General features: G+C 45.1%; 2 protein-coding genes across 2 annotated transcripts; one reads left to right on the top strand and one right to left on the bottom strand.

Annotated features, from left to right (window-relative positions):
• The first annotated feature begins 7,318 nt into the window (after window positions 1-7,318).
• Window positions 7,319-13,638, top strand: LOC121545264. The gene is made up of 2 exons (XM_045215850.1): window positions 7,319-8,710; window positions 12,421-13,638. Exons 1-2 carry the CDS (start codon window positions 8,453-8,455, stop codon window positions 13,636-13,638), a joined length of 1,476 nt encoding a protein of 491 aa, XP_045071785.1. The 5' UTR covers window positions 7,319-8,452.
• A 1,090-nt stretch (window positions 13,639-14,728) lies between these two features.
• Window positions 14,729-41,414, bottom strand: LOC121545228 (protocadherin-10). Its single transcript, XM_041855697.2, is given in 7 exon segments — window positions 14,729-15,404; window positions 18,857-18,940; window positions 18,942-19,021; window positions 29,939-30,042; window positions 35,644-35,702; window positions 38,202-38,273; window positions 38,276-41,414. Coding segments are annotated over 7 exon segments (2,934 nt in total). The 5' UTR covers window positions 40,757-41,414; the 3' UTR covers window positions 14,729-15,350.
• Between the last annotated feature and the right edge of the window lie 25,544 nt (window positions 41,415-66,958).

Here is a 66,958-nt window from a genome sequence, read left to right as displayed (position 1 = left end):
CTGGTGTTATATTGCTGTAGCCTGGAAGAGATGAAGAGTGTTCCTGGTAATCTGGTGGTGTGATCTGTAGCCTGGAAGAGATGAAGAGTGTTCCTGGTAATCTGGTGTTATGAGCTGTAGCCTGGAAGAGAGGAAGAGTGTTCCTGGTAATCTGGTGTTATATTGCTGTAGCCTGGAAGAGATGAAGAGTGTTCCTGGTAATCTGGTGGTGTGAGCTGTAGCCTGGAAGAGATGAAGAGTGTTCCTGGTAATCTGGTGTTATATTGCTGTAGCCTGGAAGAGATGAAGAGTGTTCCTGGTAATCTGGTGGTGTGAGCTGTAGCCTGGAAGAGATGAAGAGTGTTCCTGACTGTGTGCTCGTTCTTTCCCTAGTGTCTTTGCGGATGTCACAATTAGTATTACAAGGATGTGTGTGTGTGTGTGTGTGTGTGTGTGTGTGTGTGTGTGTGTGTGTGTGTGTGTGTGTGTTTCTCTGTTCTCGTCTGTTCTTTTCTTCGGGGTACGATAATTGTTCCACTTCAGTTATGCAGATGCCTTTTATATTCTACTATGATGTAACACAGAGCAACACATGAGATCAAACAGTTACAGTGAGTCTGTGTGTGTGTGTGTGTGTGTGTGTGTGTGTGTGTGTAGCGATGTGTTAAAATAATCGCTACATAAACAAACCATGGGCGGCGTGCTTACAGCTCAATGGGGTCATCAGTGGCTTTGTTCTTGTAAGTCTCTCTCTCTCTCTCCCTCTCTCTCTCTCTCTCTGTCTCTCCCTACATCATGTGTTTCAATGTTAATGTAAAGCCTAGGTCTTGCAGTATTTATGCTGACAACTTTGAAGTAAATGGATTATTTTAAAATGACACCCTACATTCCCTGTATACAGCGCGTAGTCCTATAGGTCCTGGTCAAAAGTAGTGCACTATGTAAGGAATAGGGTGCCATTTGCGACAAAGGCAATGTCTCTCCCCGTCTTCCAGCCATAATCAGCAAATAAACAGGATCTCAGAACACATGTTTATTTGAATGAAGACGTGACTTTGATCTGCCGTTGGGATTCTGTTAGCGTAGAAAAAACACAAAGCCATTTTATTCCTCTCAATTGCTCTTCTCTAAACACTTTCCCATCAAACAGTCCCTTGGCTGTGTTCCAAATGGTACCCTATTCCCTATATAGTGCACTAATTTTGACCAGAGCACTATCGGCAGTGGTCAAAAGTAGTGCACTATAAAGGGAATAGGGTACCATTTGGAACACTTTATGTCCCATATCTGAGAGGCAAGAGAGGAGAGCTCCGAGCGAAAGCCTGGAACCTCGGAGTGATTCCGGAATATTCCTGTCTATTTCTTTCTCCGTGTCAGAATTCCAATAATGGGTTTGATTAAGAGAGAGAGATAGCGAGCTGACAGGGAGTTAGAATCAGAATTCTGGGTTTGATTAAGAGAGAGAGATAGCGAGCTGACAGGGAGTTAGAATCAGAATTCTGGGTTTGATTAAGAGAGAGAGATAGCGAGCTGACAGGGAGTTAGAATCAGAATTCTGGGTTTGATTAAGAGAGAGAGATAGCGAGCTGACAGGGAGTTAGAATCAGAATTCTGGGTTTGATAAAGAGAGAGAGAGAGAGAGCTGACAGGGAGTTGGAATCAGAATTCTGGGTTTGATTATGAGAGAGAGAGAGCTGACAGGGAGTTGTATGTTGTTGAAATAAAGGACGTTGGGAGTGATGTGTCTGAAATGGCACCCTATTCCATATATAATTTAGTACTTCTGACCAGGGCTCATAGGGATGGAATATAGTATTTATCTGAAGAGCTCTCCGGATGGAATGGATACCTGTTATGTACCTGTCAATCAAATATGGATAAGGAGGGGTGTCTCTGTGATGTTGAGAAAAGGAGATTGTCAGTTTTCTCTATGGAATCCCAGTTGGGTGGTGTGTGTGTGAACGTGTGTCTATGTGCTCATGCTTCAGAGTGTGTGTTACGAGGGGGTCATTGGGTTCTTGGATGTCTCTGCAGATACAGATAAACACTGCAAGACATGTCTTAGGAACTCAGGTGTGTGTGTGTGTGTGTGGAGGTCTCTGTTCCCTGTCGTCTGTCTCCCCAGGCAGAAGATCCCTGTCTAGCATGCCATTTCTCAGCCTGACAGCCAAGAGCCAGACTGTCACATTGCCTTCTATCTCGGTCTCTCTCTCTTTTCTCTCTCTCGCTTTCCCCTATATCTCTCTCTCTCTCTCTCTCTCTCTCTGTTCACTCTCTCTTTTTCCTCTCTCTCTCTCTCTCTCTCTCTCTCTCTCTCTCTCTCTCTCTCTCTCGCTCTCTCTCTCTCTCTCTCTCTCTCTCTCTCTCTCTCTCTCTCTCTCTCTCTCTCTCTCTCTCTCTCTCTCTCTCTCTCTCTCTCTCTCTCTCTCTCTCTCTCTCTCTCTCTCTCTCTCTCTCTCTCTCTCTCTCTCTCTCTCTCTCTCTCTCTCCTCCACTCTGACCTTGTGGACCAGGTGTGATCTCTCTCAGGAAGGGGTGACACATAATGCCTTCCCCTTGTGTTTCACTTAAAATGTCCCCACCTGGAGCTGTGGGGGAACCAATGTGGGGCAGAGGGGAACCAAAGACAAGGCCTCAGAGAAGGTCATGTCTCATGGGGAGGGGGACTATCTTGGATGTTACACTGGCCTATATCAGCCCTCTCTGCCCTAACAGTCACCTTCTGTCTCTTCTGACAGATTGGCTGGAAATAAATGCCAGGTTTCAGGGCTGGCATCGTCTGCGTCCCATATCACATGCTATTCCCTATTTAGTGCACAACTTTTTACCAGGGTCCATAGGGCTCTGGTAAGAAAGCATAGGGTGCTTGTGTCAAAAGTAGTGCACCATATAGGGAATAGGGTGCCATTTGGGACACAAACCTTGTCTTTTATATTCTACCTCTTTTTTTGATGTGGAACACTGTGGCCGCTTTCCTCCTGTGGCCTGCAGATGACAGACTGACACTGGTATTCTGATGGATCACTGTGGCCGCTTTCCTCCTGTGGCCTGCAGATGACAGACTGACACTGATATTCTGATGGATCACTGTGGCCGCTTTCCTCCTGTGGCCTGCAGATGACAGACTGACACTGGTATTCTGATGGATCACTGCGGCCTCTTTCCTCCTGTGGCCTGCAGATGACAGACTAACACTGGTATTCTGATGGATCACTGTGGCCGCTTTCCTCCTGTGGCCTGCAGATGACAGACTGACACTGGTATTCTGATGGAACACTGTGGCCGCTTTCCTCCTGTGGCCTGCAGATGACAGACTGACACTGGTATTCTGATGGATCACTGTGGCCGCTTTCCTCCTGTGGCCTGCAGATGACAGACTGACACTGGTATTCTGATGGAACACTGTGGCCTCTTTCCTCCTGTGGCCTGCAGATGACAGACTGACACTGGTATTCTGATGGAACACTGCGGCCGCTTTCCTCCTGTGGCCTGCAGATGACAGACTGACACTGGTATTCTGATGGATCACTGCGGCCTCTTTCCTCCTGTGGCCTGCAGATGACAGACTGACACTGGTATTTTGATGGATCACTGTGGCCTCTTTCCTCCTGTGGCCTGCAGATGACAGACTGACACTGGTATTCTGATGGATCACTGTGGCCTCTTTCCTCCTGTGGCCTGCAGATGACAGACTGACACTGGTATTCTGATGGAACACTGTGGCCTCTTTCCTCCTGTGGCCTGCAGATGACAGACTGACACTGGTATTCTGATGGATCACTGCGGCCTCTTTCCTCCAGTGGCCTGCAGATGACAGACTGACACTGGTATTCTGATGGAACACTGTGGCCTCTTTCCTCCTGTGGCCTGCAGATGACAGACTGACACTGGCATTCTGATGGATCACTGCGGCCTCTTTCCTCCAGTGGCCTGTAGATGACAGACTGACACTGGTATTCTGATGGAACACTGTGGCCTCTTTCCTCCTGTGGCCTGCAGATGACAGACTGACACTGGCATTCTGATGGATCACTGCGGCCTCTTTCCTCCTGTGGCCTGCAGATGACAGACTGACACTGGTATTCTGATGGATCACTGCGGCCTCTTTCCTCCTGTGGCCTGCAGATGACAGACTGACACAGATATTTTGCAGTTCACTCCATTTCCGGAGGTGTTAGATACTGTATAGGAGCGGTGTTTTATTAGACCCTGGATGAGGCTTTTCCTTTTGGTTTCATGTATTCATTTACATCTGTGTTGTTGTTATTAATTGTTGTTGTTGTGCTTTGCTTTAATAAAAAGTACCTTGATCTACAGAATATGCCGTACATTTATATGAAGCTAGTGGTTTGGGAATGACAAAATGCAGATTCAGGATATTTTTCACTAGAAGCGTGTTCAGACTGTTGTTTATATGGACAGTTAAGATTGAGCTGTTCAAAGGCTTGCAATTTGCTTTGAAATATTGGATTACCTCTTCAAATTGGAATATTTCTACATTTTTTTTACATAGAGTTATTATGTGATTTGGATATGGGCTTCATTGGACCTCAAATGGATCTACAAAATTTACCAGACCAACAGGTAACAACATATTATTTACCAGACCAACAGGTAACAGCAGTATAATAGTATTTTCAATGGAAATTAATTTTAGGTCCCCACGAGGATAGAAGAACGTGTGTGTGTGCATGAGTGTGTGTGTTTGTGTGTGTGCGTGCATGTGTGTGTGCGTGGGTGTTTGTGTGTGTGTGTGTGTGTGTATCACCGGTGATACAAGGCCCAAGGGCGCTGGTTAAAAGTAGTGCACTATGTAGGAAATAGGGTGTCATTTGTTACAGTGTTCTTGTAATAAGATTTTTATTGGAAAAACATCTTGCGCCTTGAAAGTACGTCTTGGAGAGCATAAATCCACTATTAGACGTTGAGATATCACATCGCCAGCTGCGAGACTCTTTATAGAACCAAATCATTATATTAATGAAATGTGTTGCGCCGGGATTGAAAAAGTTCATCCACCACATACAAGAGGTGACTATGAAAACAAATGACTTCAAAGAGAATCTATGTGGATATATAAATTAAATTCTGTATCTCCACACGGTTTAAACGAACAATTAGATTTCACCTCCTTCCTATAAGCCACATTTAGACTGTTATACAAAAACGCTGTCCATATCAGATTCTACATATCGTTTATGAGTTGGCCCCACGTATTTATGAACGGCTTTGCGTGATGTCCTTCGTGGTGGGCTATCTCATGAATTGATATTGTGAGTGGACACCTGGGGCGATTGATTTGTGAGTTGCCCTTCGTGCCCGCTGCTACACCCTATAATTCCGTATCTCTTTGTGACTCATTTGTATACAGGTAGACCAGAAAAGCTACATCCCTGATGATTGGCAACCCTGATTAGAAGCGCCTTCTGTTATTTACAAATGCTGTTATGAATTAAAATAACACTGTACCTACACACTAAAGAAGAAGGCTGTAAAGCCGAAACGTCTGTGTACGCTTTCCCTGATGCAGTGAAAATAATTTAAAACATTGAATGATGAAGTAAGCTTTATGCGATGTCTTTTTGAGCGAGAACCCATTACACCTCTCTGTTTATCATTTGGGAAGCAGACTACTTCTATGGTTACGGTGACTGCGTGACCTCTACAGGGTCGTTCCCTACTCTAGGTGAGGTAATGAGTCACAGGGCTGATTCCGTCACCCCTGGTTACCAGATCACTGATTCCGTCACCACCGGTTATCTCTCTACTTCCTGGATAGGACAGGGTGTGATGGAGGGGATTGAGGTGTGTGTATGCGTGTGTGTGTGGGGAGGTAGTCTGCTGTCAGAGATGGGTGGAGAATCAACAGAGTTAACCTTTGAGGAATGAGTTTTTTGACAGTCTTTCAGTACAGATCGGACGTGTCACCTGAAAAATAGGTATTTCCAAGTGTGTTGAGGTGTAATGAGGAAAGGATGGGATCAGAGGCTTATAGAACAGAGAGAGGGATTACAGGTCAGCTACAGAGGATGTTAGTCTGAATGTGATGAGGTGCTTCGAGACAAACTAAGACAGAACAAAGAGAGCTTCCATGTTTGGAATGCAGTAGGTCACCCTTAACGTTCCTGCTCTTGATGATGAAGTGTGTGTGTGTGAGTGAGTCCATACGTGCGAGCATAGGCTGTGAGTGTGACTACATGAATTCCAGTGCGACGAGGTATGTGGGGAATGGGGCTAGCTGTACCAAATGTGGGTCGAGTGGAGAGAGGATTGTGAGTCTATTTCTTCAAAGTAATGAAGTGTGTCTGAGGATATAGAGGCCGTCTCAAATGGCACCATACTCCCTATGTAGTGTGCTACTGTTGACCAGGGTCCACTACGTAGGGAATAGGGTGCCATTTGAAACACAGCCATAGACAGAGAGCTAGGTCATCTATATATAGGTCTTATAACAGATTCCTTTATGTGAGGTGTTCTACAGCATGCTGAGTGCATTTCTCGTATGTGTATGTGATCCCTAAGGGAACTGAACCGACAACCTTGATGTTGCTAATGCCATGCTCTTAGCAACTGAGCCACAGAGGACCACAAGCTCAATCCCAGGCAGGAGGAGATGGATAGACATTTTCTCTCACTCTTTCTGTATATATCTCTCTCTCTCTCCCTGACAGAGGGAGACAGAGAGACTGAGAGATAACAAGAGAAAGGGAGAGGGGAAGAGAGAGAGAGAGAGAGAGAGAGAGAGAGAGACAGAGAGAGAGACAGAAAGAGAGACACAGAGCAAGTGACAAAGAGATTTTTATTTGACCTTTATTTAACTAGGCAAGTCAGTTAAGAACAAATTCTTATTTACGATGACGGCCTACACCGGCCAAACCCGGACGACGCTGGGCCGCCCTATGGGACTCCCAATCACGGCCGGTTGTGATACAGCCTGAAATCGAACCAGGGGGTCTGTAGTGATGCCTCAAGCACTGAGATGCAGTGCCTTAGACCACTGCGCCACTCGAGAGCAGCGGCCTAAGGCAGGGATATGTTTAGTCACTATCACATGCAGCATTACTCAGTGTTAACCCCTAGTGTGTATCCTGTGTCTGACCTCACACAGACACGCACACACTGTCTGTTTGTTTGAAGGAGATCCTAGCCGGGGGGGGTATCTTGTGATAACAGCGATCACAGACTCTCTTTGTTGTTGGGCTAACTGAGAAGGATAACAGTAGCACAGAAACAGACAAACACACTCATCCACACACACACACACACACACACACACACACACACACACACAGACACACACACAAACACACACACACACACACACTTTGTTAAACCAGCAGTACATCCAGTCTCCTTCTTTACTCTCTCTCTCTCTGTGTGCTCCCAGACACCACTCTGTTCACCATATAGTACACAACATCACCAGGGCCCATCGGGTGGGAAGTAGTGCGCCTTATACAGCATAGGGTACAATTTGGGAGCCGTCCTCTGTCTGTGTAGGGCTTTCAAAGGCACAGCTGTTTAGCATAAACATACTGTACACAGCATCAACAAGACTGTCTTATTTCCAGTGACTTGATACTATTCTGCTTCATATGCTTTCATGTCTTCCCCAATGGCATACAGTTAATGACATTTTAAAAAAAAACACACGATGTTGAAAACGTTAATGTTATTATTTATTAATCACTGTGTGTGTGTGCGCACGTGTCTTTGCCCGTGTGTATGCGTGCACGTCTACGCGAGTGTGTGTTTGTGATTGTATGAATACCTTTGTTATCTAGCTCATAGTTTTGACAGTCCTTCGATCTGTACAATGTAAACACAGATAGATCAAACTAAGACACCAGGCCTAAGCTATGATAAGACTGATGTTAACACCAGGCCTAAGCTATGATAAGACTGATGTTGACACCAGGCCTAAGCTATGATAAGACTGATGTTGACACCAGGCCTAAGCTATGATAAGACTGATGTTAACACCAGGCCTAAGCTATGATAAGACTGATGTTGACACCAGGCCTAAGCTATGATAAGACTGATGTTGACACCAGGCCTAAGCTATGATAAGACTGATGTTGTGGTCTCTTCTCTTCTGTACACATGATGGCGACGTCCAACATCCCAAAGTGGGAAATGATTGGTCCCAGTTTACCTCAGAGATGGGTCACTCTGGTCCTTGTGGGGCCTGATGCTTTCAATGATGTTCTTTCAAACCAGGAAACCAGTGTCTGATCTAGATCTGGTAGACTAGGTGTGTTAAACCAGGAAACCAGTGTCTGATCTAGATCTGGTAGACTAGGTGTGTTAAACCAGGAAACCAGTGTCTGATCTAGATCTGGTAGACTAGGTGTGTTAAACCAGTTGTTTCATGTAAAAGATAGAACCAGCTGACATTCAGGCTCCACAAGGACCACCGTTGCCCATTTCTGCTCTCCTTAAAGCTGCTTCTTATGACGATCTGTTTTCCTTTATGAACATATTCATAACACCATATAGAAGATCTGTTTCCCTTATGAACATATTCATAACACGATATAGAAGATCTGTTTACCTTATGAACATATTCATAACACTATATAGAAGATCTGTTTACCTTATGATCATATTCATAACACGATATAGAAGTACTATTTCCCTTATGAACATATTCATAACACGATATAGAAGATCTGTTTCCCTTATGAACATATTCATAACACCGTATAGAAGATCTGTTTACCTTATGAACATATTGTCATGAGCCCTCTCACTCCACCGGGTTACCACCTTAATTGGTTTCCACTATCTTCCACTCTGCTCACCTCCCTCTCTCTACTCAGCCTAACTAGCTCCACCTGTCCCTGCTCTGCTCGGCTCTAATTACTCTGCCAGCTGCGCTGCATTACCCACTAACCTCTCCCAGTATTTAAGGCCCTGTCTTTCAGCTCTCCGGGGTCAGATCGTCTGCAAAGCTCACACCCGGAACCTGTTTGCTCGCGCTTCTGGCTCACCCTGGTTTTGTGACCCCGGACCTGCCTGGTTTTTGGATACTCTTCTGCCTCAGGAGATCCAGACCTGCTTCTGCCATTACGACTCCTGACTACTCTTCAATCCCGGTAACTCTGACCAGCCTTCTGCCTTGCTACCACGTATTTTGGATTTCCCTTGAACTGTACTGCTGCCTGGTTTCATTCCGCCCCGTTGTGTCTGTGTTTCCTCCCCCCAGGACTTCTGGACCACCAACCACCGGCGTCATCGGACGCATCGCTGCCACTGGGGGAGGCACAGACCCAGCACATCGGACGGGATAACCCCTGGAGCCTTCACTCACTCCCTACATCCCTTTCCCCTTAAGTTTAAATAAACTTTCTGGTGTGACGCAATTGTGGTCCTCTTGTCGTCTGTCTGAACCGTGACAGTACGATCTGACCATCATGGACTCAGCGCACACTTCCCCCGACATGGAAACCGAAGAACCTGAGCAACCCACCGCCATGCTACGCCTGGAACACACTGAGAGAGAGCTAGGCCGCATGAGCGGCGACATCACCTCTCTGCTTCAGGTCGGCCACCAACAGCATCAGCAGTTCCAGCAGCACCAGCAGCAGTCCCAGCAGCAGCAACAACAACTCGCCATGATCATTCAACTCCTCACCAACCTGACCCCAGCCAGTCTGCCCACCAGCCCTGCCCCCCGAGTTACCTGCCCCGGTCATTGCAGCCGCTGCTCCGGAACCCAAGATTGGAAACCCCGAGCGGTTCAACGGCGATTCAACCCAGGTCCGGCCATTCCTGACTAGCTGCCGACTTCAGTTCTCCTTGCAGCCAAGGACCTTCGCCACGGAGGGGGCTAAAGTTGGGTATGCCATCACTCACCTGACGGGCCGAGCTCGACTCTGGGGAACAGCAGAGTTCGAACGTCAAACCCCCGCATGTGCAACCTTCGACCGGTTTGCCGAGGAGATGCTGAAGGTGTTTGACCTGGATTCACCAACCGCAGAGGCGTCTCGTGAACTGTTCAGTATTCGACAAGGCAGACGTACAGTCGCAGACCATTCCATCGACTTCCGAACCCTGGCTAGACGAAGTTCTTGGAACACACCATCGTTGGTGGACGCGTTCTTCCATAGTTTGGCTGACTATATCAAGGCCGAGTTGGTCTCCCATGAACTGCCTTCCACTCTTGATGAAGCCATCGCACTGACTGTCAGGATCGACAGAAGGATACAGACCCGTCGTCGTGAGAGGGGGCGCCAAGGTCCACCTACTACCGGCATTCGGAGAGATCCGACTGGGCTCCTGTCATCTACTGCCACTCACCCAGTTCAGCTTGATCAGTCTGAGCCTATGGAGATTGGGCGAGCCTCTCTCACTCCTGCAGAGCGCCAGCGACAGCTTCACCTCGAACCTCTGCCTCTATTGTGGAGGTGACGGACATCGTGTGGTAACCTGCCCTTTAAAGGGCCGAAGCTCACCGGGCATAGGGGGAGTCCGGTTGAGTTCAATGACCATCCAGTCCTCCGACCGCAAACCCCTGCTGCAAGTTCACCTCCGCCTCTCTGACTCAACTCACACCCTGGCTGCTCTGGTGGATTCTGGCGCCGAAGCCAACATAATGGACATCAAGCTGGCACGCCAACTGGGACTGGAGAACCTCCGTTTGACACCTCCTATTCCTGCCCGGGCACTGGACGGACACTTACTCGGATCGGTCACTCATGTCACGGCCCCGGTCTCGATGGGTCTGTCCGGAAACCATCAAGAAACTATCCAGTTTCACCTGCTCCCCTCTCCAGGCCAACCCCTCATCCTGGGTTACCCATGGCTCCGCCCGGCACAACCCTCAGCTCGACTGGGTGACCGGGGTGATCAGGGAGTGGGGAGAGGACTGCCACCGAACCTGCCTGCTTGCCGCCGCACTACCCCCTCGGCCAGTACCTACTAACTCCGCTCCTGACCCCTCCAAGGACCCTGTGTCGATTCTGCCAAGTCCCTGCATCGTTGCAGCTCTGACCTGGGCTGTTGAGGAACAGGTGCTGGAGGCTCTCCGTAACCAGCCAGGTCCCAGCACTTGCCCAGCTGACCGCCTTTTTGTCCCCGAAGACCTGAGGTCCCAGGTCGTTCAGTGGGGACATGACTCCCGCCTAGCTTGTCACCCTGGCTCCACCCGCACTTACAACCTGCTCGCCCAGAGGTTCTGGTGGCCCTCTCTGAGGAAGGATGTACGGGAATTCGTCCAAGCCTGCCCCATCTGCAACCAACACAAGTCGTCCTGCCAGCCCCCCAGCCGGATTGCTGCAGCCCCTGCCTGTGCCCAGAGTCCGCTGGTCCCTGCTGCGCCTTGTCCTCCTCCTCCGCGGCTCGTCGATGGTGGTCTGGTTTACACCGTCCGCCGCCTGCTTCGGTCCAGACGGAGGGGTAGGGGTCTCCAGTACCTCATTGACTGGGAGGGCTATGGACCTGAGGAAAGGACCTGGGTGCCAGCTAGTCGGATTGTGGATAGGACTCTCATCACCGCTTTCCACCAACGGCATCCTGATCAACCTGCAATCCGTAGGGGCCGCCCCAGAGGGGTCCCTAACCGTCCGGCCCGCTCGGCTTCCTGTCCTGTGCCTGATCCTGTCTCGGGACCTGTCCCATCTCCCGACCACGGCCCTCCGGCTTCCTCCGAGGATGAGGACGTTCACTCGGACCGTTCGGAGGAGTTCTAGCCCTCCTCCGGCTCCCCTCCTCCCGCCCGGCGTGGTGTTGCTCTTGGGACTTCTGGGGCCGTCCCCTTGGGGGGGTTCTGTCATGAGCCCTCTCACTCCACCGGGTTACCACCTTAATTGGTTTCCACTATCTTCCACTCTGCTCACCTCCCTCTCTCTACTCAGCCTAACTAGCTCCACCTGTCCCTGCTCTGCTCGGCTCTAATTACTCTGCCAGCTGCGCTGCATTACCCACTAACCTCTCCCAGTATTTAAGGCCCTGTCTTTCAGCTCTCCGGGGTCAGATCGTCTGCAAAGCTCACACCCGGAACCTGTTTGCTCGCGCTTCTGGCTCACCCTGGTTTTGTGACCCCGGACCTGCCTGGTTTTTGGATACTCTTCTGCCTCAGGAGATCCAGACCTGCTTCTGCCATTACGACTCCTGACTACTCTTCAATCCCGGTAACTCTGACCAGCCTTCTGCCTTGCTACCACGTATTTTGGATTTCCCTTGAACTGTACTGCTGCCTGGTTTCATTCCGCCCCGTTGTGTCTGTGTTTCCTCCCCCCCCCAGGACTTCTGGACCACCAACCACCGGCGTCATCGGACGCATCGCTGCCACTGGGGGGAGGCACAGACCCAGCACATCGGACGGGATAACCCCTGGAGCCTTCACTCACTCCCTACATCCCTTTCCCCTTAAGTTTAAATAAACTTTCTGGTGTGACGCAATTGTGGTCCTCTTGTCGTCTGTCTGAACCGTGACACATATTCATAACACCGTATAGAAGATCTGTTTACCTTATGATCATATTCATAACACCGTATAGAAGATCTGTTTACCTTATGAACATATTCATAACACCATATAGAAGATCTGTTTCCCTTATGAACGTATTCATAACACCATATAGAAGATCTGTTTCCCTTATGAACATATTCATAACACTATATAGAAGATCTGTTTCCCTTATGAACGTATTCATAACACCATATAGAAGATCTGTTTCCCTTATGAACATATTCATAACACTATATAGAAGATCTGTTTCCCTTACGAACGTATTCATAACACCATATAGAAGATCTGTTTCCCTTATGAACGTATTCATAACACCATATAGAAGATCTGTTTCCCTTATGAACATATTCATAACACTATATAGAAGATCTGTTTCCCTTATGAACGTATTCATAACACGATATAGAAGATCTGTTTCCCTTATGAACATATTCATAACACCATATAGAAGATCTGTTTACCTTATGAACGTATTCATAACACCATATAGAAGATCTGTTTACCTTATGAACGTATTCATAACACCATATAGAAGATCTGTTTCCTTTATGAACATATTCATAACACCACATAGAAGATCTGTTTCCCTTATGATCATATTCATAACATCGTATAGAAGATCTGTTTACCTTATGAACATATTCATAACACCATATAGAAGATCTGTTTCCCTTATGAACGTATTCATAACACCATATAGAAGATCTGTTTCCCTTATGAACATATTCATAACACTATATAGAAGATCTGTTTCCCTTATGAACGTATTCATAACACCATATAGAAGATCTGTTTCCCTTATGAACATATTCATAACACCACATAGAAGATCTGTTTCCCTTATGAACATATTCAGAACACCATATAGAAGATCTGTTTCCCTTATGAACATATTCATAACACCATATAGAAGATCTGTTTACCTTATGAACGTATTCATAACACCATATAGAAGATCTGTTTACCTTATGAACGTATTCATAACACCATATAGAAGATCTGTTTACCTTATGAACATATTCACAACACCATATAGAAGATCTGTTTCCCTTATGAACATGTTCATAACACTATATAGAAGATCTGTTTACCTTATGAACATATTCATAACACCGTATAGAAGATATGTTTCCTTTATGAACATGTTCATAACACCGTATAGAAGCAACGTGTTTGAGTGTTAGGAAGGCAGTTTCATAACGCCTTATGACTGCTTCCATAAGGTACTACTAATATGCTTATAATGCATTATACCTATTGAAAAGTCGAGCGTCACCAAAAGTGATTAAATAGAAACATCAACTTAAACCTTGGTTGAAGTGAAGGAGTAGAGTCTTTCCATAGTGAAGCCACACCCCCTATTTTTTATTTACAATTTATTGTTTTTAGCACTTGGTATCAGTTGGTATTGACTGTACTGCATGGTGGATAAGAAACTAACCAATGGTTACACAGTTTCAGAAAAGTATATCTTATATATAGATATGTATATATATAGAGAGAGATTTATATTCATTTATAGGCTAAGCTTTAAAATAGCACAGTAAACACTTTGCACACATGTTATAAACCACAACATTTCTCTGGTTTGTTAAGTACTTCTTAGACCAACGTTGTTGGGAGGTCGCCCAAAAAAGCATGAACTCAACTAGCCACGTTGGTGGCCATTTTGTACTTGTTCTTTACTTTAAAGTCAGAATAATTGAGATTCAGAACACTTGGACCGCACAGAGAAAACAACAGGAAAAAAAACAAGAGAAGTTTTAAAAACAGTCAAGTAGAGATATTGAATTTGTATAATAATGCACATCATTTCTGGGTTTTTTGCTTTCTCTCTCTCTCTCTCTCTCTCTCTCTCTCTCTCTCTCTCTCTCTCTCTCTCTCTCTCTCTCTCTCTCTCTCTCTCTCTCTCTCTCTCTCTCTCTCTCTCTCTCTCTCTCTCTCTCTCTCGTCTTCTGGTATTTCCTCTCTTGCTTTCTTTCTTTCTCTAACTTACTCTCTCTCTCTCCCTCCCCATTTCCCTCTCCATCTCTTTCTCTCTCTCTCCCTATCTCTCCCCCTACCTCTCTCCTCTCATCCTTCCTTCCTGTACAGTTGGTGTAGTGGTGACAGTAGAAACAGCTAAAGGGCTCTTAGTGACGGTTGGTTGAAGTTTGTACAGAAACTTTTCTTTTTCATATAAACAGGCACACACAGATGGACTGGATGGGGTGGCGGGTGTATCCCCTGGCCATGACCCCCCCCTAGTCACCGACAACAAAACCTCTGTTTGTGTTGTTCATCAGTCTTTCTTTGATTCGTTTTTGTCTATTTTCGTAATCCCTCGTTTATAAGTCCAATCGATACATCCTCCCTGCCTCCCTTTCTTAAACATAGTTGTTTTCTTCCATCGTTCGTCCGTTGGCTTTGGGCCCGGGGTCTCAGGCCTGCTGAGATGAAGTTAAGGCCTACTATGGTCCTAGAAGTTCCTTCTACACGTTGTTTGTTTTGCTGTTCCAGTTCTAGAGTTCTTCTTCTGTTCTACAGCTCCAGTTGTAGAGTTCTTCTGTTCTACAGCTCCAGTTGTAGAGTTCTTCTGTTCTACAGTTGCAGTTCTAGAGTTCTTCTGTTCTACAGCTCCAGTTCTAGAGTTATTCTGTTCTACAGCTCCAGTTCTAGAGTTCTTCTGTTCTACAGTTGCAGTTCTAGAGTTCTTTCTCCAACATTTTGTCCTGCTGTCTCCCGTGGCGATGGAGATGAAAGGTTATTTTCTAGCTGGCCAGTCCCAGATAATGAAGTTTCAAAACAACAACAATCCAATGGTTTTGTTGTCGTAGATTTGTTTGTGTTTGCTTGTTTTCTCTCACTCTGTCTCTAACGTTGCCGCCGCCGTTGGCCGGTTCTCTATTGTGCAAATTTACGCTGTCTCTGGTAGGTCCACTCGGAACGAGCTAGCAAATCCTTTTGTGGGCTGCAAGGCAAGAGAAAACACACTCGTTAGACACATGGCGTCCATCCCTCTCTCTTACTCTCTTTTATTCTGTTCATGTTTTAAGTCATCATTATGGCCGTCAGGACCAGGGTTGTGTTCCAAAGGGTAACCTATACCCTAAATAGTGCACTACTTTTGACCAGGGTCTTATGTTGCCACTATAGGGACTAGGGTACCATTTGGATGCACACCTGGTGTTTTACCTGTCCTCATGGTCTGTCTGGGAAAACCTCCTGGCCCTAGTTATAAACTACAACCAGACTATAAAACCTAGTTATAAACTACAACCAGACTATTATAACTAGTTATAAACTACAACTGCGCTATAATAACTAGTTGGAAACTACCACCAGACTATAATATCTGGTTATAAACTACAACTGCGCTATAATATCTGGTTGTAAACTACAACCAGACTATAATATCTGGTTATAAACTACAACCAGACTATAATATCTGGTTGTAAACTACAACCAGACTATAATATCTGGTTATAAACTACAACCAGACTATAATATCTGGTTATAAACTACAACCAGACTATAATATCTGGTTGTAAAACTACAACCAGACTATAATATCTGGTTATAAACTACAACCAGACTATAATATCTGGTTGTAAACTACAACCAGACTATAATATCTGGTTATAAACTACAACCAGACTATAATACCTGGTTATAAACTACAACCAGACTATAATACCTGGTTATAAACTACAACCAGACTATAATACCTGGTTATAAACTACAACCAGACTATAATACCTGGTTATAAACTACAACCAGACTATAATACCTGGTTGTAAACTACAACCAGACTATAATAAGTAGTTATAAACTACAACCAGAATATAATAGTTGGTTATAAACTACAACTTATGTCAGAATTGGCTAAAGAAGAGACACTACAGTTGATGTTAAAGGGGCAATCTGGGATTTAAAAAACAACAAAACCACACACTGTCACTTTTTTGGTTAACAGCTGCGGAATGGTTGAACTACAGCGGGACTAAACTAATGGGGCATTTATAAGATACATTCTTCAATAACAATGGCTATAGGCCTATATCATGCGTTTAAATGTCCAAAATTGGATGTTGGTACCAATCCCAGATTGCTCCTTTAAAGACGTCAAGCAGAGAGAAGGGAATGAAGCTGTTCTTGTAATTATCTACACTGCGTAGCACAGCACCAAGTGGCAAGGCACAACACACACACACACACATGTAATGTTCATCTATCCTTGTGGGGACCTACAATTATCCTATTTTCCCCTAACCCCTAACCATAAACCTAACCCTTACCCTAACCCTAACCCTAACCTGTAACCCTAACCCCTAACCCTAAACCGAAACCTAACCCTTAACCTTAACCCTTATCCTAACCTTAATCCGTAGCTTTAACCCTAAACCTAAATCGAATTCCTAACCCTAAACCTAACCACTAACCCCTTACCCTTATCCTAACCCTAAACCTAACCACTAACCCCTTACCCTTATCCTAACTCTAAACCTAGCCCTAACCCTAATTGTAACCCCTAAACCTAACCCCTAAGCTTAAAATAGCCTTTGTCGTCATGGGGACGTGGGAAATGTCCCCACCAGGGAGAACTTGCTTTGTTTTACTGTCCTTGTGGGGACTTTTGGGGGATTCAGGACCACACACACACACACACACACACACACACACACACACACACACACACACACACACACACACACACACACACACGCATACACACACCAACACACACATACACACACCAACACACAGAGGGAAACAAATAAAAGGTGATGGTAGATTAGTTCAGCACGAAACAGAACTTCATCATGATTATTACCTGAGGGAGGATGAGCCAGCATGCACTAACACATACTGATACACACTGATACACACACACTGATACACACACACACACACACACACACACACACACACACACACACACACACACACATACACACTCATACGCACACATACACACACACACACACAAAACACACACATACACACACATACACACACATACACACACACACAAACACACACATAGACACACACACACATACACACACACACATACAGATACAGACAGACAGACAGACCCAGAGAGACACACTCACACAGCATGCCCTAAAATGTAGAATCAAAATTAACAGCAGCGGAGCTTCTCGCTATGTGACTAAGTTATAAAATATGAATAAAAGTAGCATCTTCACTCCTTGTCAGTTTAATCATGTACTGGTGTTGTTGCTCTTTATGTTTCCATAGAACGCATCCCAAATGACACCCTACACCTTTTAATAGCGCATTTCATTTAACAAGGCCCCATACGGCTCTGGTCAAAAGCAGTGCACTACATATGGAATATGGTGCCATTTGTGACGCAAGCCATAGTGAGAAGTGACTACTAGGTGGAAGGATAATTAGTAGTTGGTGTAGGTATTGCGTTTTATTTATCGATGAGTCATAGTCCGTGTCTGAAATGACACCCTATTCCCTCGATAGTGCCCTGCTTTTCACCAGAGCCCATAGGGGCTAGAGTGCCACTTCAGACGCATGTATAGTACGACCGTGAGCAGACAAACAACCTACATTATAATATTACTGCTGCTTAATGCATGTTTGTAGAAGAATGACCTTGTTTTCTAGGTTTCAGGTGAAATGTCAAAAAAGGAAGAAAAAAGTTGAGATTTTCTAAACTGATCTTGTTTGCTAAAAAAGTCGTTAATTGGTAGAAAAAGCCAGAAGAACTATAGTTCAGAAAATACACTAATTGAACAAGTAGGTAGATGTAGGGGACAGGAAAGTGGCCACAAACACATTTTTGAATCAAAAGTAGATTTTTTTACTTCTTTTATTATTTCAAACAATAAATAGGGTGAAGGATTTAGGAGGTTAGAGAAATATATAGGGGGGTTACATTTTGAAAAGACAAAACAACTAAATTTTTACTTCAATTTCACTTCCAAACAGAAAATATACAAATAAAAAAGCTATCTCAAAAAAACTTCTTAGCAAAAAAGTTGCTAATATGGATAGCGGACCAGGCCAAAGTCGTAGGGCTCTGGTGACGTAGCCTGGTACTCATAGGGCTCTAGTGACGTAGCCTGGTACTCATACTCACAGAGAGAGAAGGTGGGTTTGTATGGTAGCGGCAGTGTACCCCTTAAGGACTCATAGTCTTTCCTCTCTAGCGTTGTGTCTGTAGCAGTACTGGCTGTACCGCTAGCTGTAGCTTGGCTGTTGTGTTGGAGATGTAGTTGATGTGACTGGTGGAGGTGGTGGTGGTGCATTGACCGTGGCAGTGTGGCGCATCCGCCGCCATCTTTTCCCGAACGTAGAAAATGACCTATCGGAGGTCAGCGTGAGGTCAGAGGTCAGCGTAAGGTCATTGTCGTGGTGACCGGGTGCGGCGGTGGCGGGTACCTCAGCGTCGGGCACGGAGTCCATTCCTGGCACGTGCAGGTTGCTACGGTAGTCGCCACCGGTGCCCTGGCGACCGTCGCCAGGGGACGAAAGCTGGCATCCAGCAGCGGTCGGAGTGGCCCAGGGCCTTACACTCCTCTGTACAGTTAGAGAAGAGATCTGTGCCTACAGGGAGGACAGGAGAGAGGGATGGAGGGAGGGAGAGTGGAAGTGAGGAGATGGGAGGATGGAAGGGGGAGGGTCAAGGAGGGAGAGGAGGAGATGTGGGTGGAAGGAGGGAGGGAGGGAGGGAGGGAGGGAGAGGAGAGGAGAGGAGAGGAGAGGAGAGGAGAGGAGAGGAGAGGAGAGGAGGGAGGAGGGAGGGAGGAGGAGGGAGGGAGGGAGGGAGGGAGGGAGGGAGGGAGGGAGGGAGGGAGAGGAGAGGAGAGGAGAGGAGAGGAGAGGAGAGGAGAGGAGAGGAGAGGAGAGGAGAGGAGGAGGGAGGGAGGAAGGGAGGGGGGATAGATGGAGGGAGAGGGTGGAGAGAAAGAGAGAGCATACACAAGTTAGAAAATTGGTTTGTGAAGTTAAAAACAACAGAACAGAAACAACAGGAATGGTATTCATCAAACAGACAGTGGTAAACAGTGATGAAGTCTCTGGTTTGTTTCTACAGATTTCTCATTCATATGAAGCAATATGCAATCATACCAGCATTATGATTCAAAGACATTACACCCTCCATCTATGAATCAACTTCATCAAACTGCCTCATCAATGCAACTGATGTTCAAGACCCAATCTCACCCAAAACTGAGACAAAACTGTGTCCCAAATAAAACCCTATTCCCTTTATAGTGCACTACTTTTTACCCCAAAAAGTATGTAGAGAATAGGGTGCCATTTGGGACACAGCGTGAGACGAAGTTACACACAGACAGAAAAAACAACAATTATCTTCAGAAATATACTACAAAAAGCCACACAGTGTGACGATTATTATTGAGCGATTTTGGGTTCCTTTTGAATCTGACACAGACCGGCAATTCACTGACACTGAGCGTTTGCCAAAAAACTGGCTGAGACAAAACAAAAAGGCGAAAATTAGGATCCAATAACACACGCAGGGCGTAAAAGAGGTACAGTTGAGTTAATTAGTCACTCTTAGAGAGAAGAAAGACGATGGGGATATATAAAAAGAAGGGGGGAGTGGAAGAGGGAGAAAGAGAGAAAGGGAGAGAGAGAGAGGGGAGAGAGAGAGAGAGAGAGAGAGAGAGAGAGAGAGAGAGGGAGAGAGAGAGGAAGGGACAAAAGAGGAAGATAAGAGAGCGAGGGAGGAGGAGAGAGAGGAAGAGAGTAACATAATGAGACCTCCAATCTTAATCGTGGTGCAGATTGGATTTGCAGTTTTTTCAGAGTTTTGCCAACGACGGGACAATGCCAACACATCGGAATGAAGTGATCAAAGGAGTGGAGTGGAGAGGGGGAGGGAATGTAGGAGAAGAAGGGGTTAATCGCTCCAGTCAGTAATTCCTCCATACCGTGGCTGAGAGCGCTGAAGATCAAAGGAACTGCTTAGACAAATCTTTTCCGCTGATTATACTGTGTGTGTGTGTGCGTGCGTGCGTGTGTGTGTGTGTGTGTGTGTGTGTGTGTGTGTGTGTGTGTGTGTGTGTGTGTGTGTGTGTGTGCGTGCGTGCGTGTGTGGGGTGGAGGGGTTTGACAAAGCTGAACGACTGATAATACTGCTGCAATGCTGCTCTCTCTCTCTCTCTCCCTCTCTTGCTCTCACTCTCTCTCTCGCTCCCTCTCTCGCTCTCTCTCTCTCCATCTCTCCCTCTCTCTCTCTCCCTCTCTCTCCCTGCCCCCTCTCTCTCTCTCCCTTTCACTCCTTCCTTCTCTCTCTCTCTCTCTCTCTCTCTCTCTCTCTATCTCTCTCTCTCTATTTATCTCTATCTCACTCTCTCTCTCCCTCTCTTGCTCTCACTCTCTCTCTCGCTCCCTCTCTCTCTCTCTCTCTCTCTCTCTCTCCCTCTCTTGCTCTCACTCTCTCTCTCGCTCCCTCTCTCTCTCTCCATCTCTCCCTCTCTCTCTCTCCCTCTCTCTCCCTGCCCCCTCTCTCTCTCTCCCTTTCACTCCTTCCTTCTCTCTCTCTCTCTCTCTCTATCTCTCTCTCTCTATTTATCTCTCTCTCACTCTCTCTCTCAATTCAATTCAATTCAATTCAATAGACTTTATTGACATGGCAAGTTAAATTACTTACATTGTCAAAGTATACATATAACAATGGTGGGACCAACAGCCATAATAATAATAGTAGTAGTGAAAATGGGATTACCATTAACAGCAACTACAACAACAATATTAATGAGAATAACAATACATTAAAGCAATAGTAGTCGACCAATCTCAACATGACTGAGAAGACACATTACATGCTATGAAAGCCAAAACAAAACAGGAAATATTGTTGACATTACATTACAATTTTCACTGGCTGTCCCTCAGGTTGTGGCAGGAGGACACATATTTGGCTGCCAAAATTGCACATATTGGCTTTTCACCCAATAAATATTGGATTTTTTCTTCCTCTTTTATAGTTTCAAATTCTTTGTACTGAATGATAATTTTGGGAAAGAAAGATTCTCTTAGGTCTGAGTATTTTTCACATTGTAGTAGGAAATGGAGCTCTGTCTCTACCTCTCCCCGGAGGCAGAGTGAGCACAGCTTGTCCTCTCTGGGCAGCCAGGTTTGCCTGTGACGACCGGTCTCTATAGCCAGACTGTGCTCACTGAGTCTGTACCTAGTCATTGTTTTCCTCAGTTTTCTATCAGTCACAGTAGTCAGATAGTCTGCCACCAAGTACTGTCTGTTTAGAGCCAAATATCATTGAAGTTTAATTTGATTTTTTGTGTTGTCTTTCCAATAGGTGATATATTTTTCTTTTTGCTTTGTGATGATTTGGTTGGGCCAGATTTTCTGAGTGCTGTCCTGAGTCTCTATGAGGTTGGTTTTGGTTAGTGAACTGAAGGGGGTGTTGGCCCAATTCTGCTCTACATGCGTTATTTGGAGTTTTTCTTTGCACTTGCAATACAGTCTTGCAAAACTCTGCATGCAGTATTTCGATTGGATGTTTGTCCCATTTGGTAAATTCATTATTAGAGAGTGGACCCCATACTTCGCTGCCATATAGAGCAATTGGACAATTCTGAGCCAGATTCTATTTGGAATTTAGATTTTAATATTCCTTTTAATGGCATAGAATGCTCTTCTTTCTTTGTCTCTCAGCTCATTCACAGCCATGTGAAAGCTACCTGTGTTGCTGATATTTAGTCCTAGATACGTGTAGTTTTCGGTGTGTTCTAATAGAACTGTGTCCAAATAGAATTTATATTTGTCATCCTGATTTCCGGACCTTTTTTGGAATATAATTATATTCAGGTTTTTTTAGATTAACGAACCTGTGCAGATGATCTCGATGCTGCTGTAACCCCTCCTTAGTGGGAGACAGTAGCACCAGGTCATCTGCGTACAGCAGACACTTGATTTCAGTGTTGTGTAGGGTGAGACCAGGTGCTGCCGATTCTTCTAATGTTTTTGCCAATTCATTAATGTAGATGTTAAATAGTGTTGGACTTATTGGGCAGCCCTGTTTCACTCCACGTCCCTGAGAGAAGAAGTATGTTTGCTTATTGCCAATTTTAACTGCACATTTGTTTTTTTGTGTACATTGATTTAATAAAATAATATGTTTTCCCTCCAATACCACTTTCTATTAGTTTATAAAAAATAATTTTGTGCCAAATTGAATAAAATGCTTTCTTGAAGTCAACAAAACACTAGTAGATTTTGCCTTTGTTTTGATTTACTTGTTTGTCAATTAGAGTCTGGAGGGTGTAAATGTGGTCTGTTGTACCTCTCTCTCTCTCTCTCTCTCTCTCTCTCTCTCTCTCTCTCTCTCTCTCTCTCTCGCTTTCTCTCTCTCTCTCTCTCTCTTTCTCCCTCTCTCTCTCTCCCTCTCTCTGTCTCTATGTCTCTCTCTTTCTCCTTGTATCTCTCAGTTGTCTCTGTTTCTCTCTCTTACACACTCTCTCACACACATCTGCACGTAGTTGAGAGAGAGGGATGAGGCTAGGTGCAGAGAAGCCTTGTCAGATGATGTAAATTCAAACTGTTATTCTCTCTGGCTGCATGTTTCCTCCTGTCTCTCTCTCTCTCTCTCTCTCTCTCTCTCTCTCTCTCTCTCTCTCTCTCTCTCTCTCTCTCTCTCTCTCTCTCTCTCTCTCTCTCTCTCTCTCTCTCTCTCTCTCTCTCTCTCTCTCTCTCTCTCTCTCTCTCTCTCTCTCTCTCTCTCTCTCTCTCTCTCTCTCTCTCTCTCTCTCTCTGTGTCACTGTAGGCTGTTTATCCCCCCTTCACCTTTTCTCCACCAGAGCAGGAAATAAACAAGCAGCTATACATTACAGAATGACCTCATGAAGACGAACACACACACACACACACACACACACATGCATTTATATGCACAAACACACACAAACAGATACACACACCAGAGATCCACAAACCGTAAAAATGTACACACACACCAACACAGACAAAGCAGACACAGACCCACTACACACACATACACACACGCGCACACATGCACAAAGCAGACACCCACACACACACACACGACGCAAACAAACTAGCCATCTTGTTGCTAATAAGCAATCAGTGCTGTTCTGTTTCTGTTTCCTTTGTGTTATTCCACCTTGTTTCTGGGATCCCAAAACAACATGACTTTCTTCATTATTTTGACTTACATACACTGGAGTAGAGAGAGAGATAGAGGTATAGAATAAAAGAGAGAGAGAGAGAGAGAGAGAGAGAGAGAGAGAGAGAGAGAGAGAGAGAGAGAGAGAGAGAGAGAGAGAGAGAGAGAGAAAGAGAGAGGGTATTACAATCAGAACAGTGTATCCACTGTGTGTTCTACAGTCTACAGTCTCCTCTGTACCTCATACTGTGGCTGTGTCCCAAATGGTCTCCTGTTCCCTACATAGTACAGTACATATGACCAGGGCCCATAGGGGACATATTGGGAATAGGGTGCCATGTTGGGACCCAGCCAGTGTGTTTCATCCTGTCCCCTTACTACCCTACAGAGAGTACAGACAGGAAATGTCAATATTTGGAAGGAAGTGAGCCTGGCGGGTGGTAGTTTCCGTAGAGCAGGTTGCCAAAGGGACTGTGATGAGTGAACCAGAGAGCCCTCAGAGACAACCATAGATGGATAGATCTTCCATATGGAATGCTGTGTGTGTGTGTGTGTGTGTGTGTGTGTGTGTGTGTGTGTGTGTGTGTGTGTGTGTGTGTGTGTGTGTGTGTGTGTGTGTGTGTGTGTGTGTGTGTGTGTGTTTGTGTGTGTATGTGTGTGTGTGTGTGTGTGTGTGTGTGTGTGTGTGTGTGTGTGTGTGTGTGTGTGTGTGTGTGTGTGTGTGTGTGTGTGTGTGTGTGTGTGTGTGTGTGTGTGTGTGTGTGTGTGTGTGTGTGTGTGTGTGTGTCCATATGGAGTGATGGCATGCCATGATAGGCAGGATGGATGGTTGCCAGACCTAGCGAGGTAAACCTCCTGGGGCGTTCCCTGTGTTCACTGGTCCCACAGTCTCGGTTGTGGGTCAAACGCATGTCAAATATGTTTAAAGGTCCTTAAACCTAAACCAAGGGCACCTCAAAGTATTTGACATAATGATTTGACGGTCTGACTGGTGCGACTGCTTCAGACAACAAACACATTGGCTGATTAGTAGAGCAATATGTCATGCAGAAATCCCCTGACCCCATAGCTAGCGACGTATGCCAACCATAAAGCTATGAAGCAGATAGAATATTTCTTGGTGACATCACATTATAACAGCAGTCACACTTCATATAGTCAGCGTTAAAATGAATGTTGCTGACGCTGTTCACTTTTGGCTGGTATCCAGCGGCGGTTGCTGTTGCTATGTACGTTGCTAGCGAGTCAGTAGACTAGTCCCTCTCACAGGGTACTGGAGAGAGGTGAAGATGTGTCATTGGCTCGTTTCGGTCTTGGCTGACGGCAAAATACCTTAATTGTGTCCCAAATGGCACCCTATTCCCTACATAGTGCACTACTTTTGACCAGGGCCAATGGGGTTCTGTAGTGCACTATGTACGGAATAAGGAGCTATTTCAGACGCAGCCATCCAGACCCTGTTATACTGAATACTTCTATCTTTTTTTTTCTTCCCCCCTTCAGAGGTCTTTGAAGTAACAGCTGACCTGGCTGTAGTGGTCTGGTCAAACTGTGTAATAGAAATACTGAGGAGGGAGGGAGGGAGGGAGGGAGGGAGGGAGGGAGGGAGGGAGGGAGGGAGGGAGGGAGGGAGGGAGGGAGGGAGGGAGGGAGGGAGGGACTGTTGAGGAAATATATTCAAACAACCCTGGTACTTCAGCTCTGGATCAGAGTTGGCAATGATTTGCTTTAAAAATGTTTAATAATTAGCTCTAGTAATAACTGATCATTGATAAGCCATTTGTGAATAATCTGCTGATGTTAGTGTTACGATAAGATCATTCATTACCTCATATCTCTAGATGTAATGATCTGATCTAGAACTCTTAACAAGTGAAGAAGTCTTCCTGTAACAGGGTCATTTGGTCATACAGCTGCCACGGTTTTAAAACGGACAGTGTTAAATTGTACTGACAGCTCAGCTTAGACGAGACTAACAACACACACGCAAACACACACACACACACACACACACACACACACACACACACACACACACACACACACACACACACACACACACACACAATCTGACTCGACACACACATACACACACTTAACTCAAGTCGGCGGGCGTCACTAATTCGTAATCACCAATCTAATGCAATCGCTGTGGATATTTAATTCAGTCATTTGTCACGCCTGTTGTTCACCACAAAACAAACGTCAAGATAATGATTGTTTAAAAAAAAGGCCTGGGACGCATCCCAAACAGCCCCCTATTTCCCGATATAGTGCACTACTTTTGACGAGAGCCAGATGGGTAACCTTATGGCCACTGGTCAAAAGTAGTGTACTACATAGGGAAATAGGGTGCTATTTGGGATCAGATTCCCTCATAGCTCGTCTCTCAGGTCCTCCCTCTTTCTCCTCCTTCTCTTATTAATATTTAATCTGCCTCTCCATCTCTCTCTCTCTCTTATCCTTCGTTCTCTCCATCTCTCTCTCTCTTATCTTTCATTCTCTCCATCTCTCGCTCTCTTATCGTTCGTTCTCTCCATCTCTCTCTCTCTTATCCTTCGTTCTCTCCATCTCTCTCTCTCTTATCTTTCATTCTCTCCATCTCTCGCTCTCTTATCGTTCGTTCTCTCCATCTCTCTCTCTCTCTTATCCTTTGTTCTCTCCATCTCTCTCTCTCTCTTATCGTTCGTTCTCTCCATCTCAGCGGTCCCTTCTTGTTTTCCTCCTGATCTACCCTGTCAGCTCTGATTAGGGTGACGACGTCCCAACTAATGAGAAAAAATGTTCACCTAATTCAAATCAAGACTTTAAAAATAGGTTTGCTTGGAGGGAGGTTGGGGGGAGGTTGGGGGTTATCAGTGGACGCATGGTGGTACTCCAACTCAATGTGTCCCTTGATGTGGAATAAGGTCAAAATATATATTTCTAAAACAAGATATGAGCTGCAAGTATAGTCAATGGAAGCTATTCCAGCTAATAATGCCACTTGAATTTTTTAAAGCGTCAACATAATTGTTTTAAAATGGGAAGGTTTAGTTAAGGGTTGTAGAATCAGGTGAATGCAATGTTTTACCACATTAGGTGATGGTACTGTAGTGTATTCTGATCCAAAATGGCGACCGTTGCTTATATATCCATAGGTGTGTAGAAGGTGTTGTGTCCCCAGGATGGCAGCTTGACTGACAGGTGGAGGTGCTACGGTCACAACATTCGTTTGATAATTGCTATGGAAAGGTTCTTCTGGAAATGAATTACTGATCAGTGGAGTGTTACAGAGAGCTTACAGAGAGCTAGCGTGTTCATGAGACAGAATGAAAGATTAGACTTGCTTACGGGCACACACACACACACACAGACACACACACACAGGCATGAGCATCCACAAACGCACACAGAGGCACACGTGCACCCACGCTCTGAAAATACTTGATATGGACACAGCCCACCTGAGAGCAAGGTAGAAGCATTTATATCACACACACAACCTCTAGGTATCAGGGACCACTTACATGCCTAGTCCACCTGGCAGCTTGCCAACCTCTTCCTAGTACTATTACTACTACTCTCTCTCTCTCTATCTCTCTCTCTCTCTCTCTCTCTCTCTCTCTCTCTCTCTCTCTCTCTCTCTCTCTCTCTCTCTCTCTCTCTCTCTCTCTCTCTCTGTCTCTCTCTGTCTCTCTCTCTTTGTCTCTCTCTCTTTGTCTCTCTCTCTCTCTCTCTCTCTCTCTCTCTCTCTCTCTCTCTCTCTCTCTCTCTCTCTCTCTCTCTCTCTCTCTCTCTCTCTCTCTCTCTCTCTCTCTCTCTCTCTCTCTCTCTCTCTCTCTCTCTCTCTCTCTCTCTCTCTCTCTCTCTCTCTCTCTCTCTCTCTCTCTCTCTCTCTCTCTCTCTCTCTCTCTCTCTCTCTCTCTCTCTCTCTTTCTCAATTAAATTAAATTAAATTTGCTTTATTGGCATGACGTTACAATGTACATATTGTCAAAGCTTACTTTAGATATTTACAATATTAACATAATTAAAATAATAATAATCAATATTGTCAACGGGACAACAGTAACAACAATAACCAAGGGTCAAAATAACCATTGAACAATAACAATATAGAGGACATGTGCAGGTTGGTTGGTCTGTCAGAAACTGTCCCTCATCTTATGGCAGGAAGCAATGTAGTGCGCTGCCAACCCACAGCTCTCTGCGTCCTCCCCCAACAGGACGTGTAGCCTATTCTTGAATAACGGTTTCAAATTTGGGGAAATGACACATTCTAATTGTTTCATATTTTTGACATTTTGTCAGGAAATGCTGTGTCTACCCTTCCCAATGGCAAGGCTGTGCTCACTGAGCCTGTAATTTGTCAAGGTTTTTCTAAGGTTTTGATTAGTAACCAGGGTCAAATAGTTAGCCACGGTGTACTGTCGATTTAGGGCCAAATAGCACTGCATTTTACTTTGTGCTTGTACTTGTGTTTCCAAATAAGCAATGTCGCACACACCCACGCACACATGCACACACAACCACACACACACCACACACACCCACGCACACACACCCACGCACACACACCCACGCACACACACCCACGCATACACACCCACGCAAACACACACACACCCACAGAGACACACACACACACAAACACCTGCTAATACAAGAGCTTGTGAAAAACAAGTGCCTCTCCTTCCAACAAATAAGGGTGTCGGGGCCCTCCTATTGAGAACTAAGCTGTTACCATCTAAAATAGAACTGAGGAACAAATGTTCAGCCACCACACACACACACACACACACACACACACACACTCACACACACACACATTGACACACACACACACACACACACACACACACACACACACACACACACACACACACACACACACACACACGTACTGAGGCCCGTCCAAGCCATCTGATAACCTACCCACGGCACGACCGATATTCCATTTTGTATTCCAACGCCACATTGACATGATATTTGGCAGCCCAATGTCTAGACGTTTGCCAAATAAGTGTGTTACAATAACGTTAAAGTAAAGGTCAAGTAAAGGTCAAATCGATTCCAAATCGGATGGTGATACTGTCCTGGCATTGTCTGGCTCCACTTTAATCAATAAACAGGTGGAGATCTAATAGACGTCAAGAACAGAAATAAAGCAGAATATAGGTCTATATAAACCAACTGGACACAATCCACTGCCTGTAACTTGGTCCTGTGTGTGTGTGTGTGTGTGTGTGTGTGTGTGTGTGTGTGTGTGTGTGTGTGTGTGTGTGTGTGTGTGTGTGTGTGTGTGTGTGTGTGTGTGTGTGTGTCTGTCTGTCTGTCTGTCTGTCTGTCTGTCTGTCTGTCTGTCTGTCTGTCTGTCTGTCTGTCTGTCTGTCTGTCTGTCTGTCTGTCTGTCTGTCTGTCTGTCTGTCTGTCTGTCTGTCTGTCTGTCTGTCTGTCTGTCTGTCTGTCTGTCTGTGTGTGTGTCGTGTGTGTGTGTGTGTGTGTGTGTGTGTGTGTGTGTGTGTGTGTGTGTGTGTGTGTGTGTGTGTGTGTGTGTGTGTGTAAATAATGTGCTGTAGTTATCCAATCGTTTTGGGGTTGGGCTTTGCCATCATGAAGACAATACCAAGACAATCCTGTCATCATATCAAGCTACTAGAAACAAAGGCCTTTGCTCTCGCCACGTTGCCACCCCAACAACACAACAAACAGACAGCAACTTGAATTCTGATTAAGATGATGCAAAATCATTACTTAATTCACCCTCATCCTGCTGCCTCATTGATTTACAAAAAAAAAAACACCAACAGTAACTACAACTCTCCCCTTTTAATTCGCTGTTCTTTCAGCACGACAGGCCGCGGTGGGACAAGGCCAGAGAGAAAGGGGGAGAAAACACATACACAGAGACAGAAAGAGATAGACAGGGAGAGAGAGAGAGAGAGAGAGAGAGAGAGAGAGAGAGAGAGAGAGAGAGAGAGAGAGAGAGAGAGAGAGAGAGAGAGAGAGAGAGAGAGAGAGAGAGAGAGAGAGAGAAGAGAGAGAGAGAGAGAGAGAGAGAGAGAGAGAGAGAGAGAGAGAGAGAGAGAGAGAGAGAGAGAGAGAGAGGACAGAGTCAGGGGCTAAATAATCATCAGTATCTTCCTCTCATCCACCCGGTAACATCCGGTGTGAAACACAATCAACACCTTGGCTCTGCTTTATATTCACGCTTTCCCACTAGCGACCGGCAGACCCCACTGCCGCGCACAAATTAAGGAAATAAAAAATCACCGTTACGCATCGCCACCGAAGCACCGAGACTCGGGCATTATCCTCCCCCATTAAGGAGATCTTTAGCCAGGGTAATTAAGGCAGGACTCACCGACATGACCCCGGTTGGTGGCGTCGTGATCACTGTCTCCCTGCTCGCTGTCCCCGTGGCCGCTGTCTTTAGAACTCACGATGTCCGCTTCTTGGAACGCAGAACTGGAGGGAGGGAGAGAGAGAGAGAAGGAGGGAGGGAGGGAGGGAGAGAGAGAGAGAAGGAGGGATGGAGAGAGAGAGCGAGAGAGAGAGAGAGAGAGAGAGAGAGAGAGAGAGAGAGGGAGGGATGGAGAGAGAGAGAGAGAGAGAGAGAGAGAGAGAGAGAGAGAGAGAGAGAGAGAGAGAGAGAGAGAGAGAGAGAGAGAGAGAGAGAGAGAGAGAGAGAGAGAGAGAGAGAGGGAAGGAGGGAGAGAGAGGGAGAGGGAGAGAGAGAGAGAGAGAGAGAGAGAGAGAGAGAGAGAGAGAGAGAGAGAGAGAGAGAGAGAAGGAGGGAGAGAGAGAGAGAGAGAGAGAGAGAGAGAGAGGGAAGGAGGGAGAGGGAAGGAGGGAGAGAGAGAGAGAGAGAGAGAGAGAGAGGAGTGAGAGAGAGAAGGAGGGAGAGAGCAAGACACGTGGGGCAGTAGGGGAAGAGACGAACATGGAGGGGAGAGAGAGGGGGAAAGAAGGGAGGGAAATACAAAAGATGGAGGGTTGAAGGAGAGAGGAAGAAAGAAAGTAGGGAGGGAGAGGGATGGAGGATAAAGAGAGAAGGAAAAGAATGGAAAAAGGAAGCTTTGTTAGAAATTGACACCATATTAATGCGTTCATAGTGGCCTTCAAGTGTCCAAATTGCATGTTTAACTTGACGTGTAATGAATTCCGGCATGGTGGCTTAATGCGCCCGCGCGCCTCGTCTGTTCACGGGACTCAGACCAAATTGGATCTGAGTGTTATATGTTGGGAATGATGACGATGACGAGCCTGACTGGCATATTGAATGTTGATGGGATGCGTCCCAAATGGCACCCTAATTCTAGATATAGTGCACTATGGGCCCCAGTCTAAAGTAATGCACTACATGGGTAGTAGGGTGCCATTTGAACCGTCCTCTGACTGGATATGGAAGTGCAGTGGTCATGATGCTGACTTCTGAGTGGAATACTAAGTGATAGCCCTATGGATATGGAAGTTTCTAATGTTATTGATATGATGGCAAGGAGGTTGGCAGTGACTGTCTGACTGGCATAGTAAATCCATATGGATATGCTTAGTTGTGATGACATGAATGGAATGAGGAAAACTCTAAATAGTTGGTGACCGTCTAATTGTGGAATGTTGAATGTTATGGATGTACAGATTGTGTAGAGTAGACATATAGAATGCTATACAGGTTGTTTAGAGTAGCAATATAGAATGTTATACAGGTTCTGTAGAGTAGCAATATAGAATGTTATACAGGTTGTGTAGAGTAGCAATATAGAATGTTATACAGGTTGTGTAGAGTAGATATATATATAATGTTATACAGGTTCTGTAGAGTAGCAATATAGAATGTTATACAGGTTGTGTAGAGTAGATATATATAATGTTATACAGGTTCTGTAGAGTAGCAATATAGAATGTTATACAGGTTGTGTAGAGTAGATATATATATAATGTTATACAGGTTCTGTAGAGTAGCAATATAGAATGTTATACAGGTTGTGTAGAGTAGCAATATAGAATGTTATACAGGTTGTGTAGAGTAGATATATAGAATGTTATACAGGTTGTGTAGAGTAGATATATAGAATGTTATACAGGTTGTGTAGAGTAGCAATATAGAATGTTATACAGGTTGTGTAGAGTAGCAATATAGAATGTTATACAGGTTGTTTAGAGTAACCATATATAATGTTATACAGGTTGTGTAGAGTAGCCATATAGAATGTTATACAGGTTGTGTAGAGTAGCAATATAGAATGTTATACAGGTTGTGTAGAGTAGCAATATAGAATGTTATACAGGTTCTGTAGAGTAGCAATATAGAATGTTATACAGATTGTGTAGAGTAGCAATATAGAATGTTATACAGGTTGTGTTGAGTAGATATATATATATATATAATGTTATACAGGTTCTGTAGAGTAGCAATATAGAATGTTATACAGGTTGTGTAGAGTAGATATATAGAATGTTATACAGGTTCTGTAGAGTAGCCATATAGAATGTTATACAGGTTGTGTAGAGTAACCATATAGAATGTTATACAGGTTGTGTAGAGTAGCAATATAGAATGTTATACAGGTTGTTTAGAGTAGCCATATAGAATGTTATACAGGTTGTGTAGAGTAGCCATATAGAATGTTATACAGGTTGTTTAGAGTAGCAATATAGAATGTTATACAGGTTGTGTAGAGTAGCAATATAGAATGTTATACAGGTTGTGTAGAGTAGCCATATAGAATGTTATACAGGTTGTGTAGAGTAACCATATAGAATGTTATACAGGTTGTGTAGAGTAGCCATATAGAATGTTATACAGGTTGTGTAGAGTAGCCATATAGAATGTTATACAGGTTGTGTAGAGTAACCATATAGAATGTTATACAGGTTGTGTAGAGTAGCCATATAGAATGTTATACAGGTTGTGTAGAGTAGCAATATAGAATGTTATACAGGTTGTGTAGAGTAACCATATAGAATGTTATACAGGTTGTGTAGAGTAGATATAGAGAATGTTATACAGGTTCTGTAGAGTAGCAATATAGAATGTTATACAGGTTGTGTAGAGTAACCATATAGAATGTTATACAGGTTGTGTAGAGTAACCATATAGAATGTTATACAGGTTGTTTAGAGTAGCAATATAGAATGTTATACAGGTTGTGTAGAGTAGCAATATAGAATGTTATACAGGTTGTGTAGTGTAACCATATAGAATGTTATACAGGTTGTGTAGAGTAGCCATATAGAATGTTATACAGGTTGTGTAGAGTAACCATATAGAATGTTATACAGGTTGTGTAGAGTAGACATATAGAATGTTATACAGGTTGTGTAGAGTAACCATATAGAATGTTATACAGGTTGTGTAGAGTAACCATATAGAATGTTATACAGGTTGTGTAGAGTAGACATATAGAATGTTATACAGGTTGTTTAGAGTATCAATATAGAATGTTATACAGGTTGTGTAGAGTAACCATATAGAATGTTTTACAGGTTGTGTAGTGTAGCAATATAGAATGTTATACAGGTTGTGTAGAGTAGCCATATAGAATGTTATACAGGTTGTGTAGAGTAGACATATAGAATGTTATACAGGTTGTGTGGAGTAGCAATATAGAATGTTATACAGGTTGTGTAGAGTAACCATATAGAATGTTATACAGGTTGTGTAGAGTAGACATATAGAATGTTATACAGGTTGTGTAGAGTAACCATATAGAATGTTATACAGGTTGTGTAGAGTAACCATATAGAATGTTATACAGGTTGTGTAGAGTAACCATATAGAATGTTATACAGGTTGTGTAGAGTAACCATATAGAATGTTATACAGGTTGTGTAGAGTAGCAAAATATAGAATGTTATACAGGTTGTTTAGAGTAGCCATATAGAATGTTATACAGGTTGTGTAGAGTAGATATAGAGAATGTTATACAGGTTCTGTAGAGTAGCAATATAGAATGTTATACAGGTTGTGTAGAGTAACCATATAGAATGTTATACAGGTTGTGTAGAGTAACCATATAGAATGTTATACAGGTTGTTTAGAGTAGCAATATAGAATGTTATACAGGTTGTGTAGAGTAGCAATATAGAATGTTATACAGGTTGTGTAGAGTAACCATATAGAATGTTATACAGGTTGTGTAGAGTAACCATATAGAATGTTATACAGGTTGTGTAGAGTAACCATATAGAATGTTATACAGGTTGTGTAGAGTAACCATATAGAATGTTATACAGGTTGTGTAGAGTAACCATATAGAATGTTATACAGGTTGTGTAGAGTAGCAATATAGAATGTTATACAGGTTGTTTAGAGTAACCATATAGAATGTTATACAGGTTGTGTAGAGTAACCATATAGAATGTTATACAGGTTGTGTAGAGTAGACATATAGAATGTTATACAGGTTGTGTAGAGTAACCATATAGAATGTTATACAGGTTGTGTAGAGTAACCATATAGAATGTTATACAGGTTGTGTAGAGTAGACATATAGAATGTTATACAGGTTGTTTAGAGTATCAATATAGAATGTTATACAGGTTGTGTAGAGTAACCATATAGAATGTTATACAGGTTGTGTAGTGTAGCAATATAGAATGTTATACAGGTTGTGTAGAGTAGCAATATAGAATGTTATACAGGTTGTGTAGAGTAGACATATAGAATGTTATACAGGTTGTGTGGAGTAGCAATATAGAATGTTATACAGGTTGTGTTGAGTAACCATATAGAATGTTATACAGGTTGTGTAGAGTATCAATATAGAATGTTATACAGGCTGTGTAGAGTAACCATATAGAATGTTATACAGGTTGTTTAGAGTAACCATATAGAATGTTATACAGGTTGTGTAGAGTAGCAATATAGAATGTTATAGCCATTAAAAACTTTAAGATATATCCAATACCATTCAATATGTCTTATACACCTATGGGACTAAATCAATACATTCAATATGTCATATAAACCTATGTGCCTAAATCCAATACCATTCAATATGTCACATATAACTATGGGCCTGAATCCAATACCATTCAATATGTCACATAGACCCATGGGACTAAATCCAATACCATTCAATATGTCACATATAACTATGGGCCTGAATCCAATACCATTCAATATGTCACATAGACCTATGGCCTAAATCAATACCATTCAATATGTCACATATAACTATGGGCCTGAATCAATACCATTCAATATGTCACATAGAACAATGGGCCTGAATCCAATACATAGTGAATGAGTTCTAGTAGTCCAGATTTATTGAACGTTACATTGGGAATGGTATTGGATTCAGGCCAATAGTTAAATTTAACATATTGAATGGTATTGGATTCAGGCCCATAGCTGTATGTGACATATTGAAAGGTATTGGATTTAGGCCCATAGGTCTATGTGACATATTGAATGGTATTGGATTCAGGCCCATAGTTATATGTGACATATTGAATGGTATTAGATTTAGGCCTATAGGTCTATGTGACATATTGAATGGTAATTCAGGCCCATAGTTATTGGCTGAATGTATTGGATTAGGCCCAGTTGTGACATATTGAATGGTGTTAGGCCCATAGTTATATGTGACTATATTGTATTGGATTTAGGCCCATAGGTCTATGTGACATATTGATGATTGATTAGGCCCATAGGTTTATATGACATATTGAATGGTAATGGATTTAGACCCATAGGTGTATAAGACATATTGAATGGTATTGGATTCAGGCCCATAGTTATATGTGACATATTGAATGGTATTGGATTTAGGCCCATAGGTCTATGTGACATATTGAATGGTATTGGATTTAGGCCCATAGGTCTATGTGACATATTGAATGGTATTGGATTCAGGCCCATAGTTATATGTGACATATTGAATGGTATTGGATTTAGTCCCATGGGTCTATGTGACATATTGAATGGTATTGATGTAGATATATGAGGCATATGGAATGGTAATGATGTAGCAGCATTTTGGGGTTGCTATTGGCATACCCGTATTGGATATTTGGCACATGCACACACACACACACACACAGCTGTTGAATGTTGTTTACCTGTTCACTCTCCTTGGTCTGTCCACTAGGTAACTGAGCTCTGTTCGCTGGTGTTTGGTCTGGAAGGGAAGCAACACATCATATCATACTGACAGCCATGGAAATATACACCTCTATAGTATACACCATCAGTAGATATAGGTGTTTGGGCAAAATTACTCTAAATTATTTGGGATCTGGAAAAAATCACTAGGGAGCAGCCGTGTTCTGTGTGCCGGCCTCGCATTCCTTTATCACTCTTATAATTTTTAGGCCAGCACCTGGATTCTCAATTTTAGGATGTGCCTTTCAGCATCCTATTCTTTATAGGCCTATGGCACAAATAGGCTACCTGTTTCATAAGAGAGAGAGAGAGAGAGAGAGAGAGAGAGAGAGAGAGAGAGAGAGAGAGAGAGAGAGAGAGAGAGAGAGAGAGAGAGAGAGAGAGAGAGACTGACATACATTACACATTATTGACTGTGTGTATATCCACTGAGAAGGGGAGTGGGTTAGAGAGGCGTTTGAATGCGTAAATGATTGAGCCAAGCAGCGCCTCAACTGAACAAGCTTTGTTCCGCTGCTGGTCTGTGGTGACGTGCGCTGAATACTTAACATACTTAAAGGCACTGGCTCTCTCACTCAACACTGACTGACTGGCAGAATTACTGGCTGACTGGCTGGTTGGTTGGTTGACTGCTTGGCTGACTTGCTGGCTGACTGACTGACTGGCTGGTTGACTGGCTGGTGGTTGGTTGGTTGCCTGGCTGGCTGGCTGGCTGACTGACTGGCTGGTTCTGGCTGATTGGTAGACTGGCTGGCTGCCTAACTGGCTGGTCCTCTCTCTACAGTCTCAGTTGACAATCATACAGTCAACTAAATATGCACATAATTTGTTTAGGCCGAAATTCAATATCCTTTCAGTTAATTATGGATATAAGAAGGTCTATACATGTATTGCATCTTCTGTTTTTATACGTAACGCACACTGGTTCAGTGACTGCCTGGCTGATTGACTGGCTGACTGACTCATTCACTGACTGACTGACTGACTGGCTGGCTGACTGTATGACTGAGTGGTTCACTGACTGACTGACTGGCTGGTTCACTGACTGACTGACTGACTGGTTCACTGACTGACTGACTGACTGACTGGCTGACTGACTGGTTCACTGACTGACTGACTGGCTGGTTCACTGACTGACTGACTGGCTGGTTCACTGACTGACTGACTGGCTGGTTCACTGACTGACTGACTGGCTGGTTCACTGACTGACTGACTGGCTGGTTCACTGACTGACTGACTGGCTGGTTCACTGACTGACTGACTGACTGGCTGGTTCACTGACTGACAGACTGACTGGTTCACTGACTGACTGACTGACTGGCTGGTTCACTGACTGACTGACTGGCTGGTTCACTGACTGACTGACTGGCTGGTTCACTGACTGACTGACTGACTGGTTCACTGACTGACTGACTGACTGGTTCACTGACTGACTGACTGGCTGGTTCACTGACTGACTGACTGGCTGGTTCACTGACTGACTGACTGACTCGTTCACTGACTGACTGACTGACTGACTGGCTGACTGAATGGTCACTGACTGACTACTGGCTGGTTCACTGACTGACTGACTGACTGACTGACTGACTGACAGGCTGGCTGGTACTCTCTCCAGCCACATTCGACATAATAACCACACTGACTCTCTGCAGCTCACCCCAGCCCCTCGGAGACGCACAGGCAGGGACATCATGTATGCCTCATTTGTTTTGAGAGGCACTGCTGGCCCAAACTCAATATCATTCTAATAAATTCTGAGTAGAAGGAGATATTTCTTGTATGTTTTCATCCAGCTAGAAAATGACAACATTGAGGAGGCACCTGTGCCTTCAGATTCAATTGGTAGGCTATGCTCTATGCATCTGCAAACAGACTTCCCATCTAACCTATCATCTGATTAGTTTGTTAAAAATATACTGGGGTTGAACCTCAACAAGTGACCTCAACACTGCAGAGTGTAGACAAATAATACTACATCGTTATGATATAATTTATTGTTTTATAATCCGCCTCATTAAATGTGCATTATAGATTGACAGCTAAGGGGCCTGTTGAAAGGTGTATTGATTGTCCTTTCATAAATAGCATGGAGGACCACAGTGTAATTAAAGTCCTCTGGAATCCAATACACACCTTGTTGTATTGTTCTTTAATACATTCAATTAAATCAATATTATGTGGCTAAATACACCATTAAAAAAATATGATATTCATTATGTTATAACCAAACAGAGCTATGCACTGTTTCCCCTAAAAATTATATTAAATCTATATTCTGGGGCTAAATACACTTTTTTTTTGTTAAATGATATTCATTATGTGATAAAGTAACATAGCTATGCACTTTGTTTCCCCTAAAAATGTGCACTTGACCCAGGTATTGAAAAGAAAAGGGGAAACGCCCAGAGATACCCAAACACTCATTATTTCACCCCATAGTCTAATACACAACCTGGATTTAAATTACACACACGCACACACACACACACCAAAGCTAATAGAAACCAAGCATTACCTCGTTGGAGAGGATGCTCCCGTTGGATAAGATGTCCGGTTGCTGTTCGCTGTACCCGGCCCCCACAGGGGGTTGGTGTGGTCCGTGTCAGTGCTGCGCGAGGGGCTGCACGGTTTGAGGAACATCAGGTCCGTCTTGGCGCTCTCCGGTGTCAGACACACCTGGTAGCAGTAGGAGTTCTGGTTCTGATGATGATGGGAACTGAACACGCCGCCCATCCCGACCCCGCCGACACCAGACTCCTCCACAGGCACCTGGCCCACTGCGCCCACACCGGAGGTGACGTTAGTACTCTGGACCAGCATGATGTCCGACTTGCTGAGCTTCTTCTGTTTCCTGCCGTGCGCCTGGCGCGAGCCGCACGGGCTGCAGCACAGGCAACACTCCCCCGCCATGAGGCACGTGTACAGGTCCAGCTTCTTGTCTTTCTGGCAGCGCACAGCCAGCACGATCATAGCCAGGAGGAAGATGAAAGAGACGGCGCCCAAGGCGATGATGAGGATGAGGGTGAGATCCAGAGAGGTCTCTTTGGACTTGGAGGAAGAACCCCCTCGGTCTCCACTCCGTCCCTCTATCACACTATCCACCAGGATCACACTCACACTAGCCGACGAGGAGAGTGGCGGCTGGCCGTGGTCCCTCACCTCAATCAGCAGGTCGTAGGAGCCCTGGGGGTCGCGCTTGGTGGAGACGCGGCGTGCTGTGCGCAGCTCCCCCGTCCGCCAGTCCATGCGGAACATGCCCATCTCGTTGCCGCGCAGAATGCTGTAGGAGAGCCGTGCGTTCTCGCCATCATCTGCGTCCATGGCGACAATACGCGTGACCAGGTAGCCCGGCTCGGCGGAGCGCGGCAGGTGTTCTTTGGCGGTGCCGTTCTTACCGACAGGGGCTATCACCGACGGCGCGTTGTCATTCTGGTCTATGATAATGACGTTAACAGTGCTGTTGGAGGAGAGCTCCGGGCTCCCGGAGTCTTTGGCCTGTACCATAAAGCTAAACTCTTTCAACTGTTCATAGTCGAATGAGCGCAGTGCATAAAGGTAGCCAGTGTCCTGGTTGATGGACACATAGGTGTCCACCGACATGCCCTGGATGTCACACTCCAATATGGAGTAGGTAATGAGCGCGTTCGGACCAACGTCAGGGTCCACGGCGCTCACCGCGTGAATAAAAGCACCTGGTACGTTATTTTCCGTCACATACACATCGTAAACTGGCTGCGTAAAGCGGGGTGCGTTATCGTTCTCGTCGGAAACGTGTACCTTTATGGATTTGCTTGTGGCTAGGGAGGGGAGCCCCTGGTCTTTGGCTACAACAGTGATTGTGTATGAGTCTGCGTTTTCTCTGTCTAATAGTCCATCCGTTACTATGGTGTAGTAGTTTTTAAATGATGATTTGAGTTTGAAAGGAACGTCACCCAAAATCTCGCAGCTCAACAGCCCGTTGTCGCCCGAGTCCCGGTCGGTGACGCTGAAGAGGGCTATGACAGTGCCCAGGGCGTCCTGCTCGCTCACAGACTCCGTCACGGTGCTGAAACTGATCTCCGGTGTGTTGTCGTTAACGTCGACCAGTTTGACCAGGACTTTGCAGTGCGCGGGCACTGCGTTTGCTCCCAGGTCTTTAGCCTGGACGTATATCTGGTGTGTACTGCTCTCCTCATAGTCCACTTCCCCAGCCACCTCTATTCTCCCCGTCCTGGCATCGATTTTAAACAGATCCTTTATCCGCGGTGGGTTGTGGTTACTAAATGAATATACTATCTCTCCATTCTGCCCTTCATCTACATCAGTGGCATTCAGCTGAATAACCAGAGTGCCCACCGGTGAATTCTCCCGTAGGCTCACCGTGTACACCGACTGGTCGAAGATGGGTGCGTTATCGTTGGAATCCAGGACTTTAACGACCAGGAGCGCGGTGCCAGTCCGTTGTGGCACCCCTCCGTCCACTGCCGTGAGCACGTACCGATGCACCGCCTGCTGCTCCCGGTCTAATGGTTTTTCCAGCACTAGCTCCGCAAACTTGTTCCCGTCGCTCTGTGTCTGAACATCCAGGTAAAAGTTGTTATTGTTCGTTATGGCGTAGGTGCTGAGCGCGTTAGTCCCGACATCTGGGTCGAAAGCATTCTCCACCGGGAACCGGGTACCTGGGGTGGCACTTTCTGTTATCTCCACAGTGATGTCTGTCTCAGGGAAAGTGGGGGGATTGTCGTTGATATCCATCACCTCGATCTCCACGCGGAAAAGCTCGAGCGGGTTCTCCAGAAACACCTCAAGGTGCAGGTTGCACGGTACTGTCTGCCTGCATATCTCCTCCCGGTCTATTTTCTCCTTAACATAAAGATTCCCGTTCTCCAGGTTCACATCCAAGTAAGGGTTCCTCGAGCTGGGCACCGTCTGGAAGCGGCGGGCGGAAAGTTTGGTAATGTCCAACCCCAAATCTTCCGCGATATTCCCAATGACGGTCCCGTGCTCCTGCTCCTCCGGTACAGAGAAGCGCAGCTGGCACACGGCTCCATCCAGCAGGACGGAGAGAAGGAGCGGTAATAGCAAAATCATCTCCACTGCTCTCACTCTCCCTCTTTCAAGTGCACTTGGATATGTGTCGGGGGTATTATTCCGTTGTCTTACTCGAACTAAGCATTTCCCATCTCAGCTTCGGTCCGCAGGAATAAGGCAGAATCAAAAGCTGCAATAATGAAAATAAAACTACGGCAGCTAGTCAAACCCAAATGAGCTGTTCCTTCTTTCCCCCTTTGCGTCGTCGTGTCAACCGGAAAGCATTCCTGTGTTTGAGTCGTGAGAATCACTGCCATTTGATCCTAGCTTCTTTCAAAAAATTAAAAAATTAAAAAATTCAGTCCAGGTTTGTGAGTTTTGGCTGAAGCTCCAACATCGCAGCAGACAGAGGGAGCCAAGACGTGCAGACCATAATACAATCCTCACCCACAGATGGAATCCTCACAGGTATCAAGTCCCAACTAAGTGCAATAAAAAAATATTTAAAAATCCTTCACGAATACATAACTCCAAAAAGCACCATTCGCATAAAAACCCTATCCTAAACTTGAACACGGCTAGCCAACATGTAAATAAACGATAAATGTGACTTTCTCTCTCTCTCTCGCTCTCTTCTGCTCTCTTTCTCTCTCTCGCTCTATAATCAGTGTGGCTGAGCAGCAAGGAAAGCGGATGATCCTCTTTGCTCCAGTCCTGTAAAGCGAGTGAGGGGAGCGGGGTTGGTTTTGCGCACAGCATCTTTTCTCACCAGCCAATAGTGTCCGCGGACACCCGACGAGGTTACTCCTGATTGGGGCACGGGAATGCCAGCCAGCGCGCGCCGTCCTACGGACCTGCCCGGACCCCTCTCTTCACTAACGACACGAGCAGTCAAGCGGCGGAAACGCTCGAGCCCCAGCCCCAGCTCGGTGCAACACGAGCATGAAGCCCCAGCCAACCGACACACACCGGAGAGAAATACAATATTTTACACAACCCTTGAATTAAATAGTCAACTAGTGCGCGACGGGGTGGAATGTGAATTTACAAATCCGTCGACCGGTAACGTTGTGGCACAAAACATCATTTAAGAAGCACAGGCTACCTCTACATGACAGGTTTAAGTTAAAAGCGCAGCCAGCGAATTTGAAAGTGAATATTGTAGAAATTGCCTATTCATCATCATAATGTGTTGTACTCTTTTTTTTCATCCGTTCTGTTTGATGAATGAACACGAAGGTAATGACTAGAGACTATGCCCAGACAAGCAACACCAACCCTGTAGGGAAAGATGAGAATGAGTGTTTTAAAGGGATTATTTCAATAGCTGCTGTTTAAAATGCAGGCCTCAGTAGAGTTGTGTGCGTGTGCGCGCGCGTGTGTGTGGTATAGACCAAAACAGACCGTGACCACAGGTAACACAGGGCTCTATTCCAGTGACACAAATCTATACTGATTATCCTTTCATATTGGCAAGCAATCCCTCGAGCACAAGCAAGCACGCACACACGCACAAACTATCCCTAAAGGCTATCGATGATGATGATGATGATGCAGCCTATAATAGTCCGTGACTCACATTGACTCATTCATGCCCAGTTCGTCATGTTATGTTGAATGGTCAACAACAGATGCTTTCCCGTTCTCTTTGACGTCTATCGGTCTATCTATGACAGGTGACCATAGGCTATTGAGTATTGATGCAGTCAGTAGCTAGGATGCAGTCAGTATGCTGTCTTCTGTCTTATGATAGATGACCGTAGGTTATTGATGAAGTAACCTACAACCAAAGCTTGGGGATGTTGCCAAGTCTGACTCGCCATCATGACGCACGTGCCCTCTGGCGGTCAAAACAAACCGGTTTGAAGATTGCCTAAACCTTATATTAACCCCGTCCCGTGTCGAGTTATCCATAACCATGATTGATTTATTATATGTTTCAAGATTCTGTTTTGTTCAAATACACTAGACAAATAATAAAAACGAAACTCTAAAACGGGAGGAAGGAATCAGTTATGAACATGTTTTTATTTATTCCCAAATTCCTTCATATGCACAATTATCGTTGTAAATAATGATGATAGTATGGCTCAATACTCTGTTCTGTTGGTGCCGTATAACGAACGTAAAGCTGTAAAGCATAAAGCTGTAAAACGGGAGGAAACGATCAGTTATGAACAACATGTTTTAATTGCAATCTTCCTTCTTTAGGCACAATGATCGTTCGTTTTTAAAGGACATATCAAGGACATACATGCATATAGGTCGTATCCCAAAATGGCACCACATTCCCTATACATAATGCGCTACTTTTAACCAGAGCCATATAGGCCCCTGGTCAAAGGTAGTGCACTACATAGAGAACAGGATGATATTCGGGACGCAAACCATGATGCTCCATTCATTCATGGGCGGCAGGTAGCTTAGTGGTTAAGAGCGTTGTGCCAGTAACCGAAATGTCGCTGGTTCTAATCCCCGAGCCGACTAGGTGAACAATCTGTCGATGTGCCCTTGAGCAAGGCACTTAACCCTAATTTCTCCTGTAAGTCGCGCTGGATAAGAGCGTCTGCTAAATGACAAAAAAAAAATAAAAATCTTATTCCTTTTAATGTAGCATAGCCAAAGCCATGCTAATAGCCTTTAGCATGTTAGTACCGCTATATTCACTGTTTCATCATTAGCCCACTCTCTCCGACCTCCGGAACTCATTTCATCACCCTACTTATTTTATTTATAAGCCATGGCTTAACAGGCTATGTGTTTGCGTCCCAAATGGCACCATAGTTCCTATATACTGCACTACTATGAGTCCTGGTCAAAAGTAGTGTATAACATAGGGGGTAGGGTGCCATTTGGGACGGATCCTCTGTCCGCGCAGTGATTTGAAAAGAAAGGAATAGAAACTGATACATCGAAATAGGGGAGGCTGCAATCTAAGCGTCCTTCCTGACCCACTTATTGGAGTATACAAACAGACAAAACGTCGTTGAGGGTAATTAACATCAGCTTCCAATCCCGTATTTAATAGATAGACACGCAGCAATTACGGGACTGTAATACAAACAGACATGACCATTGTAGACTGGATTAAGCAACATGGTGTTTAGATGATTTCGTAACATAAGAAGTCTCACAAACAAAACGCTAGAGATACTGCTGGATGAATTACCATACTTGTCTTCTCTGATTCTCTGTGACAAAATCAGACTGGCACTCTGGTAGTGGGATGATAAAGAGGAGAGAGAGAGCGAGATTCCTTCTGAAGGAATCTTCCCAACATTCTAGAGACCAAGGTCGCCCCCTAGTGATTGCTAGCGGTACTCTGAATGAAATAGGAGATTTCTCCGTCTCCCCATAAACGCTGCTCTCAGAACAGTTTGACGTATTCCCCTCGTACTGGTTAAGATAGAACCTGGTGGGAGGGAACTATTCCTAGATCGGTGTCTATACTGAGGCTGAAGTCGCCTCATATACGCTGCTCTCAGACCAGTTTTACATATTCCTCTCATAATGGTCAATATACGATCTGATCCTAGATCTGCTTCTATTAGGCCTACGGACACATTATATACCAGGAGCTATGATTAAGTACAAGCCATATCACCCCAGTTATTATCCTTTCAATATGAGAGCATGTATAATTTAACGGCTCTAAAATGACAAATGCCGACATCGTTTCTGACGGACTGTGTCATAACCGGGTTTGATGGCGATAGTTGACGGTTTTGCGCGTGGTGGGTCTGACGGCGTAAGGACGGAGACGTTGACGAGAGAATGTTAAGTGCTCGGCCTGCCGTTAATATTTAATGCAATGGGAGAGAAAAAAAGCAATTACGATGTCATTATCAGAGGTAGCAGCACTGGAATATATACTTAAAGAGTCCCTGAGCAGACCATGATATTGATATAGGACCTAAAAAACAGTTAGACTGCACTGCAGCTGAGTTCCGTTCTATAGGCTAGACTGTAGGGGAAGTACCGTTATCTGGTTGAGTTGAGGGGCAGTGCAATATTGGACAGTAGACTTCATGTGAAATAAATGACTTTCATTGACTGAAGTAGAGCTCTCTTCTCGATTTCTTTGCTACATCTAACAAGTTACAATTACATGTATTGCCAATGATGGAGTTGTAATGATATAGTTGAATTCCATACATTATTTTATTGTATGGTAGACTTATTGTGAAAAGGTTGGCAAGTTCACCACTATGTGAGTTAAGGTATGGGATTGCATATTGCATGTTAAAAGTATTGTGAAATAGATGACTGCAGCACACTGGACTCTGTTGACTATGTTGACTATGTTGGTATATAACACGTGAGAATTACATGTATTGTTCATGTTGTAATGATGGTTGAGTGCTGTGCCTCCGTCTAGTATGTTATGCGTTGTGAACTGGAAGGCAGTAGGAACACTTTACACACTCTAAGAAAAAAAAAACGGTTCCAAAAGGGTTCTTCGGCTGTCCCCATAGGATAACCCTTTTTGGTTCCAGGTAGGACCCTTTTTGGTTCCAGGTAGAACTATTTTGGGTTCCACGTAGAACCCTCTGGGGGAAATGGGTTCTACACGGAACCCAATAGGGTTCTACCTGGAACCAAAAAGGTTCATCAAAGGGTTCTCCTATGGGAACAGTCAAAGAACCCTTTTAGGTTCTAGATAGCAACTTTTTTCTAAGAGTGTATGCACTGTAGAATCTAATAACTGTATAGCAACTACCAACTACTGTATACCAAGTACCAACTCAGTTCAATGGTAGGCCTATAGCAGGGTTGAGTAATGAACAGCATTGTACGGTAGATGCATTGTGAAATGGTCGGCAGTGTTCTTTATGCACTGTATAACAAAGGGTTAGCAGTAAGTCGTTTTCCCTCTGAGTCTGAGTCTGAGACAGAGCAGTGAGCCACTGTGATTTCCCAGCATGGTGCTGAAGTATGGCTGTCCAAGGTGCTGAAGCTTTCAGCAGAGCACAACATGACTGCGAGGTACTACACTCACTGTGAAAAGACTGCCATAATGATATAATGCATATCGGCACGCCATGCCACTTATACTGGTTCTGTAGTGAGATGAGCTGTCCATGGTGCTGTAGTGAGAGGAGCTGTCCAGGGTGCTGTAGTGAGAGGAGCTGTCCATGGTTCTGTAGTGAGAGTGAGTTGTCCAGAGAATACTATAGAGAATGGTGCTGTAGCACATGGTACTGTCCATGTTACTGTAGAGAATGGTGCTGTAGAGAATGGTACTGTAGAGAATGGAACTGTAGAGAATGGAACTGTAGAGAATGGTACTGTAGAGAATGGTACTGTAGAGAATGGTACTGTAGAGAATGGTACTGTAGAGAATGGAACTGTAGAGAATGGAACTGTAGAGAATGGTACTATAGAGAATGGTACTGTAGAGAATGGTACTGTAGAGAATGGTACTGTAGAGAATGGTGCTATAGAGCATGGTACTGTAGAGAATGATACTGTAGAGAATGGTACTGTAGAGAATGGTAAGGTAGAGAATGGAACTGTAGAGAATGGTACTGTAGAGAATGGAACTGTAGAGAATGGAACTGTAGAGAATGGTACTGTAGAGAATGATACTGTAGAGAATGGTACTGTAGAGAATGGTACTGTAGAGAATGAAACTGTAGAGAATGGTACTGTAGAGAATTGTACTTTAGAGAATGGTACTGTAGAGAATGGAACTGTAGAGAATGGAACTGTAGAGAATGGTACTGTAGAGAATGGAACTGTAGAGAATGGAACTGTAGAGAATGGAACTGTAGAGAATGGTACTGTAGAGAATGGTACTGTAGAGAATGGAACTGTAGAGAATGGTACTGTAGAGAATGGTACTGTAGAGAATGGTACTGTAGAGAATGGTACTGTAGAGAATGGAACTGTAGAGAATGGTACTGTAGAGAATGGTACTGTAGAGAATGGAACTGTAGAGAATGGTACTGTAGAGAATGGTACTGTAGAGAATGGTGCTATAGAGCATGGTACTATAGAGAGTGGTACTATAGAGAATGGTGCTATAGAGCATGGTACTATAGAGAATGGTACTATAGAGAATGGTACTGTAGAGAATGATACTGTAGAGAATTGTACTGTAGAGAATGGTAAGGTAGAGAATGGAACTGTAGAGAATGGTACTGTAGAGAATTGTACTGTAGAGAATGGTACTGTAGAGAATGGAACTGTAGAGAATGGAACTGTAGAGAATGGTACTGTAGAGAATGGTGCTATAGAGAATGGTACTATAGAGAATGGTGCTATAGAGAATGGTGCTTTAGAGCATGGTACTATAGAGAATGGAACTGTCCACGGTACTGTAGAGAATGGTATTGTAGAGAATGGTGCTATAGAGAATGGTGCTATAGAAAAAGATGCTATAGAGCATGGTACTATAGAGCGTGGTACTATAGAGAATGGTGCTATAGAGAATGGTACTGTAGAGAATGGTACTGTAGAGAATGGTACTGTAGAGAATGGTGCTATAGAGCATGGTACTATAGAGAATGGTACTATAGAGAATGGTGCTATAGAGCATGGTACTATAGAGAATGGTACTATAGAGAATGGTACTGTAGAGAATGATACTGTAGAGAATTGTACTGTAGAGAATGGTAAGGTAGAGAATGGAACTGTAGAGAATGGTACTGTAGAGAATTGTACTGTAGAGAATGGTACTGTAGAGAATGGAACTGTAGAGAATGGTACTGTAGAGAATGGTACTGTAGAGAATGGTGCTATAGAGCATGGTACTATAGAGAATGGTACTATAGAGAATGGTGCTATAGAGAATGGTGCTTTAGAGCATGGTACTATAGAGAATGGAACTGTCCACGGTACTGTAGAGAATGGTATTGTAGAGAATGGTGCTATAGAGAATGGTGCTATAGAAAAAGATGCTATAGAGCATGGTACTATAGAGCATGGTACTATAGAGAATTGTGCTATAGAGAATGGTACTGTAGAGAATGGTACTGTAGAGAATGGAACTGTAGAGGAATGGTACTGTAGAGAATGGAACTGTAGAGAATGGTACTGTATTTGGTATTTGGTATTTTATTAGGATCCCCATTAGCCGTTGCGAAAGCAGCAGCTGCTCTTCCTGGGGTCCACACAAAACATGAAACATGACATAATACAGAACATTAATAGACAAGAAAAGCTCATTGACAGAACTACATCAATAAAAATGTAATTAAATAAAAAAAGGCACACATATCCTACATATCAATACCAATACATACACACAAACTATCTAGGTCAAATAGGGGAGAGGCGTTGTGCCGTGAGGTGTTGCTTTATCAGTTATTTGAAACCAGGTTTGCTGTTAATTTGAACAAAATGAGATGGAACGGAGTTCCATGCAATAATGGCTCAATATAATACTGTACGCTTTCTGGAATTTGTTGTGGATTTGGGGACTGTGAAAAGACCCCTGGTGGCATGTCTGGTGGGGTAAGTGTGTGTGTCAGAGCTGTGTGTAAGTTGACTACGCAAACAATTTGGGATTTTCAATACATTAATGTTTCTTATAAAAAGAAGAAGTGATGCTGTCAGTCTCTCCTCAACTCTTATCCAAGAGAGTCTGGCATGTGTAGTATTTATATCAGCTCCTCTGATTACAATGAAGAGCAAGACGTGCTGCTCTGTTCTGGGCCCTTGACCATATGACTGGACAATAATCAAGATAAGATAAAACTAGAGCCTGCAGGACTTGCTTTTTGGAATGTAGTGTAAAAAAGATGAGCATCTCTTTATTACAGACAGACCTCTCCCTTCATCTTAACAACCATTGAATCTATATGTTTTGAACATGACAGTTTACAATCTAAGGTAACGGCAAGTAATTTAGTCTCCTCAACTTGTTCAACAGCCGCACTGTTCATTACCAGATTCAGCTGATGTCTAGAACATTGGGAATGATTTGCACCAAGTACAATGCTCTTAGTTTTAGAGATGTTCAGAACCAGTTTATTACTGGCCACCCATTCCAAAACAGACTGTAACTCTTTGTTAAGGGTTTCAGTGACATCATTAGCTGTGGTTGCTGATGCGTATATGGTTGAATCATCAGCATACATAGACACACATGCTTTATTTAATGCCAGTGGCAGGTCATTGGTAAAAATAGAAAAGAGTAGGGGGCTTAGAGAGCTGCCCTGTACACCACACTTTACATGTTTGACATTAGAGAAGCTTCCATTAACCTCTACGGGATCGGTGTCCTGTATACAGGATGGTTGAGCTAACGCACGCTAATGTGAATAGCATGACTGTTGTAAGTAACAGCAAACTTTCCAGGACATAGACATGTCTTATATGGGCAGAAAGCTTCAATTATTGTTAATCTAACTGCACTGTCCAATTTACAGTAGCTATTACAGTGAAAACAATACCATTATATTTGATGAGGAGAGTGCACAACAACAAAAAATGTATCACGGCCAACCCTGGTTTGATAATCGTTCACCTCTGAAGTAAATAATGTACTTACATTCAGTAATCTTGCTCTGATTTGTCATCCCTGAGGGTCCCAGAGATAAAATGTAGCGTACTTTTCTTTGATAAAATCCATTTTTATATTCAAATATAGGAACTGGGTTCTACAGTTTGAACCCCCTTGCTGTCTCTGGCTCCACACCCACCTATAGAGACATTTTTGTATGTTCTCTATAGTTATGTACTTGAAAATGTATCAATTGACCAATTCGGCACATTTGTGCAGACTTTATACAAAATAGTCCAGTATTGCAATGCTTCACTGGATCAATCTGAAACTTTGCACACACACTGCTGCCATCTAGTGACCAAAATCTAAATTGCGCCTTAACTGCAATATTATTTTGTGGCCTTTCTCTTGCATTTCAAAGATGATGTAACAAAAAAAAAAATTGTAAACTCATGTTTTTTGGTTTGTATGATCTTTTACCAGATCTAATGTGTTATATTCACCAACATTAATTTCACATTTCCACAAACTTCAAAGTGTTTCCTTTCAAATGGGATCAAGAATATGCATATCCTTGCTTCAGGTCCTGAGCTACAGGCAGTTAGATTTGGGTATGTCATTTTAGGCGAGAAATGGAAAGAAAGGGTCCGATCCTTAAGAGGTTAAAGAAAACCTTCGAGTTCTATTAGATAGATAGCTCTGAATCCACGATATGGCAGAGGTTGAAAAGCTATAACACATATGTTTTTCAACAACAGGTTATGGTCAATAATATCAAAGGCTGCAATGAATTCCAACAGTACAGCTCCCACAATATTCTTATTATCAATTTCTTTCAACCAATCATCAGTCATTTGTGTCAGTGCAGTATATGTTGCGTGTCATTCTCTATAAGCATGCTGAAAGTCTGTTGTTAATTTGTTTACAGAGAAAACAGCATTGTATTTGGTCAAACACTATTATTTCCAGCAGTTTGCTAAGAGCTGGCAGCAAGCTTATAGGTCTGCTGTTAGAACCAGTAAAGGCCATTTTACCACTCTTGGGGTAGAGGGAATTACTTTGGCTTCCCCCAGGCCTGAGGACAAATACTCTCCTCTAGGCTCTGATAAAGATATAACAGAGAGGAGTGGCTATAGAGTCAGCTACCATCCTCAGTAGCTTTCCATCAAGTTGTCAATACCAGTAGGTTTGCCATTATTTATCGTTAACAATAATTTTTCCACCTCTCCCACACCAACTTTACAAAAATTCAAACTTGCAATGCCTTTCCAAGTAATCCAAGTAAGTAATCATTAAAATAATTGGCAACATCAAATCGTTTTGTGATGAATAAGCCATCTGATTTGATAAAAGATGGAGTTGAATTTGTCTTTCTGTCCATAATTTCATTTAAAGTACTCCAAAGTTTTTTTCTCCAGAATTCTTTATGGAATTTTGTTGTTGAATTTAGTCAAATAATTTCTCAATTTGCAGTATGTCAGCCAGTCAGATGTGCAGCCAGACTTATTAGCCACTCCTTTTGCCCCGGTCTCTTTCTACCATACAGTTTTTCAATCCTCCTCACAGTCCATGGAGCCTTAACAGTTCTAACAGTCAGTTTCTTAACAGGAGCAATGTTTATCAATAATTGGAAGAAGCAATTTCACTAAATTCATCAAGTGCAGCGTCTGGATGCTCCTTATTAATCACATCAGACCAACAAATATTTTTAACATCATCCAATATGAGTCACAGCAAAATCTTTTGTATGATCTCTTCTACACTATTTTCGGCCGAGCTTTTGGAATTTCGTCTTTCCTGGATATAGCCGCTATATTGTGATCACTGCATCCAATGGGTACGGATACAGCTTTAGAACAAAGTTCTCCTCGTTCCGCGTTCACCAGGAAGTGTTCAACAAGAAGTGAAGTGAGAATGGAACTGTAGAGAATGATACTGAGAGAATGGTACTGAGGAGAATGGTACTGTAGAGAATGGTACTGTAGAGAGAATGGAAAGGTCATTCATGTTGGTATGTCTCTCCCTACAGATCACCATATCTAATAAGGTCATTCATGTTGGTATGTCTCTCCCTACAGATCACCATATCTAATGGGTCATTCATGTTGGTATGTCGTCCTACAGATCACCATATCTAATGAGGTCATTTGTTGGAGTTCTCCCTACAGATCACCATATCTAATGAGGTCATTCATGTTGGTATGTCTCTCCCCTACAGATCACCATATCTAATAAGGTCATTCATGTTGGTATGTCTCTCCCTACAGATCACCATATCTAATGAGGTCATTCATGTTGGTATGTCTCTCCCTACAGATCACCATATCTAATAAGGTCATTCATGTTGGTATGTCTTGTCCTACAGATCACCATATCTAATGAGGTCATTCATGTTGGTATGTCTTGTCCTACAGATCACCATATCTAATGAGGTCATTCATGTTGGTATGTCTTGTCCTACAGATCACCATATGCTAATGAGGTCATTCATGTTGGTATGTCTCTCCCTACAGATCACCATATCTAATGAGGTCATTCATGTTGGTATGTCTCTCCCTACAGATCACCATATCTAATAAGGTCATTCATGTTGGTATGTCTCTCCCTACAGATCACCATATCTAATAAGGTCATTCATGTTGGTATGTCTCTCCCTACAGATCACCATATCTAATGAGGTCATTCATGTTGGTATGTCTCTCCCCTACAGATCACCATATCTAATGAGGTCATTCATGTTGGTATGTCTCTCCCAGATCACCATATCTAATGTAGGTCATTCATGTTGGTATGTCTCTCCCTACAGATCACCATATCTAAAAACCAGCCCAAGCTCCATGCTAAAAACAGCTCTTCAATTGATCTATCTTCCTTCCATAGCGTTGTTTGGTTAAGCAGTGATTGCCTGTCACACAAGACAGTACTGCATCCCCATCCCCATAGCTACCCCCTGGTATTTGAACAATCTCTGTACTCATATTCTCTCCCACTGGAACTGATCCTTCTACATCTGATGTTATGGGTTCCCCCAGAGCTTCAGCTATTATTCCTCAAGTTAGAGAGAGAGAGAGAGAGAGAGAGAGAGAGAGAGAGAGAGAGAGAGAGAGAGAGAGAGAGAGAGAGAGAGAGAGAGAGAGAGAGAGAGAGAGAGAGACTGTGTGTCTTCTACATTAGCGTGTGTGTTTGTGATTAGAGTGTGATTGAGTGTGAATATCCGCATGTGTATGTGTGTCATATTCCTGTTAGAGAAGTTGACCATCAGGAGACCATCTGAGACCATCAGAGACCATCTGAGACCATCTGAGACCATCAGAGACCATCTGAGACCATCTGAGACCGTCTGAGACCATCAGGAGAAGTAGGCAGTTGGATTGACGAACACTGAAGATTCTCCAGGGTGTCTGAGAGAGCAGAGGGCTGAAGGCGTCGACAGGGGGATGTGTGTGTGTGTGTGTGTGTGTGTGTGTGTGTGTGTGTGTGTGTGTGTGTGTGTGTTGAAATAACAGGGGATATCTAACATTAACACCCATTTCTGACGGAAGCTGAACTCATTACTTTGTTTGGTCCATTTATTAAAAGGATCGAGAAACCAATCCTCCTGTCACATTCCACACACACACACACACACACAGAACACACACACACACACAACACACACACACACACACACACACACACACACACACACACACACACACACAACCCTCCTCCTCCATCCCCAACCAATTCAATCCAATATTGTTTTGTTACGTGGTCTGCATTATAGCAAGTCATTGATCTCTTACAGTGTGTGTGTGTCTGTGTTAAGCCACGAGCTCAGGCTCTGAGGGGCTTGTATTCAATCCCAGTACTAGACACTCATTTTGTATTGTGTAGTCCCGTGTAGCTCAGTTGGTAGAGCATCGAGCGTTTGCAATGCAGGGTTGTGGGTTCGATTCCCCATGGTGGGCCAGTATGAAAAAAAATAATAAAATGTATGCACTCACTAACTGTAAGTCGCTCTGGATAAGAGTGTCTGCTAAATGACTAAAATGTACTGTTTTGTTTTAACAATATCCCAAACCTTAACCCTTAACTGAACCATTCAGAATGGAGACTAAACTTTGTTTTAACCCTAACAAACCATTAACCCTTAACTTAACCATTCAGAATGAGTGACTCAACTTTATGTTTTAACCTTATCGAACCTTAACCCCTAACTTAACCATTCAGAATGTGTGACTAAACTTTATGTTTTAACCCTATCAAACCTTAACCCTTAACTGAACCATTCAGAATGAGTGACTAAACTTGATGTTTTAACCCTATCAAACCTTAACCCTTAACTTAACCATTCAGAATGTGTGACTAAACTTTATGTTTTAACCCTATCAAACCTTAACCCTTAACTGAACCATTCAGAATGAGTGACTAAACTTGATGTTTTTAACCCTATCAAACCTTAACCCTTAACTTAACCATTCAGAATGAGTGACTCAACTTTATGTTTAACCTTATCAAACCTTAACCCCCTTAACTTAACCATTCAGAATGAGTGACTCAACTTTATGTTTTAACCTATCAAACCTTAACCCTTAACCATTCAGAATGAGTGACTCAACTTTATGTTTTAACCTTATCAAACCTTAACCTAACTTAACCATTCAGAATGAGTGACTCAACTTTATGTTTTAACCCTATCAAACCTTAACCCTTAACTGAACCATTCAGAATGTGTGACTAAACTTTATGTTTTAACCTTATCAAACCTTAACCCTTAACTGAACCATTCATAATGAGTGACTAAACTGAATGTTTTAACCCTATCAAACCGTAATCCTTAACTGAACCATTCAGAATGAGTGACTAAACTTTATGTTTTAACCTTATCAAACCTTAACCCTTAACCATTCAGAATGAATGACTAAACTTTAGACATTTGAGAAATATCTGATTCTGCACTGAGACTGTGAGATATTGTTGGTTAAGGAACCTTATTAGTTTCTGGTTACAGAAATGGTGAGTCTCCCCTTCTACAGTGGGATCATATTCGTTGTGAGCTCGAACGGTTCGGACAACAGGGTTGGCACATCAGCTCTATCGACAGAGAAAAAACCCCATCATGTTCGTGAGAGTCTCCCCTTTACACAGAGTTGTCATATAGTTACTAGAGCAAACCATTCGGATGCTACAGACATTTTGTGAGAAGACCGATTTTCGGATGTCTCCTGGTCTGGCAAACAGCGCTGTAGCTCTGACACTTTCCACTGCAGGTGGTTGCGGAGGGTTGAGACACAAGCCCATGCAAAAAATGTCTATTATGTTACAAAGATTGATGCACCGGTGGTTAGTAGGACCTTATTTGTTTCTTAGCAAAATCTTGAGTGATAATGTAAATCACATGCCCTTACAAACACTGGAGGGATGTGGTTTTGCTGGAGAAGTGTGTGTGTCTTGTGTGTTTGTGTTGTTGAGGGTTTGTTATATGTGTAGAGGAGTAGAGGAGAGAAATGAATTCTACATCCCAAATAACAACCCTATTCCCTTCATAGTGTACTACATTTGACCACAGGGCCCAGGGACAACAAAGGAAACAGGGTGCCATTTGGTACGCTGCCGTTAAAATCGTTAGAAACGACGGCAGTCAACTAGGGTGGGTGTCTGTGTCAACCAAGCGAGGGAGAGGCTGCTTGCTGATATTAGAAGTCGTTAGGTCCACACAACTCCCCAAAGACTTCATGGAGCACACAAAGTGTGTGTGTGTGTGTGTGTGTGTGTGTGTGTGTGTGTGTGCATGCGTGTGTGTCTTGCTACACTGTATGAAAATAAATGACTAGCGGAAGACTCTGCTTCAGCCACAGCACTGTGGCTCACCAGCAGGTCACCCGGGATACAAGTCAGTACTCAAAGTCCATCCTTGTCTGAGGACGTCGGGAGATGGTGTGAAAACGGCCACTAGGGGCAACAGTGAGCGCTGTTACCTTCAAGTAGGTTTCGGTTTTACTATAGGGTGTTGTGTGATGGGCGCTCTTGGCTCTGAATTCCAAAGGTTGCCTGTTTGAATCCAGAAAGTTTTTGTTTTATGCCTATCCTAAACCTTAACTCTTACCCTAACCACATTCAGTTAATGCCCACATTTAAGCTTGGGGAGTAAATGCCTAAACATAACCCTAAACACTTCTGAAATTTGTTTGCTTGAGTAAACATGGATGAATGTCTTAATTTGTCGCGGGACGGTGAGAGTAGGTATGAAGAAGCACACACATGCGCACACACACACACACAACAGCACACACACACATCTGAACAGTGTTCGCACAAATGACCACACAGTCTGACTTGGGAAAAGCAGATAGGATGGAGGGAGAGGATGGAAGGAATGGAGGGGGAGGGGATGGTGATTTACTTCAAAGGGTGGATGATGAAATTAAGCTGACATTTGTTAGTTTGGTGAGGGTGGATGGAGGAATTAATGGATGTAGGAATTGAGGGATAGAGGAATGGATGGAGTTTGGAGGGAGGGAGGAGGGAGGGAGGAGGGAGGAGGGAGGGAGAGGAGGTGAAGAAAGTATGGGGAGGATGGGATTCAGCATGTGTGTGCAGGAGCAGTAAAGAAAGAAACACACACACAAAAACATAATCACACATCACACTCAACACACACATAAAAACACACACACCACACACCCACATACACACACACACACACACAAAACAACACCCAACACGACACACGCCTCTCCATGCAGTGCTGACAAGACAACAAACCATTAAGGTTAGACTAATCCGCCTCACTTTCCGAAAGTGAACCGTCCCAACAGTAAAACCCTTATTACCTGATGTAGTGCAATTACTTTTGACCAGAGCCCAGGACCAATGATCTTCAAGTGATAGTTTTAAGCCAATAAAATGAATAGATTATAGTGAATAGTGTACTGTATAGAAGAGGGTGCACCACAGGGGAATAGGGGTGGTTACTTGGGACACATAGCCCTCTCCTCTTTCTCCTCCTCCACTTCCTGTCAACAAGGGGACCCATCTGTCAGCTCTCAGTGGTGTGTGTGTGTGTGTGTGTGTGTGCGCGTGTGTGTGTGTGAGTGTGTGTGCGTGGGTGTGCTATGTATCTGTGTGTGGGCGTGTGTGTGTGTGTGTGTGTGTGTGTGTGTGTGTGTGTGTGTGTGTGTGTGTGTGTGCGTGTGTGTGTACGTATGTGTATGTGTGTGTGTGTGTGTGTTTGCTCGCAGCGGCGTGAAGGTTTAATGAATTACCGGGAAGCAGACTACACTTGGCCGGTCTGGCTCACCGCCCAACTGGTCGCTTTAAACAATGACTTGCCTGACAGCGGTTTCATAGCACTCCAGCCTGCAGGATAGTGCAAATCATGAGCTCTGGTCAAAAAAAGAAAAATACCATAGGGAATAGGTGTCATTTTGGGATGCATTCACTACTTTGTCTAGCTGATACTGTACCATAGTCAGAGAGAGTTGTTAAGGAACTGGACAATCACTATTGTGGCAACCATGCAAGTTTCTGTGTGTGTGTGTGTGTGTGTGTGTGTGTGTGTGTGTGTTGATTTCTGGGCAGCTGTTGATTACGTTTATTTACTATAAGAGGACGTGAGGTCTTTGCACACTATGAGTAATAGAGGAGAGGTTTAACAATGTTTGGGGGCCGGGAGATAAGAGAATTAACAGCAGGGGTGTGTGTGTGTGTGTGTGTGTGTGTGTGTGTGTGTGTGTGTAGCCAGGTGTGTGTGTGTGTGTGTCAGTGAAGTTTACAATTGCACCAACATGGCAGAATCAGACATTTGACCTCATTTGGCAAATTAAGGAATTCAATAAATACAAACTCAAAAGTGATGATAGCGCCACAGGGGGTCCCATTAACAGAAGTTTATGGTCAGGCATCTTGGACACTGTTAACACGTATGTTAGCGATGTACCCGACCTCTGAGGAATATGCATAATTACCTTCCTATTGACTTTAGCATAGAACGGTGACACACACAGCAATACCATATCTGCTGGGTCAAATACCAAGTGTGCCATCACAGCAGCAAGATTTATGAGAGAATTCCAAGAGTGTGCAAAGCTGTCATAACAAGGCAAATGACTATTTGAAGAATCTCAAAATATTAAATATGTTTTGACTTGTTTAACACTTCTTTGGTTACTACATGATTCCATATGTGTTATTTCACAGTTTTGATGTCTTCACTTATTCTGCAAATGTAGAACGCAGTAAAAAAATAAAGAACATCCCTTTGAATGAGTAGGTGTGTCCCAAACTTATGTATGGTAGCGGATAGAGAGAGAGAGCGTAGAGAGAGAGAGAGAGAGAGAGGGAGAGACAGAGACAGAGAGAGAGAGAGAGAGAGAGAGAGAGAGAGAGAGAGGCTGGGGGGAGAGACAGCGAGAGAGATATAATTTCCAATCCACAAAAACACTGATTAGATAGAGACTGAAACTGGCTTGGGAGAGAGCTGAGGGAATGTATGCACGCTGGTATGTGTGCGTGTGTGTGTGTGTGTGTGTGTATGTGTGGTATGCTTAATGAGACACTGGTCTGGTTTCTTGCAGGATGTTATAATGGGACCTTTCTAATGGGGGAATAGGAGCTGGCTGGTCGTAAGCCTGTGGTTTTACTGTGGCTACAGGGACCAGAACACACACACACACACACACACACACACACACACACACACACACACACACACACATAGACACACACACACAAACACACACAACATGAAGCACAGGCCACGCACACACATAGCACACACACATGGACACACACACACAAGACACACACACACACACACATAGAAACACACACAAAAACACACAGTCAACAACAATACAGGAACACAAAGTCATCTGTAAGAACCTCCTTTGGGCTCTATGGCCTTCGAGCGCTAGTGGGGATTAAATTTGACGCCGCGCCCGGAGAGCTCTGATCTTTCCTTGAACATGACTGCTTCCCAAATAGCACCCTATTCTGTTTGCACCCTGGCCCTGGTCAATAGGGGAATAGGGTGCCATTTGGGACAAAGAGATGTTTTTTTCCCTGCCTACCATCTAGTTTTTGTTGTTGCTTCAAGCGAGAGAGTTTGTTGTGTTTGGATTATGTTGGATGAGCCACACTGATGCTCCCTCTGGTAATTTTGATTTGCGTTAGTAGTGTTTGTGTGTGTGTGTGTGTGTGTGTGTGTGTGTGTGTGTGTGTGTGTTGTGTGTGTGTGTGTGTGTGTGTGTGTGTGTGTGTGTGTTTGCTTTTCTCATGTAGTTTGTAACTTGTCGGAGTGGAATATATTTAATCGCCTCACTCTTCCTGTCTTCTCTCTGATTAACACTTCAGAATGGACCAGACTACAAAAAGAGAAAAGGCTTCAAGCTTTCAGTGAAGCACAGGTTGTTAATGTGTGTTGTATTTGTGTTTGTGCTTTATCTCTCTCATTATTTGTATGAGTCCCAAATGACACCCTGTCCCCATATAGTGCAATCCTAGCCCATAGGGCTCTGGTCAAAAAGAAGTGCACTATAAAACGCATAGGGTGCCATTACTGGGGGACACTGCTTCTGTTTCTTTCTTCATTTCAGCTTTTTTAAATTGCACCGACCGCTTTAATGAACTCCTCGGCCACGTACTTTTTCCACCCCTTACAATACTTCATCAAACATAGCGACTTTTTCACTACACACCCCAGGTAACTCCACTCTTCTCATTACATCTTACACTACGCACTCCTAGGTAACCCACCGCTAATTTAATATTACAGCCATTTAATTTTACAGTACACACACTAGGTAACTATCTTTGATATGTTTCTGACAACCCTAACAATATCCTGCCACTTTCTCGAATAGATGGGGGTTAGTTATAGTTAATATGGACCAATGTAAACTTAATGAGCCCCTTGACTCAAGCCAGCAGAGAACATGTTCATGTTATTAATGGGGTATTTCGTCAGATGTTACAGCTTGACAGTCTATTGTATTGATGTAGTTTATGTAGTCTGTGCCAGTTGGTAGAGCATGGCGCTTGCAACGCCAGGGTTGTGGGTTGCTTCTGGGGTGTCACGGGTCGGCCGAGGCTGCTCCTCCTCCCGGTTCGGGCAGGCTTCTGCGGTCGCCGGCCCCCGGAGTACTAGCCGCCACCGATCTATGTTTCATTTCGTTGGTTTTGTCTTGATGTTGTACACCTGTGGCCCTGCTAGTCCTCGTAGTGTCTATTTAGTTCTCGTTGTAGTGTGTTTGTCTTTGTGTGTGATTGCTCTTCTGTTTTGTGTTGGAGCTACTACCAGTGTTTTGGAGAGGTTTTTCGCACATGTTAGTGCGCCGCTTGTTTGACGCCTGTGTGCGCTGCTATTTCGCTTCGGGCTTATTGTGCTTATTTTCTAGCGTGAATATTGCACTAAAGTCTTTGGACTGAGCTTCATGCGTCCCTGCGCTTGATTCATGCACCACACCCAACTTCAGCACCCTTGACAGAATCACACACCAAAATGGAATCAGCAGGATCTGCAGTTACGCCTGAGTCGCTCGAGGAGCATGTTCGCGAGCCAAGATGACCAGACACGACAACTGGGGACCGCCACAGGACGTCATCAACACCTGCACCGATGGGAGGCCAGAAGGGTACCCACACCTCCACCTACCCAGCCAACCCCATCGGCCGGTCCACCAGTCCCAGGTCCGAACCCAGGGGGGATTCGGCTCTCGGCTCCCGAGGGCGTATGACGGAACAGGCTGCCGGGTGTCAGGGTTCCTCCTGCAGGTGGAGCTCTACCTGGCCACTGTACACCCGGTGCCCTCGGGACACGAGAGCTTCCGCCTCATCTCCTGTCTCACGGGCAAGGCGTTGGAGTGGGCTACACGCCGAGTGGAGGAAGATGGACGCCAACACCATCTCCTATGCCGAGTTCTCCCGCCGAAGGCCGTGTTCGACCATCCACCTGAGGGCAAAGCAGCAGGGGAGCGTCTAGTCCACCTGAGACAGGGGGAGGAGGAGCGCACAGGCGTTTGCTTAGAGTTCCGGACTCAGCGGACGAAGGGTGGAATGAACGGCCCCTCACCGACCATTCGGTGAGCTACGGGAGGACGCCCAACGGGAGTTGGCCTGCAGGGATACCCATTCACTTCGACCAGTTGGTCGATATGTCCATCCGCCTGGACACACCTGTGGCGCCACCCGTGGGACGCCCCGAGGGGGTCCGTCCCATTTCGCCCCCCGGCACCTCCGAGCTGAGCCCTAGGGAGCTCGGGGTGCCGGCGCTAGAGAAAGGAGGAGGAGGAGCCCGAGGGGCTGTCCCCTGCACCAAGTGGGCGGTCGTGGAGGGCACACTGCGGCCAGGTGCTGGGGAGGGTTCTCCGGGGGAGAAGACAACAGGCCACGCACTGGGGGCCTCCCAGGTGGTAGACGTCCCACTTACCCAGAGCTTTCGTTGCGCACTTTTGTATACCTGTGTGTTTTCCACAGGTTGTGTGACACCTCATTCCAGCATAAGGCGCTAGTGAGATTCGAGAAAGCGCAGCTGGGAATTTTGTTGATCAGAAGTTTTGTTTAGATTTAGGATCCCTCTCTACCTGTTGACAAACCTTTTCCCCGCTCATGTTTAGATAGCCGCCTTGCTGGGGGTCGGGGTTGATTAGGAGATCACAGCACCACGTAGGATGTGGGCGCAGGGGGGTCATGAAGAGACTACACAGCCGTACCTGATCGGACTCTCCTGCGTACCCAGTGGTGCTGGGAATTCCCTGGTTAAGCACCCATAACCCTGCTATTTCGTGGGCAACAGAGGGCTCTCGGGATGGGTGGTCTGCTCAGTGCGAGGGGCGATGTCTGGGTGTTTCCGTGGGGGCGACTTCGTGAAAGTCCAAACCAAGTGCCCGCACTGCACATTCCGCCTGAATATGGGGATTTAGCTCTCGTGTTTAGTAAAAACTAGGGCGACGAGTTGCTCCTCACAGACAGGGGATTGTGCGATTGATCTCCAGGCAGGAGCAGCGCCCACGGACCAACGCTTTATCCTTTGTCTCAAGAGGAGAGAAAAGCTATGGAGACTACACAGCCGAATCTTTGAGACAGGGATACATCCGGCCCTCCACTTCTCCCGCCGCCTCAAGCTTTTTTTTTGTGAAGAAGAAAGATGGAGGCTTGCGCCCGTGCATTGATTACCGTGGTCTCAACCAGATTACTGTGAAATACAGTTATCCACTCCTCTGATTGCGACTACGACAGAGCCAGTGATGGAGCGCGGGTTTTTCGCAAAATTGGATCTCAGGAGCGCGGATAACTTGGCGCAATAGGGAGGGCGACGAATGGAAGACAGCGCTTAGTACCACGTCAGGTCATTTCGAACATCTCGCCATGCCATATGGGTTGATGAATGCTCCATCAGCCTTCCAATCCTTCGAGATGACATTTTCCGGGATATGCAGGGACAAGGGGTGGTCGGGTACATTGATGACATTCTGGTGTACTCGCCTACCCGAGCCGAGCATATAACCCTGGTGCGGCGTGGTATTGAGGGAGGCTGTTGGAGCATCACTCATAAGTCAAGGCAGAGAAATGTTGTTTTTCCAGGAGTCGGTCTCCTTTTTGGGTTATCGGTTTCCGCGCTAGGGGTGAGAATGGAGGTGGATCGTGGTGAACCACTGTGCGCAATTGGCAAACCCCAACCACTGTAAAAGAGAGTGCAGCAGTTCTTGGGCTTTGCGAATTACTACCGGAGGTTTATCCGGTTTTGGACAGGTGGCAGCTCCGATCACGCCCCTTCTGAAAGGGGGTCCGTGCGCCTGCAGTGGTCAGGCTGATGCGACAGGGCCTTTAGGAGACTGAAGGACCTGATTACGCCGGCTCGGGTGCTAGGCGCATCCGGATCCCGCGAGACCCTATCAGGCTGAGGCAGACGATTGAGGCTGGTATAGGGGCCGCCTCTCTCAACGGTCCGGCACGCCAGAACTCCGCCGCCTGTGCTTTTGACTCAAAAAAGCCCACCCGCGGAGTGTAACTATGATGTTGGGGGACAGGGAGCTGTTAGCTGTAGTTCAAGCCCTTAAGGTGTGGAGGCATTGGCTTGAGGGGGCTCAACACCCTTTCCTTATTTTGACTGACCATCGGAACCTGGAGTCATCCGGGCAGCGAGAGACTGAACCTCGCCAGGCTCGACAGAGTATGTTTTCAGCCAGGTTCGGATTTAAAATCCGCACATCCTGGGTCCTAGAATGGTAACAGATGCGCTGTCCCTGCGGTAAGGACACGGAGGAGAGGTCCGCTGAGCCTACTCCCATACTACCGGAGTCTTGCCTTGTGGCACCGGGTGGTGTGGGAGGCCGATGCCGAACGAGCGAGCGTGCCGCATCGACCCCCAGCCCTCCACAGTGTCTGAGGGTGGAAGTACGCTCCGCCTGAGATTCGGGATCGACCATTTACTGGGCTCACACGCCACCCTCCTCTGACATCCGGGCATTGGCCAGGGGTAAGTTACAACCCCTGCCCGCCACAACGACCATGGTCCCACCTCTTGGTGGATTTTGTGACAGACCTTCCTCTCAGGGGAATACCACCATCCTGGTCGCTGTGGACCGGTTCTCTAGGCCTGTCATCTTCTCCCTATGTCGGTCTTCCTACTGCCCTACAGACCGCTGAGGGCCTACTTACCCACGCCTTCCGGCACTACGGGTACCCGAGGATATAGTGTCTGATCGAGGCCCCCGTTTACCTCCCGTGTTTGGAGAGCGCTCATGGAGCGAGTTGGGGGTCTCGGTTAGCCTTACCTCAGGTACCACCCGGAGAGTAACGGGCAGGTAGAACGTGCCAACCAGGATGTGGGTAGGTTTCTGAGGTCGGATTGCCAGGGCCGGGCCGGAGGAGGGCACCACTTCCCTGGGCCGAGATGGCCCAGAACTCTCTCCGCCACTTTACCAACCTAACCCCCTTCCAATGTGTGTTAGGTTACCAGCCGGTTCTGGCACCCTGGCAGCAGAGCCAGATCGAGGCTCCCTGCGGTGGATGATTGGATGAGGCGCTCGGAAGAGACGTGGGAACGCTGCCCACGCCCACCTGCAGCGGGCCGCCCTTCGCACAAGGCGAGCGCCGATCTCCACCGCAGTGAGGGGCCGTGTACGCACCCGGGAGACGAGTCTGGCTCCACCAGAAACCCACCCTCCGCCTGCCCTGCCGGAAGCTGGGTCGGGCGGCTTGTGGGGCCCTTTAAAGTCCTGGAGAAGATTGAACGAGGTGTTTATAGGTTACATCTACCTGTTGAGTATAAGAATATTAACCCCGTCATGTGTCTCTTCTCAGGCCGGGTGGTAGCTCGTCCACTCCAGGACAATGAGATAGGGGAGACTCCTCCGCCCCCACTGGACATCGAGGGGCTCCGGCGCACACGCTCAGTCCATCTTGGACCCAAGACGCGGATGGGGGGTCTCCAGTATCTCTGGAGTGGGAGGGGTACGGCCCGAGGAGCGGTGCTGGGTGCCGCGGAGGGACATCCTAGACCCATTTTGTCGGAGTTCCACCGGGACCATCCCGCGCGCCCTGCTCCGCTGCCCTCCTGGTCGGCCCCCGAGGTCGGGTCGGCGCACGGCTGGAGCCGCGCGGCCAAGGGGGGGGGGTACTGTCACGGCTTCGGCCGAGGCTGCTCCTCCTCCTGGTTCGGGCAGGCTTCGGCGGTCGCCGCCCCCGGAGTACTAGCTGCCACCGATCTATGTTTCATGTTCGCTTTGGTTTTGTCTTGATGTTGTACACCTGTGTCTTGTTAGTCCTCGCTAGTGTCCTATTTAGTTCTCGTTGTGTGTGTTTGTTATTGTGTGTGATTGCTCTTCTGTTTTGTGTTGGAGCTACGTACTTCCTCCAGTGTTTTGGAGAGGTTATTCGCACATGTTAGTGCGCCGCTTGTTTGACGCCACGTGCGCCAGCTATTTCGCCTTCGGGCTTGTTGTGCTTATTTTCACGTGAATATTGCACTAAAGTCTTTGGACTGAGCTTCCGCGCCCTGCGCTTGATTCATGCACCACACCCACCTTCAGCACCCCTTGACACGGGGGCCAGTATGAAAAATGTATGCACTCACTAACTGTAAGTCGCTTCTGGTTAAGAGCGTTGCTAAATGACTAAAATGTATAATGTAATGTTGAGCACTCAAGACAAACTTCAAGGGATAGGTCACACAAAATGACATATTGGTTTCCTATTGGTTTCTTTTAAGCAGTTTACGGACCAGGTATGCTATTGGTTTTGTTCACCTGGCCACTGTTTCAAATGCTAACTTTTTAGCATTGTTGCACAAATTCAATGCAAGTCAATGGTACCTATATTAGCATTTTCACGCTTCATGTCCCTTTAACGCAACATGATATGAGGCAGGGATCATTGCATTTTTATAGCACTCTGTTGACTGCCCTAGTATGAGGTGAAATTGTGTGACTTTGCACGTGTTTGTTAGTGTTTATAGAATGGAGGCAAATCTTTGCAGTTTTTAAGACGATAACTGACGATAATGGGCCCCACCCGGTCGGTAATTAGACCATGCTTAGTCCAAGTTTAGATAGCTGGCCGCTTGACCAATTTACTAATCTAACAAAATGTTGTTGGACAAATGTTTCAAAATGTATATTCAATTATTCTAACTCTCAACAGTAAGTTGATAACCCGACTGGAGATCCTAAACTGTGTGTGTGCATGTGTGTGCGTGTGTGTGCGTGTGTGTGCGCGGTGCGGGTGTGCGGGGTGCAAGGGCGTGTGTGCGTGAGCGTGTGTGTGTGGGCGTGCGTGGTGGCGTGTGTGTGCGTGTGTTGTGCGGGGCGCGCGCGGGCGAGCGCGTGTGTGTGCGGTGTGGGCGCGTGTGTGCGTGGTGTGCGTGTGTGTGCGTGTGTGTGCGCGTGTGTGCGTGTGTGTGGCGTGTGTGGCGTGTGTGTGTGTGTGCGCGGCGTGTGCGTGTGTGTAATCTGGTGGTGTGAGCTGTAGCCTGGAAGAGATGAAGAGTGTTCCTGGTAATCTGGTGTTATGAGCTGTAGCCTGGAAGAGAGGAAGAGTGTTCCTGGTAATCTGGTGGTGTGAGCTGTAGCCTGGAAGAGAGGAAGAGTGTTCCTGGTAATCTGGTGTTATGAGCTGTAGCCTGGACGAGAGGAAGAGTGTTCCTGGTAATCTGGTGTTATATTGCTGTAGCCTGGAAGAGATGAAGAGTGTTCCTGGTAATCTGGTGGTGTGAGCTGTAGCCTGGAAGAGATGAAGAGTGTTCCTGGTAATCTGGTGTTATATTGCTGTAGCCTGGAAGAGATGAAGAGTGTTCCTGGTAATCTGGTGGTGTGAGCTGTAGCCTGGAAGAGATGAAGAGTGTTCCTGGTAATCTGGTGGTGTGAGCTGTAGCCTGGAAGAGAGGAAGAGTGTTCCTGGTAATCTGGTGGTGTAAGCTGTAGCCTGGAAGAGAGGAAGAGTGTTCCTGGTAATCTGGTGGTGGTGAGCTGTAGCCTGGAAGAGAGGAAGAGTGTTCCTGGTAATCTGGTGTTATGAGCTGTAGCCTGGAAGAGATGAAGAGTGTTCCTGGTAATCTGGTGGTGTGAGCTGTAGCCTGGAAGAGATGAAGAGTGTTCCTGGTAATCTGGTGGTGTGAGCTGTAGCCTGGAAGAGATGAAGAGTGTTCCTGGTAATCTGGTGGTGTGAGCTGTAGCCTGGAAGAGATGAAGAGTGTTCCTGGTAATCTGGTGGTGTGAGCTGCAGCCTGGAAGAGAGGAAGAGTGTTCCTGGTAATCTGGTGGTGTGAGCTGTAGCCTGGAAGAGATGAAGAGTGCTCCTGGTAATCTGGTGTTATGAGCTGCAGCCTGGAAGAGATGAAGAGTGTTCCTGGTAATCTGGTGGTGTGAGCTGCAGCCCGGAAGAGATGAAGAGTGTTCCTGGTAATCTGGTGTTATGAGCTGTAGCCTGGAAGAGAGGAAGAGTGTTCCTGGTAATCTGGTGTTATGAGCTGTAGCCTGAAAGAGAGGAAGAGTGTTCCTGGTAATCTGGTGTTATGAGCTGTAGCCTGGACGAGAGGAAGAGTGTTCCTGGTAATCTGGTGTTATATTGCTGTAGCCTGGAAGAGATAAAGAGTGTTCCTGGTAATCTGGTGGTGTGAGCTGTAGCCTGGAAGAGATGAAGTGTGTTCCTGGTAATCTGGTGGTGGAGCTGTAGCCTGGAAGAGATGAAGAGTGTTCCTGGTAATCTGGTGGTGTGAGCTGCAGCCTGGAAGAGAGGAAGAGTGTTCCTGGTAATCTGGTGGTGTGAGCTGTAGCCTGGAAGAGATGTAAGAGTGTTCCTGGTAATCTGGTGTTATGGAGCTGTAGCCTGGAAGAGATGAAGAGTGTTCCTGGTAATCTGGTGTTATATTGCTGTAGCCTGGAAGAGATGAAGAGTGTTCCTGGTAATCTGGTGGTGTGATCTGTAGCCCGGAAGAGATGAAGAGTGTTCCTGGTAATCTGGGTGTTAGTGAGCTGTAGCCTGGAAGAGAGGAAGAGTGTTCCTGGTAATCTGGTGTTATATTGCTGTAGCCTGGAAGAGATGGAAGAGTGCTCCTGGTAATCTGGTGGTGTGAGCTGTAGCCTGGAAGAGATGAAGAGTGTTCCTGGTAATCTGGTGTTATATTGCTGTAGCCTGGAAGAGATGAAGAGTGTTCCTGGTAATCTGGTGGTGTAGCTGTAGCCTGGAAGAGATGAAGAGTGTTCCTGACTGTGTGCCCGCTCTTTCCCTAGTGTCTTTGCGGATGTCACAATTAGTATTACAAGGATGTGTGTGTGTGTGTGTGTGTGTGTGTGTGTGTGTGTGTGTGTGTGTGTGTGTGTGTGGTTTCT

This window comes from Coregonus clupeaformis, unplaced genomic scaffold, assembly GCF_020615455.1.
Source record: "Coregonus clupeaformis isolate EN_2021a unplaced genomic scaffold, ASM2061545v1 scaf0532, whole genome shotgun sequence".
Taxonomy (NCBI): Eukaryota; Metazoa; Chordata; class Actinopteri; order Salmoniformes; family Salmonidae; genus Coregonus; species Coregonus clupeaformis.
This window is presented reverse-complemented; position numbering and strand designations above follow the sequence as displayed.

Bases quoted from the DNA above. Each gene is read 5' to 3' on its own strand.
- LOC121545264 (XM_045215850.1), top strand. From the start codon at position 8,453: ATGAACATATTCATAACACCATATAGAAGATCTGTTTCCCTTATGAAC. The intron at 8,711-12,420 runs ATATTGTCATGA...GAACCGTGACAC, and splicing joins GATCTGTTTACCTTATGAAC to ATATTCATAACACCGTATAG.